Genomic DNA, 72,089 nt, shown 5'->3' with positions numbered 1-72,089 from the left:
TTAATACCAAGAATAATATTAGAAATACAAATTTTTTTACAAAATTTTTACAAATTATTGATGTGATGAATAATTATTAATAAATGAAAAAGTGATATAATAATGAACTAATAAAAAATTGGTTACAATAATATTTTATAAAAATATTATAAAATAATAATTTGTATCTATAACATTACTCTAATAAAAATCAATTATCAATAATAAAAAAACAATTCCCTACGAGAAACTATCTATTAATTATTGCTATAACTTCTGCAAGAGAAACTACATGATGTCATGAATATTGATTATGGTTACCTACGAGAAAATCGAGCACTGTCGTACGTACTTAGTAGCCACCAATTATAAATGATAAAGCTGGGGTCAACCACTTAGAATATAGGATTTACCACTGCCATCTGACAGTACACGTGACAATAAAAAATAAAAAAATAAAAACTATTCTTCCTATTTAAAATATAATATACCTACGTACTAATAATTTTAGTAACCTTCTCTCTTTCAATGCATTAATGCTTCAGCTCTTCTCCCTCTGACCACCATTGTCTTCCTAATTTCAACTCCTCCCTCTAACTACCACCATTGTCTTCCTAATTTCAACTCTGACTCTCATCTTCTCCAATCTTCCAAATCCTACATCACATCAAGAGAAGAGAAAGATTGTTACTTTCTCTCTCTCTCTTAACCCAGCCAAGGTTGCTGCGATTACCTTTACGCGAAGCCGCACCAACTAGTGGCGTGGCTTCTTTCCCCAACGATTCCTTTTGCTCTTCTCTCAACCCCAACTGCACTGTCGCCGACGCCACTGCCCAGTAAGTTTTCTGTTTTTCTCTCTCTGTCATTTTTTTAATTGATTTATTTTAATGAGCTCTGTTCGGTTGCTGGGAAAAAAGAAGGAAAATAAGCTCTGTTTTGTTTGATTCGTGGATTGTGTTGATTTGTGTTGATTAATAGTATCAATATTCATTTCTTATGTTTTATTTATTTATTATTGTAAACTTTCACATATAAGGGTATGTGGGTTTCTAGTGTTTGTGTCTGTTTGTTCTTTTAAAGTAGCATGTGTATGTGGGTTTGTGTTGTTTCATTGCTTTGCCAGATTAGACCACTTAGTGAATATTTAAAGTAAGTTTTTCTTAGTTACACTCACGAGCAAGACAGAGCTTTATGGGTTGGTTCTTATAAATTTGATTGTGCTGGTATTTGAAATGAAATTAGGAGCAGAGGTAGTAATATGAAATGGTGTCATTTAATGTGGTTTAACTTGGCCATTCCCAGGTTCATTTGTTGGTTGGATGGTTATTCTTAATAAGCTTTCAACCAAAGCTAGAATCTTGCGATGGGTTCTTCCAAGTTCTAGCGGATGGTTTGTGTGTTTTCTGCAGCTCTAGTGGTCAGAAGTTGTTCTCATTCTCTCTTTTTCATTTCTATATTTTCTTTCAGTCTAATCAAATAGTTTGATAAGTGTTCTACAATTTTTTTAGTCCAAAAAGTCTTTTAGTACTTGCTCCAATTCCAAGAGAATGACCACTTGTGTGGTTAAAAATCCATACACTTTGAAAACAAAATCTTATATTAGTTACTATTTTTTTTCTTAGCTTCATGTTTACTCCCATACCTACTCTTGTATGTTTTACTATTCTTCTTTATCATATATTTTTATTTAATTGGTATTGCATACGATTATAATGAATTATTATTAATTTGAAAAATTTTATGATTATTTATTTAATTATATTTATTTATGCATTTAATTGTTGTTGTCTTACGTACCGATCTTTAAACTATTAATAATTTTTATAAACTATTGTATAGTATAGTTGCATTGTATACTATTTAGAATATTATGTTAGATTATTGCATGTTATATGAAAACTTTATATAAAAAAAAAAAAAAAATTAATCATTTTATTTTTTACTCATCCACAACAAAATCCTAGCTTAAGACATTAATGATCCCCCTAGAAAAAAATCCTGGAATTGCCACTGAATGTAAGATGGACTTTTCCCCAGCTTTGCTTCCATAAAGGAGGTTTTTGCAAAATACTTGGCCTAGAAAACTTTGTGTAGCAAGGAGTCTTTTTTATGCATAATCCTTCAGCCTTGTTTTGCAAGTACAGCAAGGTTGAAAGCCTTCAAGCTTCTAAAACCCAATCCACCCTCTGCTTTTGGTAGGCATAATTTTTCCCATGACATCCAAGCCATCCTTTGCTCATTTGATTTCTACCCCCACCAAAATCTTCCCATCATAGTATTCAACTCTGAGCATAGAGATTCTGGGTGTTTGAAGCAACTCATCGTGTATGTGGGGATGGCTTGAGCTACTGCCTTAATGATGATTTCTTTGCCAGCGTTTGATAGGAGCTTACCTTTTCATCTGGCAATCTTTCTTCCCACTTGCTCCTTTATATGATTGAAAACATTTCGTTTTCCCCACCCCACAAGTGAGGGTAGACCAAGGTATCTTTCATGTTGTTGAATTATTTGTGCCCCAAAGACTTCCTTTACAACTTCTTGGACTTCCTCCGGTGTGTTTCTGCTAAAGAAAAGGGTTGTTTTCTCCTTGTTCAATTTTTGGCCCTACTCCATTTCGTAGACACTTAACACATTAGCTACTTGATTGCATTCTTCCCTTGTTGCCTTGCTAAATATAACGCTGTCGTCGGCCAAAAACAAATGGGAGATTGTGGGTGCTTCTCTCTTTACCACAACACCATGAAGAAGACCTTCCATTTCTCTTTTTCTCAATAGGGCGGATAATCCTTCCCCACACAAAAGGAAGAGGTATGGTGAGATGGGGTCTCCCTGCCTTAGCCCCCTAGTAGGAGTGATGGATCCTTTCGGCACTCCATTAATAAGAACTAAATAAGTCACCATGGACACACACATCATCACAAGAGCAATCCATCTTTCATTGAATCCCATTTTCCTCATCATCGCCTCAAGATAACCCCACTTCGCACGGTCGTATGCTTTACTCATATCTAGTTTTATTGCCATCAAGCCTTCTTTGCCTTTCCTTCTTTGATCAATCGAATGCATCATCTCAAAGGCTAGTAGCACATTATCCGTTATGAGCCTTCCAAGAACAAAGGCACTTTGTGCTTCACCAATCACTGCTGGTAGAACTCTCTTGAGTCTATTTGCGAGGACTTTAGCAAACTAATAGGGCAGTACTCCGTCACCTGTTGGGGATTTTTTGTTTTGGGGATTAAACAGATGTATGTTTCATTGATTCTTTCAGGCATGATCCTCGAGTTTAGGGCTTGCAATACACAGTGTGAAACACTAGGTCCCACAATATCCCAATATTTCTGGTAGAAAATAGGGGACAAACCATCCGGGCCTGAGGATTTGGTAGGGTGCATTTGGTTGAGTGTCGTCCACACTTCTTCACTTCTGAATTCCTTCAGTAATTCTTTGTTCATATCCACCGAGATCCTTTTTTCCACACCCCCTAAACTCTCGGCAAAGCTCTCAGGATGGTCTGAACTGAAAATTGATTCAAAGTAATTCAGTATAATACCTTCAATGGCCTCTTCCGAGTCATGCCAGTCCCCATTTGAGTCCATAATGCCTTCACTCTTGTTTTTCCTTCGTCTTTGACTTGCCATAGCATGGAAAAATTTGGTGTTCCTATCCCCCTATTTCAACCATAGCACTCTTGATCGTTGATTCCATATCACTTCCTCCTTGGTGTGAAGTTCGTTTATTTCCATTCTCAATTCTTGGATTTCTTCTTCGGTCTCATGGAGCAAATTAAGCATTTCTAGTCGCTGGAGCTTTTCCTTTTCCTATTTAAGAAGTTTATTCACATTGCCGAACGCCCTTTGATTCCACCCTTGGAGTTGTTGTTGGCATCTTCTAATTCTTTCTTGGATTGGAAGGGTTGAGTCATCACGGTATGGGTCCCAAGCTAATTCAATTTCTTCCTTACACCCTGCTTCTCTTGTCCACATCGCTTCAAAGAAGAAACGCTTGTTTGTTTTCCTATGGTGCTTACTACCCTTCAGTCCAAGCACCAAGGGACAATGGTTAGAGGCAGCCATAGAGACGTGATGCACTGTCATATTAGGAAATCCCTCCTTCCATGATTTGTTTGCAAATATCTTATCTAGCCTCACTAGGGCCCTCTGGTCTCCAAATATCCCATTGCACCATGTATATTTTTGCCCCACAAAACCCAAATCAAGGAGGCCACAACGGCTCACAATTTCCCCAAAAGCCTCCATCTGACTTGCCTCTCTATCCCTCCAGCCTAGTTTCTCATCAGGATGAACTATCGTTAAAATCCCCAAAAATCACCAAAGGTAAACTAGCTTGTGTGTGTAGCATTTTAATTAACTCGCATGAACTAAACCTCATCCAAGCATCTGGGTGACCATAGAATCCTTTTGCTCTCCGATTTTTTCCATTCTCTTCCTCACACACTACAACATCAATATGAGAGTGAGAGCAGCTTTTGAAAGTTACCTTTTTTCCTTCACCCTATCGGTGAGGGACTGAACTACTGAGGCGAAACCCATTCCTCGGCAATTCCATGCTAGGACGATCATTTGGCTCAGCGGCTCTCCGCCAACCTTGTTTGTACTACCATCACTCACACCATTCACGCCCTCTGTATTTCCATCGCAGGTTTTCTTCGCTTTCTCTCTGCCTTTACACTTCTTGGTTTGTATTGTGTTTGGATCAAGCTCCATCAGAGGGATTGGGCCTTAACTTTTAGCTCCAGCTGATCCTTTCATCTCAACTAGCGCAGTGGGCTTGTTTTATCTTGCCATTCTTTTCCAGTGCCCACTTTTTGGGCCCAAAACCTCAGCTTGCCAACCTTTGTTTGGTTCAAAAGTGATAGCTAGTGGGTTTGTGTTCTCCGTGGCCTAGTCCTAGCCCGCTACTCCCTCCCCCCAAACCATTTGTATTTTAAATTTTCCCATTGGGATTCTCCTTCGCGCCTTCTCCTGTCGTTTTCTCCCACTGCATGGCTTCAGCATCTTTCCCTTTTGCAAGAGTTGTCTCCATGATGTGGGTGCTAAGTATAGTTCAAGGTTTGTCAACCTTTCTGCCTTCCTCTTTGACCTTCCCTCTTTCATGAAACTCTACCTCGTTTTTGTCTTTAGCCTTTGTTTTCTCGATACAATGAGACTTGCTTTTGGCTGCCTGGGAATTCGTCTCTGCCATTGGACCTCCACCGAGCTCCGCCTTTTGTCCTGCATCTTCCCTCCCTTCTAGCGACCCTACCAGCGCTCCTCCTTTAGTGGTCTTTGCCGTTCTTTTCTTTGCCCACCCTTTTCCTTCCTTAAAACCACTGTCATACCCATATCGTCTTCTTGGTTCCCCTCGCATCCATGCACCATATTGCATAATCCCCTTTGTGTCATCACCCACTCCCCCATTCTCCTTTTCCATACATTCTTTCTCTCCATGGTCAAGCATGCCACAAACATAGCAAAAATTAGGGAGGCACTCGTATTTGAAGAACACCCATCGCCCTCCATCTTCTTCTATAGATACTCTTTTTCCCCTGATCAATTTCTCTGATGTATCCACTTGAACTTGCACCCAAAGATATTTGTCTCACACTCGATTTTCTCAGAGCAAAACCCCTTCCTTTGGACTTGATTTGTTAGAAATGAAATTTGTTTCAAACCTTGCTTAACTAATAATATAGTTTGGGTTTTATAGTTATTTTTTAATAAAATCCCAAGAGCTCTCACCCCTATGTCTTCACTCTTTCTTTTTGAAATTAATTTCAAAAAAAAAAAAATTTATTTGGATTGCTCTTATGAATAATTTTATTTTCTTGACTACAAAATGCTAAAACTTTGGGTTTGAAAATACATATTTTGTTTTCTGTTTTATTTTATTTTATTTTTTTCTAGTTGAATAACTAAATTTAGTTATAAGAATAAAAATTATAACTATATATGTTTGTATGTTTGGATCGTGATTATAAAGAGAGCATATAACAAAGTATAATTTGAAAATTATCTGGTGAGTAAAATATAATATTAAGTGCCTAATTGAATGCACTTCTTGTGGAATCTCAGGGGGGTTTGTACTGCTAGATCTATTGGAAGTGGAAGAGTCACTCCTTCTAAACATCCTATTTATCATTTTGAATTAAAAGCCTAAGAAATCAATTGCAACCTAAACCTAGACTGGTCAAAGCTAAGTCTAACCGAACCGTCGGCTAGTTGATGGACATAATCTAGATCTGGATTCCTAACAGGATTCTGGATCTGTAGAGGATAATTTTCATTCTCTAAAGACCATTGTGCTGGGAATGTTATTTCAGACCATTTCAGGGTTCTTGGTACCTGAACGGTGGATCTAACATCTGAAGTTTGGATTAAAAAGCTCTGGAAGAAAGGAGGTCTAAGTGTGAAATTTAGCCTGCTGAAGACTGAGGGGAAGAGTCCCTTTTATAGCTGGAGGGAGCTTCGGATCAGATCAGGAGACCCTGGAATCACGGGAGGTGAAAATGCTTTTACCTTCAGGTGAATATCTTTTCAGCCGAAAGCAACAGTAATTCCAATGATTCTGTCTGGGCACTGTTGAGTGAGCAGTAACTGGTCACTGTTTATGAACAGTGTTTTGTCCCCTTGCTTTTCTGGAATAGTAACTCTGCATAGTGTTCTGGACTGTGCAGTGAATAGTACTTTGTCTCTTTTGCTGGTGCGGGTACTGTTCATGGAATAGTAACCGGTTTTTCAGCAAAGAGAATCTTGGTGTTTTAAGCTGGGCTTCTGGAGGCTGTTCTGGAGCATTCAGGAGTCCGTTCTAGTATTGCTTTTAATCGCTGTCCAAGTTGTAGGCATCATAAGGATCTTGAGAATCCTGGAATGGGTCAAACTGGTAGCGATTACAAGAAGCTTCAGAAGAGGCAGGAGAGTTCTTTTCTACTGACTCAAGCTGAGCTGATTGGAGAAGTAGCTGTTGGGCAAGATCTTTAAGTTCCTTGCTAGACTTTCCGGAGAACTGGGCGGAATCTAGGCTAGACTGTGATCTTGTGCGATGGGCTAAAGTCTTCTGAACTGGAAGGGGAAAGTCATTATACATTTTGGTGATAGCATCAGTAGGTCTGAACCTATCCCACCATTTTGTAAAGAATTCCCGATCGAGTATATTCTGGTTGATTGCATAATTCCACATGCTTATCCAGTGGATCTTGTACATGACTGTCATGTGCAGGATGGCTGGGAACTGGGAAGAATGTTTATCAGTCTGGAAATTGGTACTGAAATACCTTAGTGCATCCTGTAGGGGTTCTGGGAAGTTCTGAGGAGTTGATCCAAACATTTCCCACCACTTGAGGAACCACGAAGGGATTTGTCCTTTGAAATTCTTATCAAATTGGATGAACCATGAATGATCATAGGTCATATTCTGAAAGAACAATACCTTTTCAAATGCATCCATATAGTCATAATAGTTGTACAGGGGTTCTGAGCCCTTGAGTACTGTAAGTTTTCTGAGAGTGGAGGGATGTCCCCAATCTTTGCAACTGACAAAACTCTGGATTATGAACTTATGGTAAAGAACAATTGAGGGATTAGTTCTTTCTCTGATGTCTTCTATTCTGGCAGACTTTTCTTGAAGAAGGATGCCTTTATAGAATCTGATACCTTTTTCTGGGCTTTTGGGAAGGAAATGCCATTCATGAGGCAATACTTCCATTGCTAATGTCAACGGATCTGTTATGTGGGCCAAGTGTGGCTCAATATAAGAGATGTGCTGAACAAAAGGCTTTTTGATGTAAGAGGCTCTACCTGTTTTGGGAGGGAGAGTATAGGACTGTTTAGGTACGATTGGACCAAAGGGTTCTTCTACTTTCGAAGGAGAAGCTACTGCTTTGGGAGGCAATGTGGCTAAGGCAGAACTGTAACTGTGTTGTCCTTGGGGCCTTTGGTAGTTTGGTTTGGGAATTGTGGAAACCAAATAACGATTGGCAACAACGGATGGCGACACAGGTGGGTTCTTTGGTGAACTGGAAAAGGGTACTAAAGGGCCAGGGTTCTGTGCCTGACTGGTACTCCTAGTGTTATGCTGTTTAGGCAATTTGGGAGGTTGGGGTTGTACGGGCTTTTTCCCGGACATTTTGTTCTGGATTCTGCAAAAATTCACGGGTTAGGAAATCAGGGATACTGTTTTGAGTTCCTGCAATGAATTCAATGTCAAAATCGAAAACTGAAAGAATGGCTTGCCATCGTGCAAAAATCTGTTTTGATGCAATGTTTTGAACATCTTTTTCTAAAACATGTTTTGCAGATTTACAATCAATTCTTATTAAAAACTTTTGATTCAAAAGATCGCTTTGAAATTTTGAAATGCATAGTACTATAGATAAAATCTCTTTTTTAATAGTACTATAGTTGAGTTGGGTGGGAGTCCAAATTCCTGAATGAAAACAGACAATCTGTTCAGGGGAAGTGGGACTAATACTTTGAAGGAGAATGCCACCATAACCAACGTTAGAGGCATCTGTCTGGACAATCTTGAAGGAATTTTCAGAGGGGATTCCAAGGCAAGGAAGTGTCTTGACATATTTTTTGAGCTGTCGAACAACCAATGTATGATTAGGTGTCCAAGGAGGGGGATTGGTTCGGAGTCTATCAAAAAGAGGCTTGCATTGTTGCCTAAGGTTTTGATAGAAATCAGAAATGTAATTGAGGGATCCTAAGAACCTTTGGAGTTGGGTTTTTTCTAGGATCTCATCAGGGAACTTTTCAGCAAATTGGATGGCTCTATCTATGGGTTTGATGACTCCATGTCTGATATCAAAACCTAAGAACCTGACACTTGTCTGAAAGAGTTTAATCTTCGGGGCCGAGACAACAAGACCATTTTTCTTGATGGTTTGGAAGAATGTTCTGAGATGCTTCCAATGTTTGTCTAGGGACTCTGAGAAGATGAGTACATCATCAATGTACACAATGGTATGACTGGAGAATGGATTAAAAATCTCATTCATGATATTCTGGAATTCAGAAGGTGCATTTTTGAGGCCAAAGGGCATTACATTCCATTCGTAATGACCAAAGGGTGTGGTGAAGGCTGTCTTGTACCTATCAGACTCACTGATTTGTATCTGCCAAAAACCACTCTTCATGTCAAACTTACTGAAGACCACTGCTTTACTAAGCCTATTAACTAAGTCTTTCTTGTTGGGGATAGGATACCTAATCCATTCTAAGACTTTGTTAAGGGGCTTGTAATTGATGACAAGTCTAGGGACACCTCTCTCAATCTCAGCGTTTTTCTGGACATAGAAGGCTGGACAAGACCATGGTGACCTGGAGTTCCTGATGATTCCCTTTTTAAGAAGATCCTCTATTTCTACCTTACAAGTATCCATAAGTTCTTGACTCATTTGGATAGGTCTGGCTTTGGTAGGGATGTTCTTTTCATGGAAATCTTTGACATAAGGGAGTGCAACTTCGTGCCTTTTCCTATGCCAAAAGGCTGTGGGAAGATCTGAGCAGACATCTTGCTTAAGTATATCTTCAAACTTCCTAATGTCTGATTGATAATCTTTGCAAGCTAATTGCTCGTCTGTCCTTTTGTAACTTAGTTCATTTCCAAGGTACTTAAGGTGTTGGGTTTTGGCATGAATCAGATTAAGGGTCTTGGAGATGGAAACCTCTTGGAGACTATTGATGTCTTTAGGTTTAGGACTCCTAAGAAACTTAAATTTGACTGGCTGGCCAAAAGGGTGGGTAGTGATTCCTTCACTATCCGTGGTGAAAGGATATAACAGACACATGAATGGGTTTCCTAAGATGACCCTATCTGTCATATTTTTGACAAGGACAAAGGTGGTTTTGAAACACGTATTGTCTTGGCATACATGTGCTTTTGGAATTTTGAATTCAATCTGCATTTTTCCTCCACTTGCGGAAGTTAACCGTTCTCTGGTTTTCCGGAAGTATTTAGAGGGGATGATTCCTTCTTGAATGCAGTTGAGATCAGCACCCGAATCTATTAGGGCAATAACCTCAATTTCAAAATCTTTGCTTATGACAATCCTGACTTTGGAATGCCATTTCTGGAAGTTAATTCTACTGATGGTGTGCAAGAACGATTCATTGGATGGTCCTGGTTCCATATCTGCAGTAGGGTTAACCATATCATTTGTTTCTTCATCAGAAGGGTTTTGTGATGAGGTTCCTTCCTCATTGCCTTGTGGTGAAGAGAACTCTAGGTTTTTGACTCTTAAATCCATGAGGCCATGATCAACCCTAAGGATGGTTAATTCCTGCTTAAGGTTTCTCAACTCAATTTTGTTATCCTTAATCTCTTTCTGGAGATCTGGGATGGTTATCTCTTTCTTGGATTTGGTAAATCTATTGTAGATTTTTTCCAAGTCAACTTTTGGTTCCTGAATCCTAGGCTTGGATGCACTGGGCTCTCTGACTAGGGTTTTGTGGAAATCACTAAGTCTTTGAGATTTCTCTTCTGGGTCCTTGATCTGTTCTATGAGATCGAGGAGCAATTCTTCTTGCTTGGAGAGGACATGGATAGTTTTGTTTCTACAAGCTAATTTTGGACATTCGTTCCTGGAATGGCCTTTCTTCATGCATTTGAAGCATTTTCTATTTGGCTTCATTATGAGGCTTTTCTTATAGGAATCCTTGCTTTTGAACTTCTGTTTCCTATACGTTTTAGAGTTTGTTTTCGTCCTATGAAAATCCTTAAAGGCAGGGTTTCCCCTAAACTTGGATATCCATTTTTTAGGAGGAAGTGAGGGTGTATGGTCTTCTAGGGAGAGTTTCTTGGTACTACTAGAAGATGTGTGGGTTTCCTGAGGATGGCAAGACCTAGTAATTTTTGGTTTGCTAGTTCTTGGTGTATCCTTTTTAGGAAGTGGTTTCTTGCTAGTTTTGGTAATGACACAGTTCTTTTTATGCCATTGGAAATGTTTCTCAAAGTATTCAAAGAAAGGATAATCTGCTTTTACCTCTTTCATGAATAACTTCCATTTCTCCAAAACTTTAACCTTTTGTTCCTTGGTATGGTTGGCTCTATAGGTTTCTCTTTTAACTCTGTTCTTCTCAGAATTAAATTCCTTTTCAAGCATATCCATATCTGGAACGAACTCTTTGGTGATCACTAGGAGCTGATGGTCGTATTCAGTTTCTTGCTGAATAGGATTCTTAAAGTCAGATCCTGATGGTGAGGGGGGTTTAAGACTGTCCTGACTGTTGTTGTCTTCTTCTTGATCAACAACTGAGTCTTGTTTGGCTGTGTAACAAGGGGTACTAACCTGAGAGTGGTCTTTGACACCTTGAAACTGGCCACCTAAGTCTCTTCTAGACGTAGGAAAAGGAGCATGTGTTCTAGACGAACTACTCTGGGATGCAGGTCTATCTTTTAAGAGGATAGTTGGCTGCCTAAAGGGTGGACGTAGATCGAAGGATCTAGACCCTGGTTCCTGGTATGTTTCCTGGTGCAGATCTAACGAGGATCTGGGCAAGGGTTCATCATACTCTAAGGGTGATCTAAACCTAGACTGGTCAAAGCTAAGTCTAACCGAACCGTCGGCTAGTTGATGGACATAATCTAGATCTGGATTCCTAACAGGATTCTGGATCTGTAGAGGATAATTTTCATTCTCTAAAGACCATTGTGCTGGGAATGTTATTTCAGACCATTTCAGGGTTCTTGGTACCTGAACGGTGGATCTAACATCTGAAGTTTGGATAAGAGTGGTTTCACCTGGTTTTCTCTTATCGAAAGCTTGAACGGACATGTTTGTCCTCATGCACTTATAATACACTCTGTATATAAGAGCAAGCTGCTTGACGCCATGTAATACAAAGATTCCATGGGTTTTGATGTTGAGGGTGAGGACCTTCAAGATATGAGGGTCGTCAAGTGCAACCGTGAGGTTTGGAAAACAGTCGAAATGAATTGGACCGTTACTTAAACTGGATTCTATGGTTCCTAGGAGACTATCTTTAAACCTGATGAGGCGGGTGTCTCTGAGGGCCATGAGGACCGAGTTGTCTAAACCTTCTCTGATCAATGGTTTAACTCCGACTTGGACAAGTCCTATATGGAGGTATTTGTGACCAGATTCCCTGTGGGCTTTAATAGCAGCAGGGGACAACAAATAACAAGTTTCATATTCCTTGTTAATGCTGTAAACTTGTTCTATAGTCCTAACATGGTAGTCGTTCTTGAAAGACTTCTTAAAAGACCATGACGAAGACTTATAGACCTGGGTTGTGGGTACTTTGGGTATGTTCCAATCTCCTAACTTCTGATCTAGATCTGTAAGCTGGTACGACTCTGAGTTGATTGTTCCATCTTCTTGTGGAATCTCAGGGGGGTTTGTACTGCAAGATCTATTGGAAGTGGAAGAGTCACTCCTTCTAAACATTCTATTTATCATTTTGAATTAAAAGCCTAAGAAATCAATTGCAACCTAGACTTTCTTTATCCTCCAATTTCTGGATCTATCCTTAGATCTGAGACAGGATATGTTCAAAGAGCTTGCTGCCTACTATGACAAATGTAACCTCCTACTGCCGTTGAATTCTATTCAAATGTATTACTCCACCGTACGCACACCCTAACGCTCTCCTGGCTTGGCGGGCTTTACTGCTTAGTGCAAGTACAGACACTGAACTAGGACTCTGGTCTCACCGGATTACAAACAGTCATAGAACTGGACTGACACTTCTCAACAGGACACATCTGTAACAAATTTTTAGGCTAGAAACAAAGAGAAGAGAAAAAGATGATCTGGGAAACAAAGGATTAGCTTAAACAGGTAATCACAAGATAATAAACAGTTTGAATGAACGGGAGGCTCAGCCTACCACCAAAAGAAAGAAACAGTAAAACTGGCTAAGATGAAGTAGTAGATGAAAAATGCAACATATGGGAGTGGAAGTGCTATCAGAAAATAGATGTAAAACAAAATAATGTTTGTTAGAGATAACATACTTTCAAAGTAATGAACAAAATAATGGATAACTATGGCGGTATAACCGGCCAACTTGATTTGAAAATAAATACAGTAACTTACAAACACTTACGATCGAGCTCAAATGGCTCTGATACCAAATGGGGGTAAGCTACAACAAAGAGGTGCCGTCTATGAGGGCACTGGGGCGGAAGCATAAATAGGTTACAAGTGCAGTGCTATTACAAGTGTAAACTAAGGGAAGAGGGGAGAAGAGAGCCATTCTGATTACAGTTGTAGTTCTGATTGGGGATTGTGGAAACCAAATAACGATTGGCAACAACGGATGGCGACACAGGTGGGTTCTTTGGTGAACTGGAAAAGGGTACTAAAGGGCCAGGGTTCTGTGCCTGACTGGTACTCCTAGTGTTATGCTGTTTAGGCAATTTGGGAGGTTGGGGTTGTACGGGCTTTTTCCCGGACATTTTGTTCTGGATTCTGCAAAAATTCACGGGTTAGGAAATCAGGGATACTGTTTTGAGTTCCTGCAATGAATTCAATGTCAAAATCGAAAACTGAAAGAATGGCTTGCCATCGTGCAAAAATCTGTTTTGATGCAATGTTTTGAACATCTTTTTCTAAAACATGTTTTGCAGATTTACAATCAACCTTATTAAAAACTTTTGATTCAAAAGATCGCTTTGAAATTTTGAAATGCATAGTACTATGATAAAATCTCTTTTTTAATAGTACTATAGTTGAGTTGGGTGGGAGTCCAAATTCCTGAATGAAAACAGACAATCTGTTCAGGGGAAGTGGGACTAACACTTTGAAGGAGAATGCCACCATAACCAACGTTAGAGGCATCTGTCTGGACAATCTTGAAGGAATTTTCAGAGGGGATTCCAAGGCAAGGAAGTGTCTTGACATATTTTTTGAGCTGTCGAACTGGGGCGGAAGCATAAATAGGTTACAAGTGCAGTGCTATTACAAGTGTAAACTAAGGGAAGAGGGGAGAAGAGAGCCATTCTGATTACAGTTGTAGTTCTGAGTACAAAGTAAAAAGCTCTGGAAGAAAGGAGGTCTAAGTGTGAAATTTAGCCTGCTGAAGACTGAGGGGAAGAGTCCCCTTTATAGCTGGAGGGAGCTTCGGATCAGATCAGGAGACCCTGGAATCACGGGAGGTGAAAATGCTTTTACCTTCAGGTGAATATCTTTTCAGCCGAAAGCAACAGTAATCCCAATGATTCTGTCTGGGCACTGTTGAGTGAACAGTAACTGGTCACTGTTTATGAACAGTGTTTTGTCCCCTTACTTTACTGGAATAGTAACTCTGCATAGTGTTCTGGACTGTGCAGTGAATAGTACTTTGTCTGTCTCTTTTGCTGGTGCGGGTACTTGTTCATGTAATAGTAACCGGTTCTTTCAGCAAGGAGAATCTTGGTGCTTCTGGAGCTATTCTGGGGATGAAATCAGTCTGTATCATAACCAGAGGGATACCCTTCATATGGGTCAAATGCAGGAGGTTCCTCATAATGTTCATGCTCATGGTATCTGTCAAACAGATTACAAAACCCACAATAAAGGAGAGGTTCATAGTCTGCTTTTCGAGACATGAGTTGATCAGGAAGAGTATAATCAAGCCTTTGGGTGGTGAAGGCTTCTGAGTATGGTCTGGTGGTAAAAACTGTAATTCTTCCTGTATTACCAACAAAATAGTAATTTTCCCATAGTTCTCCAGTGACATCTCGAAGTTCATTGTTGAAGTAGTTATTCCAACATTCTGAGAGGGCCAAGGGATCATTATAAGAGAGGTAGGAATCACCATCATACCAGGGACCATTGTGAGTATACCCGTTGACGAGTACAAGGTGGTGAGCAGGTTGAACAGTCATCCAATTGTTACCGTCCCATTGTGGGAGAGTGCTCCAGCATCTGATGGATACAAAAGGACTCTTGATCTTTGCTACGACCTGCTGGATAATCTGGGGGAATTGGCTGATCTGAACATGGTTCGTTAGTTTAATGAGTCTAAGGAAACCATTTTCAAACATTCTTGAAAGCCAGCTTGGGTTTCTGTCTTCATCGTCTGCCCCGTCTTCATAGTTGACTATTAGACCAGGAAAAGGATGTTGTTTCTCATAAACCCTGTGACTGCTTCCAAAGTAGTGGTTCCAGGTTTCTCGGATGAGAGCAATCTCAGTGGCATCTGCTTCTTCTCCTAAAACCGGGAAATGGGTGGTGATCATAATTTCAAAATGTGTGAACCACTGGTCACATGATTCAGACATAGCCTTGCTTCTAAGTATACGTTGTTGTATATCAAAAGGCAAGTTGGCAACAGCACTTCTAAGCCGGTTTTGAATCTTAAGACTCAACCTGGCGTAGTCTGTGCTCATGATAGTCGTTGTATCCATTGAATGGATATCCTCTTTGCCAAAGAGTTGACTAATGGACAATTTTCCAATCTCAATTTCTGCCTCAAGGTTAACTAGGTGCAATTCTAGTGCTCTGAGGGTTTTTTGGAAAAGGCGATTGTTATTTTGGGTAAAGGTTCTTTGAAGGTTATCGAGGATAATTTTGATGGAGGGTGGAAGACCTGTATACACTCCATTTGTAAATTGGAAATTCCTGGATAAAACTTCATGCAAGGTGATTCTTTTATTACCACCTGAAAATGTTATTTGAAGTGGAACATGTTCTAGAAGGGATGTTACTTCTCTGGGTTCTGGTCCAGGAGAAGAGCCTTCATGCATAGGGGCTTTTCCCTTGTTCCTGCTTGAGGATGCCATTGTCCACTTACTAGTGGAGTTATAAAAAGTTTTTTGCTTTTTGACCTGCCATGTGTTAACAATGTGATTAATTTTTGAAACATATTTGTTAAAATCATGGGATGCCATGGAGCAAATTCTTTTGTATGCAATGTGATGGGATGATAATTTATGAGATTGAAGAAGACTCAAAGAATCATCAAATATGATGGTTGGTACAATTTGATCAAGGTTCTTGGCTTGATTTGGACCAAAAGAAGAAGTTTTGGTGTTGGTGAGATTAAGATTTTTAGAAACAGAAACTCTTTGGAGACACTCAATCTCTCTAGGTTCAGGGTTTCTAAGAAACTTAAACTTGACCGGCTGACCAAAAGGGTGGGTAGTGATTCCTTCACTATCCGTGGTGAAAGGATATAACAGACACATGAATGGGTTTCCTAAGATGACCCTATCAGACATATTTTTGACAAGAACAAAGGTGGTTTTGAAACATGCATTGTCTTGGCAAACATGTGCTTTTGGAATTTTGAATTCAATCTGCATTTTTCCTCCACTTGCGGAAGTTAACCGTTCTCTGGTTTTCCGGAAGTATTTAGAGGGGATGATTCCTTCTTGAATGCAGTTGAGATCAGCACCCGAATCTATTAGGGCAATAACCTCAATTTCAAAATCTTTGCTTATGACAATCCTGACTTTGGAATGCCATTTCTGGAAGTTAATTCTACTGATGGTGTGCAAGAACGATTCATTGGATGGTCCTGGTTCCATATCTGCAGTAGGGTTAACCATATCATTTGTTTCTTCATCAGAAGGGTTTTGTGATGAGGTTCCTTCCTCATTGCCTTGTGGTGAAGAGAACTCTAGGTTTTTGACTCTTAAATCCATGAGGCCATGATCAACCCTAAGGATGGTTAATTCCTGCTTAAGGTTTCTCAACTCAATTTTGTTATCCTTAATCTCTTTCTGGAGATCTGGGATGGTTATCTCTTTCTTGGATTTGGTAAATCTATTGTAGATTTTTTCCAAGTCAACTTTTGGTTCCTGAATCCTAGGCTTGGATGCACTGGGCTCTCTGACTAGGGTTTTGTGGAAATCACTAAGTCTTTGAGATTTCTCTTCTGGGTCCTTGATCTGTTCTATGAGATCGAGGAGCAATTCTTCTTGTTTAGACAGAACATGGATAGTTTTGTTTCTACAACAGCTATCCATGCAGGCTAGGATTTCATCTGAGTCACTAGAGGAACTAGAAGATACTCTAGCGGTTTCAGAGGATGTTCTAAACAACTGGTGTTTCTCCTGATCACTGGACTCACTACTTGGGTGGTCGAGTTCTAGAAGTTTGAAGATTTCATTCTTGCTGGTTTGGTCACTAATGAGGGTATTGATAAGGGTTTTGGCCTTAGCTTTACACTTATTTTGGAAATGACCTTTCTTTCCGCATTTGTAGCAGGCTTCTGATGCTTTAGGTGTAAACTTCCTTATGGGGCTGGATCTACCTTTCTTATAGAAATCATCAGTTTTGAACTTATGTTTTCGATAATGTTTAAAGGCAGGTTTCTTCCTATGGGGTTTCTCAGAGGGTTCTTCGCCTCTGTGTTTGGATTTCCTTTTGGGAATGATGGAAGGTAAGCCATATTGGGTACAGAAATTTCCTATTTCGTACTTGGCTTTACTCTTATTGGCTTGGCTCTGTATTTTGAGATCTCTACACATCTTCATTCCTTCATTTCGGATTGTGCTTGAGATATCTCCATAAGTTAGGTTATCATAATCAATGATACCCAAAGAGCTAGCAAGAGTTTCTTTGACCTTCTGTCCAAACAAGGTGGGTAAGCCATTGATAAACTTCTCTTTCCAGAATGGAGAGTTACAATCGCTTCTATGCATAACACGGGTGGTGAACACATCTTCATACCACCGGTATTCTCCAAGGTTCTTACATCTAAGGTTACTCAATTGGTCGTAAATCCTAGATGTGACATTGCTGGGTTTACCAATGAAGTGTTTCATGATCGTGTAGATCAGGGTATTGACTCCATCGGGAACTCCTCTTCCTATTCTTTCATCAAAGATAGGGTTCTCGTTCTCATCTTTCTGAACGGCATGCTTAATGTCTTCCTTAGAGGTGGCTGTCATACAATGGTTCCACCAATTCAACAATTTTCCAGTAAATCCTAAAACAATGAGCTCTACAACCTCAGTATTTGGAATACCATCATTTAGATAGTTATTGGCTACCATGGTTATATGCTGTATTTTGTTTTGGATTTCCTGTTCGGCTAAACCATCTATGTTCCATTCATAGAGTTTACCACTGGACACTGTGAATTGTATGGTTCTTTCCTCAAATTGGAGGTCAGGAGGTGTAGGCCTAGGGTACCAATTCTTGGTAAGGCTAATTGGTGTTACCTTGGGTTGGTAAAGCTTATTTACCTGTAAACCTCGAAATTGGTCTTCTATCTGTTCTATCTCCTTTTCAGTATCTGAGGAGGTTCTGCTAGAACTGCTAGAAGCTGTATGAGCATGTAGGGCGTTTGCCTGGTGTTCAAGTCTAGGGTCCCTACTGGTCGAGGTGTGATCTGGTGAAGGGGTGACTGGTTCCTTTTTCACAAGATCATCAAGCTTTTGAGCCATTTCCTTCAGGGCTTTTTGCTCCTTTGGTTTGAGGCTAGTTTGTCTGGTTGTAGGGAGCTTGACTAAGGGTTCTTCTAGAGTTTGGATCGGTTTGTCAAGGTTTCCTGGTTGGAGGAGGACCGTGTTTTCAACCCTATTCTCTATCCTATCAAGTTGTCTTCCTATAACTCCTAAACACTGGTTGGTGTAGTTGTTTTGCTCTATTACTTTCCTAACAACCTTTTCATCTGGGGTTGTAGCACATTTGAAAGGAGAGGCAATAACATCGGTACCACGTTGGTTAAAGAGTATGGCTTCTTGAGGAGGATGGCTAGATCTAACAATTTCTGGATTGCTAGGGCTTGGTGCATCTTTTTTGGGGAGTAACTTCCAGTTGGTTTTGGTAATGACACAGTTCTTTTTATGCCATTGGAAATGTTTTTCAAAGTATTCAAAGAAAGGATAATCTGCTTTTACCTCTTTCATGAATAACTTCCATTTCTCCAAAACTTTAACCTTTTGTTCCTTGGTATGGTTGGCTCTATAGGTTTCTCTTTTAACTCTGTTCTTCTCAGAATTAAATTCCTTTTCAAGCATATCCATATCTGGAACGAACTCTTTGGTGATCACTAGGAGCTGATGGTCGTATTCAGTTTCTTGCTGAATAGGATTCTTAAAGTCAGATCCTGATGGTGAGGGGGGTTTAAGACTGTCCTGACTGTTGTTGTCTTCTTCTTGATCAACAACTGAGTCTTGTTTGGCTGTGTAACAAGGGGTACTAACCTGAGAGTGGTCTTTGACACCTTGAAACTGGCCACCTAAGTCTCTTCTAGACGTAGGAAAAGGAGCATGTGTTCTAGACGAACTACTCTGGGATGCAGGTCTATCTTTTAAGAGGATAGTTGGCTGCCTAAAGGGTGGACGTAGATCGAAGGATCTAGACCCTGGTTCCTGGTATGTTTCCTGGTGCAGATCTAACGAGGATCTGGGCAAGGGTTCATCATACTCTAAGGGTGATCTAAACCTAGACTGGTCAAAGCTAAGTCTAACCGAACCGTCGGCTAGTTGATGGACATAATCTAGATCTGGATTCCTAACAGGATTCTGGATCTGTAGAGGATAATTTTCATTCTCTAAAGACCATTGTGCTGGGAATGTTATTTCAGACCATTTCAGGGTTCTTGGTACCTGAACGGTGGATCTAACATCTGAAGTTTGGATAAGAGTGGTTTCACCTGGTTTTCTCTTATCGAAAGCTTGAACGGACATGTTTGTCCTCATGCACTTATAATACACTCTGTATATAAGAGCAAGCTGCTTGACGCCATGTAATACAAAGATTCCATGGGTTTTGATGTTGAGGGTGAGGACCTTCAAGATATGAGGGTCGTCAAGTGCAACCGTGAGGTTTGGAAAACAGTCGAAATGAATTGGACCGTTACTTAAACTGGATTCTATGGTTCCTAGGAGACTATCTTTAAACCTGATGAGGCGGGTGTCTCTGAGGGCCATGAGGACCGAGTTGTCTAAACCTTCTCTGATCAATGGTTTAACTCCGACTTGGACAAGTCCTATATGGAGGTATTTGTGACCAGATTCCCTGTGGGCTTTAATAGCAGCAGGGGACAACAAATAACAAGTTTCATATTCCTTGTTAATGCTGTAAACTTGTTCTATAGTCCTAACATGGTAGTCTGTTCTGAAAGACTTTTTCAAGGACCATGACGAAGACTTATAGACCTGGGTTGTGGGAACTTTGGGTATGTTCCAATCTCCTAACTTCTGATCTAGATCTGTAAGCTGGTACGACTCTGAGTTGATTGTTCCATCTTCTTGTGGAATCTCAGGGGGGTTTGTACTGCTAGATCTATTGGAAGTGGAAGAGTCACTCCTTCTAAACATCCTATTTATCATTTTGAATTAAAAGCCTAAGAAATCAATTGCAACCTAGACTTTCTTTATCCTCCAATTTCTGGATCTATCCTTAGATCTGAGACAGGATATGTTCAAAGAGCTTGCTGCCTACTATGACAAATGTAACCTCCTACTGCCGTTGAATTCTATTCAAATGTATTACTCCACCGTACGCACACCCTAACGCTCTCCTGGCTTGGCGGGCTTTACTGCTTAGTGCAAGTACAGACACTGAACTAGGACTCTGGTCTCACCGGATTACAAACAGTCATAGAACTGGACTGACGCTTCTCAACAGGACACATCTGTAACAAATTTTTAGGCTAGAAACAAAGACAAGAGAAAAAGATGATCTGGGAAACAAAGGATTAGCTTAAACAGGTAATCACAAGATAATAAACAGTTTGAATGAACGGGAGGCTCAGCCTACCACCAAAAGAAAGAAACAGTAAAACTGGCTAAGATGAAGTAGTAGATGAAAAATGCAACATAAGGGAGTGGAAGTGCTATCAGAAAATAGATGTAAAACAAAATAATGTTTGTTAGAGATAACATACTTTCAAAGTAATAAACACAACAAAATAATGGATAACTATGGCGGTATAACCGGCCAACTTGATTTGAAAATAAATACAGTAACTTACAAACACTTACGATCGAGAGAGGTGTCCCTAGACTTGTCATCAATTACAAGCCCCTTAACAAAGTCTTAGAATGGATTAGGTATCCTATCCCCAACAAGAAAGACTTAGTTAATAGGCTTAGTAAAGCAGTGGTCTTCAGTAAGTTTGACATGAAGAGTGGTTTTTGGCAGATACAAATCAGTGAGTCTGATAGGTACAAGACTATTAACTAAGTCTTTCTTGTTGGGGATAGGATACCTAATCCATTCTAAGACTTTGTTAAGGGGCTTGTAATTGATGACAAGTCTAGGGACACCTCTCTCAATCTCAGCGTTTTTCTGGACATAGAAGGCTGGACAAGACCATGGTGACCTGGAGTTCCTGATGATTCCCTTTTTAAGAAGATCCTCTATTTCTACCTTACAAGTATCCATAAGTTCTTGACTCATTTGGATAGGTCTGGCTTTGGTAGGGATGTTCTTTTCATGGAAATCTTTGACATAAGGGAGTGCAACTTCGTGCCTTTTCCTATGCCAAAAGGCTGTGGGAAGATCTGAGCAGACATCTTGCTTAAGTATATCTTCAAACTTCCTAATGTCTGATTGATAATCTTTGCAAGCTAATTGCTCGTCTGTCCTTTTGTAACTTAGTTCATTTCCAAGGTACTTAAGGTGTTGGGTTTTGGCATGAATCAGATTAAGGGTCTTGGAGATGGAAACCTCTTGGAGACTATTGATGTCTTTAGGTTTAGGACTCCTAAGAAACTTAAATTTGACTGGCTGGCCAAAAGGGTGGGTAGTGATTCCTTCACTATCCGTGGTGAAAGGATATAACAGACACATGAATGGGTTTCCTAAGATGACCCTATCTGTCATATTTTTGACAAGGGCAAAGGTGGTTTTGAAACACGTATTGTCTTGGCATACATGTGCTTTTGGAATTTTGAATTCAATCTGCATTTTTCCTCCACTTGCGGAAGTTAACCGTTCTCTGGTTTTCCGGAAGTATTTAGAGGGGATGATTCCTTCTTGAATGCAGTTGAGATCAGCACCTGAATCTATTAGGGCTATAACCTCAAATTCAAAGTTTTTGCTTATGACAATCCTGACTTTGGAATGCCATTTCTGGAAATTAATCCTACTGATGGTGTGCAGGAACGATCCATTGGATGGTTCTGGTTCCATATCTGCAGTAGGGTTAACTGTAACATCAACTTCTTCATCAGAAGGGTTCTGTAATGAGGTTCCTTCCTCATTGCCTTGCTGTGAAGTAAACTCTAGATTTTTGACTCTTAAGTCTATGAGGCCATGATCAACCCTAAGGATGGTTAATTCCTGCTTAAGGTTTCTCAACTCAATTTTGTTATCCTTAATCTCTTTCTGGAGATCTGGGATGGTTATCTCTTTCTTGGATTTGGTAAATCTATTGTAGATTTTTTCCAAGTCAACTTTTGGTTCCTGAATCCTAGGCTTGGATGCACTGGGCTCTCTGACTAGGGTTTTGTGGAAATCACTAAGTCTTTGAGATTTCTCTTCTGGGTCCTTGATCTGTTCTATGAGATCGAGGAGCAATTCTTCTTGCTTGGAGAGGACATGGATAGTTTTGTTTCTACAAGCTAATTTTGGACATTCGTTCCTGGAATGGCCTTTCTTCATGCATTTGAAGCATTTTCTATTTGGCTTCATTATGAGGCTTTTCTTATAGGAATCCTTGCTTTTGAACTTCTGTTTCCTATACGTTTTAGAGTTTGTTTTCGTCCTATGAAAATCCTTAAAGGCAGGGTTTCCCCTAAACTTGGATATCCATTTTTTAGGAGGAAGTGAGGGTGTATGGTCTTCTAGGGAGAGTTTCTTGGTACTACTAGAAGATGTGTGGGTTTCCTGAGGATGGCAAGACCTAGTAATTTTTGGTTTGCTAGTTCTTGGTGTATCCTTTTTAGGAAGTGGTTTCTTGCTAGTTTTGGTAATGACACAGTTCTTTTTATGCCATTGGAAATGTTTCTCAAAGTATTCAAAGAAAGGATAATCTGCTTTTACCTCTTTCATGAATAACTTCCATTTCTCCAAAACTTTAACCTTTTGTTCCTTGGTATGGTTGGCTCTATAGGTTTCTCTTTTAACTCTGTTCTTCTCAGAATTAAATTCCTTTTCAAGCATATCCATATCTGGAACGAACTCTAGTGATGGAAACCTCTTGGAGACTATTGATGTCTTTAGGTTTAGGACTCCTAAGAAACTTAAATTTGACTGGCTGGCCAAAAGGGTGGGTAGTGATTCCTTCACTATCCGTGGTGAAAGGATATAACAGACACATGAATGGGTTTCCTAAGATGACCCTATCTGTCATATTTTTGACAAGGACAAAGGTGGTTTTGAAACACGTATTGTCTTGGCATACATGTGCTTTTGGAATTTTGAATTCAATCTGCATTTTTCCTCCACTTGCGGAAGTTAACCGTTCTCTGGTTTTCCGGAAGTATTTAGAGGGGATGATTCCTTCTTGAATGCAGTTGAGATCAGCACCTGAACAGATTGTCTGTTTTCATTCAGGAATTTGGACTCCCACCCAACTCAACTATAGTACTATTAAAAAAGAGATTTTATCTATAGTACTATGCATTTCAAAATTTCAAAGCGATCTTTTGAATCAAAAGTTTTTAATAAGAATTGATTGTAAATCTGCAAAACATGTTTTAGAAAAAGATGTTCAAAACATTGCATCAAAACAGATTTTTGCACGATGGCAAGCCCACCTGTGTCGCCATCCGTTGTTGCCAATCGTTATTTGGTTTCCACAATCCCCAAACCAAACTACCAAAGGCCCCAAGGACAACACAGTTACAGTTCTGCCTTAGCCGCATTGCCTCCCAAAGCAGTAGCTTCTCTTTCACAAGTAGAAGAACCCTTTGGTCCAATCGTACCTAAGCAGTCCTATACTCTCCCTCCCAAAACAGGTAGAGCTTCTTACATCAAAAAGCCTTTTGTTCAGCACATCTCTTACATTGAGCCACACCTGGCCCACATAACAGATCCATTGGCATTAGCAACGGAAGTATTGCCTCATGATTGGCATTTCCTTCCCAAAAGCCCAGAAAAAGGTATCAGATTCTATAAAGGCATCCTTCTTCAAGAAAAGTCTGCCAGAATAGAAGACATCAGAGAAAGAACTAATCCCTCAATTGTTCTTTACCATAAGTTCATAATCCAGAGTTTTGTCAGTTGCAAAGATTGGGGACATCCCTCCACTCTCAGAAAACTTACAGTACTCAAGGGCTCAGAACCCCTGTACAACTATTATGACTATATGGATGCATTTGAAAAGGTATTGTTCTTTCAGAATATGACCTATGATCATTAAACTGCATTCAGGTGCTGATCGAATGTATAACCGGACTTGTCCAATAAATATGGATATGCATATATTTATTGGGTTTTCAAATTCTTTTTCCCTAACATTTTATGTTTTTTAGATTTGGAATTAAGTGCCATATAGGATATGACAACGTAATATTATTTGTATAACTTTCATTATTAAACAAAAAATAACCGTACTCTAGGCCCACAAAGATGATATATTGGTTCCATTCCTGCTGTGGGCATCCATGGCTTGAAACTCATTATATGCACATAACACTATTAAGAAAAAGAAAAAAAAAAATTAGAGAGGGAAATCAAGAACCGTATGTCATTTCTGGTTAGAAAAAATAAAGTGTGTTATTAAAGCTTGAATGAAAGACCTTTTTCAAAATTGTAAAATTAGATACACTACATTAGATTCTCCAATTAAATTCAAACATTTAGTTGTTTTGACCAATAATAAGACATAAATAGTGTTATATTTTTGAGAAGTATTAAATTATATATATTTATATATATATATATATATATATATAAACCAAGTGTTTAAATTCAATTAGAGAACCTAATATACTATACTAAAGATATTGTATATAAGTTTTACCCTACACAAAATTAATTGAAAAATATAAGAACATCCTGATATTATGCCAATTAATTTGTGCGTTGGGATCGTTTTGGAGATTATTTATTTGTTGTAGTACTCTAGAAAAAGAAAAAAGATATCGTCTAATTTCCATTTCACATAATGGTGGATCTCACCTTTATGTAAGAGGAGCATTACGTGTACCTATAATTCCATATGCTATTTTTAGAAGAGGGGATCAAAATTTTTTTTTTTTTTTTAATGTGGTTTACCAAAATAAACTAAAAATAAATAATAATAATAATAAAAAGATGACATTTTTTAACACTTGCTAAACTAACATAGATTTTTTCCAACTATAATTGTCCTTTCAATATGATCTTAGCAGCTCAGCTCGAAGCCAAAGAAGCAAACTCAACAACAAAGCATATAAATGTCACCAGCCAATCAACAATCACTCAGCCTAGAAATTATGGATGCTGGCTCCGAATGACCATGTACACACTCTTTCTCCTCTCTGGCCAGTCAATATCATTACTCTTGGGAAGATTATATTATGACAAAGGTGGAAAGAGCAAATGGTTGGGAATGGTTGTGCAACTCATAGGCTTCCCTGTCCTTCTTCCCTACCATTTCATCCCATCACTCAAAAATCTCAAAACAAACAGTACTGCCACCGCTATCCACTCTAAACCACCATCCACCTTGGTACTTGTATCAGTTTATGTATCACTTGGTCTACTTGCTGTTGCAGATTGCTTCTTGTATTCAACTGGGCTAATGTACCTTCCTGTGTCTACTTACTCTCTGATTTGTGCACCACAGTTGGCCTTCAATGCTTTTTTCTCCTTCTTCCTTAACTCACAAAAGTTCACTCCTTTGATAGTCAATTCTCTACTCTCTAGTCCTTCTCACTATATCCTCCATCCTCCTAGTTTTTGAAACAGACCCTTCTCCAGACTCCTCCAAAGTTTCTAAAGAAAAGTATGTAATTGGCTTAATATGCACTATCGGTGCATGCATCTGCTGGATATGGTTTGGTGCTTTCACTTACACAGGTTGCCTTCAAAAAGGTTTTTAAAAATGAGACATTTACAACGGTCTTGGACATGATAATCTATCAGTACGTCTCTGGTTGCAACCGTAGGTGCTTTGGTGGGATTTTTTGCTAGTTGAGAGTGGAAAGGTTTAAAAACAGAGATGGAGGAGTTTGAACTAGGAAAAGTATCCTATATTATGACTTTGGTTTGGACAGCTTTAATGTGCATGGGATGTTTTTGCTATAGGTTGTGTAGGTTTGATTTTTGAGGTGTCTTCCTTATTCTCCAATGCCATAAGTGTTTTGGGTTTGCCTATTGTTCCGGTTCTAGCTGTGATCTTTTTCCATGACAAAATTGGTGGAATAAAGGTGATATCCATGGTTTTGGCTATTTGGGGTTTTGTTTCGTATGTCTATCAGCAGTACGTTGATGATCTCAAGTCCAAGCAGCATGAAGATAGAAATGCAAATGAAGCTTCCAGTGCCTCCTCATTGCAAGAGGTTAATGGATCATGAATAAGGTTTGCCTAGGTACTACAATAATGAATGCATAAGATAGGCTTAAATCAATGTAAGGCTAATTTTCTACAAAAGTAGACTTTCGAATCTTTCTACTTGTATGGAATGGCTAATTAAGTAGTACTAGTCAAGCAGATAAACTAGTAAGACTTATCTCTACCATATCTCTCAATCTTCTTCCTTATTTATTATGTAATTATTCACTTTGTAGTTTAGTGGTATTATCTAATCCAATTTATTAATAAGGAGAATTAGGATACAAATTCCCCTACCCATTTCTTGTAACTATTATTAAATAAATAAATAAAGACTAACATGATTCAAATGATATGGTGACACCACTCATATGATATAACCATTTCAAATATTATTAGAAAGAAAATGTTTTAAATGTGCAATAAGGTGTTAGTTATGGAATAAGACTGCACATTATACTATTATGGGTACTAGAAACCCATCACCCACCATGCATGTTGCATGTAATCCATGTACCTGCTAAGTATTCAAGTGTATAAACTCTTTCTTTCTCTCTCAAATTTTGTTTCCCACATTTAAAAAGCTTAAGATCTTCAACAACACGTGCCTATCTAAATAGATCATGGTAGTTCTAGGGTAAATTAATTCTCGTGTAGTCCTGTAATTGAAGCATATATTCAATTGAAGCAAATCAAGCAAACTATGAATTTTTAAGTGAAATTGGCAATTGCATTGATGATTTACATACAAAAAAGTTACTGCAAAATGGTATAATTTTGCCAAAATCCCAACATAATTTAATGATATTCATCATACTACCTATAAAATGTAAAATAAAATGAAATCCATACAACTTAAAAACTCATACCAAGAAATATAAATCATCGAATTAAACCACATCTATCATGATATTGGATCACGACTGTGATTGAGCCCATATTATTTTGCAATTGTTGAGAAGCTATAAATGTTTAAAATGATGCAATAACGTGTTAATTATGGAATAAGACCTAACATCACTGGAGTTGGACAACCATTACAGCCATAAATTGCATGCAGTTCAAGTACATGCTTCAATTTTTTTCTGCACAAAGGCTCTCTCTCTCTCTCTCTCACACCTTCAACATGGGGCAAGCTCAAAATCTGCAACTCCAAGTCAAGGGTAAGTCAAATTTCTGTTTCCAAAGATTAGAGAAGAAAAGCCGCTAACCTGTATATTCTTCTTTTCTTTTTGTTCTTTTTTCTAAATATTCCAGTCCATCTGTATATTCTTTCTTTTTTCCCTTCTGTTTTTGTTCCTCTCCAAATTATAAGGAAGAAATATTAAAATCATTTTAATTAGTAGAAAAGCTTTTCGTAGATCTCTCTTAGTTTGAAATAGAAAGTATATCAGTTGATGGATATGAATGAAAACTGTATAGCAGTATAGCATTGTAACACATTAATCAACTCACAATGTAAGTAACGGTAAATTTTGTTGCACATAGCTTATCACACACTGCCATCGACACTCCATTGAGATCGTGAAATGTAAAATACAATTTTTAAATTTTTAAACACAATTTCAGCCCTTGTTGCATGGTATGCACGTACACACCATGTATGATAGTCATTACCTGTTAAGAAATAATTTATACAGGAATTGCAAACTCTCTAGTCTCAACAGTAGGAAAGGCATTAGTAAGTGTCCTCTATGTGATGAGCTGATGACACAATCCTGCTGTCATAGCTCATCTGGGGAGTTCTGAATTACTTTCTAGAAACACAATGCTTACTAGGACGGTCTCACAATCGTATTGGCATTCTAGATACAAATTATCAAAGTTTTAAGTAACATAAACTATACCAAAAAATTAATAATAAAAAAGTAAAAATAGTTATTGGGGAGTTGTAGATCAAGAGAAAAAAATCATCAGATAATTTTTTTCATAAAAGGTATTTACTAATGTGTTTCTTTACTAACGTAGAAATTTCAAAGTAATATTTAATCAATTTTAGTTTGAATATTCACTCTACATATAGATGTAGACGCTTATTATTAGTAGATTAGTAATTAGTACTCTATTGCTTCAAAATCAGCATTTCTTTCACAAGCCTTACTCATGCTTCATGCTTCTTAGTTAAAGCACATATAATTAGGGGGACTGTGCATGGGTGGGCTGGGTTTCGAGTATTTTTCAATCTAATTCTACTTTCTCAATTTGAGAAATATCTAACTCAACTCAACTTAGGGCAACTCTAAAAACCAAACCAATTTGACCATAGGGATTGAGTTAGGTTGGACTCATTTTGTTATACCTAATAAACAAACAAAAAAAATGTTTTCATTGAATTATTTAAGACCATTATTATATAAATGATTTCAATTTACACAATTAGGAATAATATTTCAATTTTATCAAAACTAAGTCTCAAACACCAAAATAAATTCAACTAACATATATAAAATAAGTCCCAAAATCCAAATGAATTAAAAAAATAAACTTAAAATACATATATGTTTTATAAATTATTAATTGCATGAGTTTGGCCAAGTTACTTGGGTCAAATATTTTGCCAAACCAAACCTGACCCAAACCAAGTTTTGAAAAAGTTTTAGAACACAACCCAATCTATCAACACACGAAAAAACCCACCTAAGGCATTGAGTCGAGTTGGTGCACATCCCTAACTAATAACTAGGGAGAGCAATATAATGGGAATAGAGCAACATGAAATGTTATAAAATAGTTTATATTTTGTACATTATACATCACTAGTTTTGAATCTTTTGATAAAGATCAGGGAGCCAGAAAAGTACAAAACATAAAGAGTTAACAAGGAAAGCACAATACACTTCAGTGGAAGACCCTCAATTTTTCAGAATAAAACGGACCCTATTAATAGCATAGATTGAGTGTTTATTGATGCTGCTAAACAATAATGCTTGTTGACAAACTAATTAGTTAGAGAGCAATACACATCAAAATTAAAAAGGAATTCATAAGAAAGCAAAGTTTCTCCTCTAGTAATCCCTTTACATGTTCTTACCAGTTCAAGAAGCTGAAGAAGCAAACTCACCTGGTCATATCAATGCCACCAACCAATCAACAATCTCTCAACCCAGAACCTTTATGCAATGGCTCCGAATGACCATCTTTACACTCTTTGTCCTCTCTGGCCAGTCAACAGCTATACTCTTGGGAAGATTCTACTATGACAAAGGTGGAAAGAGCAAATGGACAGCAACACTAGTGCAAGTTGCAGGATTCCCAATCATCATTCCTTACTACTACATATCTCCACCCAAAAAGCCTACTACAAACAGTATCCACAGGAATGAGCCCTCCACCTTAATAATAAGAGGTTTTCCATGACCAAAGTAACTAAGAAGGACTTGGGTTGTGGCGTAACTATCAATAATCCCGTAAAGATTGGGATTAGTTACATTGAATACACACGTGATTAATGTGCAATAACAAGAAGACAAAAAATATTTGTGGAGCGCGTAACATCTCTTGAACGTTAACACTGAAGACTGGAAGCTAATGGGGAGTTCAGAATAAGAAGACAAACAGCTTAAAACGATGTCGTCCATTGTCAACTTAAAAGGATCCTTCAGTAGAACAAAACGTCATCGTTTATACTAAAGTAAAAGCGATGCGGTTTTGCACTACTTACTTGAGTATGTTTTTAGAAATATGCTTTTAGATCTTGATTTTTATGCTTTTGTTATGTTTTTTGTGTTTTTAACGGTAAAAATATAGAGGTGGATTACAGAAGCCTAACGAAGTAAATTTCAGGTGGGTAAAGTGCTAATTTTTAAATCATAGGTAAGCAACTTAAATTTTGGTCAAACCATAAATGGGTAAGTTGTAATTTACCCGAAAATAATTGAACAAAGAGAGACAACGCTTAGGGTACTGAATGCTCCCTCTCTTCTCAGTCACCTAAATTATTTGACATAGTGGACATAACACCCATAAACTCAAATTTTAATAATATTTAGTTTAAAGACTCATAAGATTCAAAGAAAAATAACCAAAACTTAGAGTCTCTTATATGAAAACCAAAATTAGATCACATGTCTCCTACACATAATGGGGTTGCTAGGCCTACACTGCCACCATTGTGATCAAAAGCAAATACAAATTGATAATTTTGAACTCATGATTGTTCAAATAATGATAATTTAATTTATATACCTTTTTGTTTTGAAAATTACAAATATAAAATGCAAAGACTTTGAACCTGTAAAGTCTTAAAAGAGAGTTTTGGAGATTTTGTTTTTTTTTCTCCTGAATCTTTGGAGTCTCCTTTACGCTATGCAGAACTTTTCAATTTAGAAAATTGTTTCTTATAGTACCTAATTTTCCACACCATTTTTTTTTAAGAACACTAAGATCGCCTATTGGAATGCATCAATTTTTCTTTTTAAATAGCAGTAAACAGAGGTGGTGTCATGGCAAGGTATGGTAAACTAGTTTCATTAATGTAGAGGATCTTTTCAATAATTAGGCAAAGTGGAGGTGGTGTCATGGCAAAGTCCTAGGGTTGTGCTACTTGTCCCAATATGTCTACCACACCAAACACCAAAAAACTGGGCCAAATTGTAACTATTACTAGTGAACAGTCTCACTTTTCAATCGCAAGTGGTACTTATTAACAGGTCAGAATCATATTGTGAAGTTTTTAAGTTTTTCCTACTGACCAATGAAGCCAGAAAGACCCCTAATGAATTATCATTAAAAAAAAAAAAAAAAAGGGAAATGAAACGTGAATATGAGTAGAAAGATATCCTAATGTTGTTCATTGCAAATAGAACATCTACCAATCACAAAAATTGGCCTATTGTGATTGTATTTGCATTAGCTGGTTAAGTACTTCAACAAAATTTGCTCACCATAACCCATCAAAAAAAAAAAAAAAAATTTGCTCACCATAAACATAAAGCAATGTCTTGTTGCTGTAGGTGGAGCTTGCAAAACGCCTTGTGGCTTGTTCTTTCGCTGATCGTGTCTTTTTCTCAGACTCTGGGACAGAAGCTAACGAAGCTGCTATCAAATTTGCAAGAACGTCTCAAAGATTTTCACATCCTGATGAGAAACAGCTAGCAACATAGTTCATTTCTTTTACAAACAGCTTCCATGGGAGAACTATGGGGGCCATTGCTTTGACAAGCAAAGAGCATTACCGGTCACCCTTTGAGCCTGTCATGCCTGATGTCACATTCTTGGAGTATGGTAATATACAAGCTGCAACGGAACTGATTCAGTGTGGAAATACTGCTGCTGTATTTGTAGAACCTATCCAAGGTGAAGGTGGCATATATATATATAGTGCAACAAAGGAATTTTTATATTCCTTGCGTAGAGCTTGTGATGATTTTGGTTCTCTCCTGGTTTTTGACGAAGTAAGCAGTTGTTCATTTTGGAAAGATACTCTATTATAGATGCTAGTTTATGTGGTCCAAATCTATAGGCCAGATTTTATTATGAGGATGATATTATGCACGTAGGAACTGCACTTCCAGGACTTATACGTCCTCCTGTCCAACCCACACTACCACCGGCTTAAACCTTAATATATTTTTCCAATTCACGAAACGTGATTTATAAAACAAGTTGTTGTCATTACATGGCATTTTGAGTCAAGGAGAAAGGTAACACATTGGACTTCAATTAAGATTGTCTACAAAAGTAAGTGCTGCACTAACCCAGCACTAGCACAGGGGTGTTCTGCTTCTTCTTCTTTTTTTCTTTTTTTTCTTTTTTTGATACCAATAAAACAAAGTCAATACAAGGCTTTACAGCTAACACCCTACTGTTTTAAGGATCTAAGATCTGCTACCATCACCATATCCTGCTAGCTATTAGAGCATAAACAATTACTAGTCTGAACTACCCTACTGTTGCTACACAAAGACAAAATTCTGCAGAAACCCAATTTCTTAGCTTTTAAGGCTGCCTCCACAAGTGCTTCCTGCAATGCTGCATAAGTATTAACAGCTACACAACTAGTACCACTCGAGAAAATGGCAATTCCTTGGAGATTGATGGCTTCATAAGCATAAGCAACTCTTCTGGATTTCCTTTTCCTAATCCCAGCAATTCCGATCAACAAATCCCAATGTCCTTCAAGGTTCTGGTATGCACAAGGATGCTGCACAGGTCTTCTTCTCTGCATGCTTGAGCTGTTAAGAGCCACCTGAAACCTACATATGAAATTTGAACAGTTAGAATAACTTCCATTGGATTAGGATCCTTACCCTCATGTAAAACAAGGTTCCTGTGATTCCAAATAGTCCAAAGGTAGGTGAAAATAGCTTGGACATAGTTCATCATGTCTTGATCCAAATTCTTGTAACAACTCAGAACATTACAAATCCAGGCCTACACTGATAAATCTCTTAAATCAGAAGTGTGCATAGCTAGTGAAGAACCATGCCAGTAGGCTCTAGCAAAGGGGCAGTGAAGGAACAAGTGTGAAGTAGATTCTTCCTCTTCCTTGCACATGGGACATGTACCATCTGTAGGAATACCTCTGTTTTTCAAGGTAAGAAAGGTAGGGATACTATCATGTAAGAGCTTCCATACAAATAGATTAATCTTGTGGGGGACTTGCACCTTCCAAATTAACTTCCACACCTCTGGTGGGATCAAACCAGGTCTGAGTTGAGAGTGTGCATCTTGCAAATGGTCTTTAAGCAGTAAATTATATGCTTGTCTGACAGTATACTCTCCAGAATTTGAGTGTCACCACAACAGTTTATCCGAGATCACCCCTGCTTTGGATATGGGAATTTGCAAAATTTCATCACATTGGGGTTGTGGGTAAAGCTTTCTAACCAAGTCACATTTCCAAACACCTCTAGATTGGTCTATGAGATCAGCAACAGTTCCAGACTTTAAGTTTACATTCTGCAAGTTTTGATCAGCACATCTAAACCAATTTGGGTGATGAAGGGGAATATCAGCTCTCCTACCAATCAACCATCTAGCTTCCCTAAGTTTGATGTTATCCTGTTTGATTATGTTCCTCCAATACCATGAATGATGGGGTTTTGGGGAGCACTCTTGAATACTGCATCTAGGAAAGTACTTAGGTTTGAGGGCTTTTGGTAGCAAGGATTGAGGATACTGATTTATCCTCAAAAATTGTTTTGCAAGCATGGATTGGTTCATGAGACCAAACTTTTTAAAACCTAAACCACCCTCATTTCTGTTCCTACAAATTTTATCCCAATGCAACAAATGCATTTTTTTAACTCCATGCTCATGACCCCACCAAAAATCTCTGACAATAGAGTCTAGTTTATTGCAATGGCCTTAGGGACCTTGAAACAGGAGAAAGCATAAAAAGGCAGTGATTGTAAAACAGATGAAATGAGTGTAGATTTGCCAGCTTGGGATAGCAACTTTGCTTTCCATCCTTGGAGTTTAGAAGTAATCTTATCCACCAAAAAATGGAAGTCAGCCACCCTTTTCCCCCCTTATTTACTAGGAGTTTTGACTAGATTAACATGTAAGGACAATTCAAGGGAGGTTTGGTCCTCACTGGTTATATTGGGAGAACAATATAGGTCAGATTTTGCAAGGTTAATACATTGCCCTGATAAAGAACAGTACCAGTGAAGGATATGTTGCATATTTTCAATGGATTTATTGTCCTTCTTAAAGAAAAGGAGGGAGTCATCAGCAAAAAAAAGGTGGGTAAAAGAACTCCCATTCATTCCTATTTTAATACCTTGAATATCCTTGTTCTGCTCAGCTTTTAGAAATGACAAGGAGAGGATATTAGCACACATGAGGAAGAGGTATGGGGATATAGGATCCTCTTGCCTTAACCCTTTGGAAGGAGTGAAGGATTGAGTAATACCCCCATTGACTAGCAAGGTGTATTGAACAGTTGACACACACTCCATAATCTATCTAACCCACCTAGGACTGAAATTCATAGTTATCAAGACAGCCTTTAAAAACTTCCAATCAAGCCTATCATAGGCTTTACTCATCAATTTTCAAAGCTCCATAATGTCAAAAATTTCATGAGCAATTAAAATATTGTTTGTAATACTCCTACCCTTAATAAAAGCATTTTGATAAGGAGTTATTAGGTCATTCATTAAGGGTTTGAGCCTATTCACTAAAATCTTGGAAATAACTTTGTAAATGACATTATAGAGACTAATTGGCCTAAACTGATTGACATTATTAGGAAAAGAAGTTTTAGGAATAAGAGTAATAAAGGTTTGGTTGATTGTTTTGAGTAAAGAACCTGAATGGAAGAAGGCTAGGACTGTATTGTAGATATCATGCTTCACAATGTCCCAATACTCCTGATAGAAAAAAGCTGGAATCCCATCTGGTCCAGGGGCTTTGTATGGTCCAAGTTGGAAGATGGTGGTTTCAATCTCTTTTGTTGTGACAGGTTTGTTCAGAAACATGTTTTGTTGAGCATTAATCTGAAGGATAGGTAAGGTTCGGATTTCTTCCAAGATCTGATCAACAGTGACCTCAGTGGTTCCTTCAAAGTTTTGTTTAAAGTGGAGAAACATTACTTCTTCAATTCCTTTTTGCATAGTAATCAGATCACCAACCTCAGACTTGAGCTGAAAAATACAATTCCTTACTCTTCTCTATTTCACAACTGTTTGGAAGTACCTCGTGTTTCTGTCCCCATAAATCACCTGGTTGTGTTTAGCCTTTTATGCCCACATTACTTCTTCCCCATGCATCAGAGTTTCAAGATCCTCTCTAACCATTTTCTCTTTTCTAACATCCTCAACTGTGAAGATAGAATTTTGAATCTCTTGCAATTGTGTCTGTTCAAGCTGAATCTCCTGTTCCAGCTTTCCAAAGACCTCCTTATTCCACTTAATAAAGTCTCTCCTCACATTGGAAGGCTTGTTTTTCAACTGAAAAGCTCTAGACCCAACAGTATGGATGCTCCAAGCCTGCTAGACTACATCTAAACATGAAGGGTGAGTCATCCACATGTGCTCAAACCTGAAAGGCCTTCTTCCAAAGGATTGCTTTAGATCAAAATCAAGGATAATGGGGCCAAGGTCTGATCTAACAATAGGGAGGTTCCTGAGAGAATAGTTTGGATATGCATTAACCCAATCTACACTTGCATAAGCCCTATCCAGTCTCTCCATGACAAATTCCTCATCCTCTCTCTTGTTCATCCATGTATATTTCTGCCCTGAAGCAGTTAACTCACAAAAGCCTAAATCAAAAATTAGCTGAAGAAGGAAACTAGATCTTGGAATAGGGTCATGCCTAAAGGAAAATTTCTCGTCATCATTGAGGACTTGGTTAAAGTCCCCAATGCACAACCAATTTAAGTGGGCCGAATTCCTAATATTTCTTAGATCATTCCATACCTCCTCTCTCTTAGCAACTTCAAGTTGGCCATAAATAAAAGTGATTGAGAGAAGATTACCTTTATTATCCAAAAGATCATTATGTACAAGGTGCCTGGATGCCTGGATGATCTGTAACTTCTGCTTTGGATTCCAACCAAGCACCAACCCTCCACTAAAACCTTCTCTTGGACATTCCCAACCTTCCAAAAAACCACATTTGTTCCAAATTACTTTACCTTTATCCTTTATCAGTCAAGTTTCCATCAAAAATAAAACATCTGGCTTGAACTTGAGGGCAATTTTCTGGCATTGTAGAACTGCAGAGGATTTGCCCAAACCTCTACAATTCCAACTGAGAACTCTCATTGTTGCTGGGGAAGTTGACGGGGGTCAGCTTCCCAGAACCCATTCTAATTCTCAGTGTGTATAGCATCCAAACTCTCCTGTACAACATTCTCTGCTTTATTTCTCTCAATCTCCAACTTAGCATGTTCCAAATCTTCCTCACAGTCCCCAGTTGTTGAAACTCTTGAATAAAAACCACATAGCAATTTCCTACGAATATTTCGCCCCAATCTACCAATTTCTTTGTGAATTCTTTTCTTCACAATCCTAAGCTGAGGATTCGTATTCGAAACAGAGTGATAAATCCCCACTACAAAACCAAGTTTGGGTCAAGGTTACTTAGAATTCGAATACCAGCTTCTCTTATTGGGCACGGGCCTAGTTGATCATTAGTTCCAATATCATTGTGGGCCATAGAGGGTAAATGGGTTGTGGCACTTTAGGCCACTGCATGAAGTTGGGCTTCTAAAGTATTCAAACGCAGTCCGTTGCTCGAATCTCCAAGGTCAAACCTAAATCTTCCTCTGTCAACCCATTGCACCAACGTTTCAACGAAGGAGTTAGGGGATTCTAGAATTTGCCCTCTATCACAGGTTTAGTTTGGCATCACCTCAGGTCTAACTTCATTCAACACATCAAGATTAAACATAACCGCAGTGATAAAGTCACTCTCTGAGTCTGAATGTGGAAGGGGTGGTTCTCTCAATACACCATTCGTGATGAACGGGCCCGCACCTTCCACCCATGTCCATTTTAAGTTAGAAGATCTTGGAGGGAACCACGTAGGCCTTTGGGTGAAAATAGAGGCAGACCTCTCATCTGGGTTTGGGCTTGGGTTATTGTTGGGATGCACGTTAGGATGTCCTCTGTTATGCAACTACGGTATGGAATGAGGTGGGGATGAGGCAGGAGGGTTGGGAGTAGTATGGGAGCCCAAGTTTAAGGAATTTATGGCAAAATTCAGCGTGGCCTGGATAGAGTCTTGGTTGTTTTTAGTATGAGAGGAAAATGGGTGATGATTTCTTTGTAAATGGATGGATGGCACAGGGTTAATTAAGGGGGGAGTAACTGGGTCCGAGTATCTACGAACAGTGGTTGCATGTGTATGGGATGAACTTGATTGTGAGTTGGGACTTGGCTAGATGGATTGTGATGGTTGTATGAATTGTTGGGAGGGTAGTGAGTGTTGTCTGGTGAGTGGGGATGTTGTTGCATGTTACTGAAATAAGTTCGAGAAGTCCATTTCCTTCTCTGGTTATAAAAAGCTCTTAAATTGTTGCTGAAATGAGGTTCAAGTGCATCGAAATTATATTGTACCTGGTGTAAATTCTGAATCCTATACCTCTGACGGAATAACATCATCTCCACGTCTTCCATGCTTTGAGTACATTGACTACGGGTATGCCCTATCAGACCACACCTATTACAGAGCTTATGAACCCTCTCATACTTGCATTGAATACAGGTTTTGGAACCATCATCTAGCTTTAGCGTAAATCCTGTAATCACAGGCATCCAAGGATTAACTTGCACCCTAACACGCATAAACCTGATATTGCGTGGTATACGGTCTTCCCAATCCACACGTTCCACTATACCCATCAACATCCCCATCTTTTCTGCAAGTTCTGGGTACTGATACTCTATAGGAAGCCCATGCAATTGAACCCACACAGCTATAAAGTTTAGCTGAAGCCTTTCCAAAACCAAATTGGGTCTCCACTTTTCCAGAACAAACATAGCACCATCTACGGCCCAAGGACTATTATTGCAGATATGATCTAAGTCCTCCATGTAGTTAAAATGTAAAATGTAAAAATAGGAATCTCTACCCACTATTTGCACTGGTCCCCTTAGCCTCAATGCAACATTGATGATATGTTGAAGGTGACTGATTGAGAATTCCTATAATCCAAAATAAACCCGATAGCACAAAAACCCCAAAAGTCTCGCTGAATAGAGATTTGTCCAGAGTCAGCTTCTATAATAGGACCATGGTGAGCAAAAGGGACCTCACTCTCCTCACTAGATTGACCAACTAACTCCACTTATTCTGCAAAAAGTTCTCCACTAATATTTGAATCGCTACTTTCAGTCCACTCAAAATCTCTCTGACTTTGACAAGATCATCCATAAGGACCACAAGGTTAAGGTTGTGGAAAAGTTACATGCACGGATAGAAGAACAAAAGCAAAGAGGTTGACTAACTTGTAGACAAAAGGTACAAAGTGAACAAGATCTGGTTGGAAAAGGATGAAATCAGCCAGAAGCAAAATGAGAAAAACGTGGGGAAAGGAAAAAACAGTGGGCGCAAAATAGGGGCTCAACTCAGACATGCAAGGGGGTTTGGGAGTACAAAAGGAATAAAGAAGGTAGTTGACATTAAGATGAAAAGACGGCTTTAGAGGAAGAAACTAAAAGGAGACAAAGTGATTGGTGTAAGGATAGGCAAAGCTTTTGAAAACGCCAGCAAAAGGCCCTACGGAGGGAAGGAGCTCTCCTAGAGAGAGAAGAAAGTCTATTTAGGGGTGTTCTGCTTTGGTGGATAAGAATTTAGGCTTTTCATGTTGGTTCCTAAATAGCCCAAAATGACTATTTCAATAGTAAATAGTAGCTTCAGTGGTTCACTTCTGTTTGGTTCTCTCCTCAAACCGTCCTTAAATGTGCTGTTGAATTGCTTCATCTACCTGTTGTTTCTTTTTTATTTTTTCTCCAAAATTTGAGAAGTATCCATGTTAACACATTTGATATTACTATGCCATGAGATGTTCTAAAATGTCTCGCATGCCTATTTTTGGACTGTAGATCATAGGTGTTGAGAGGGAGAGAAGATATTATTACCTTAAAACTATTACTTAAGTAATTTGTTTCTTTGTCACATGACTCACATCTAGTTTATAATTGAGGGGTACATATATGCTTAGCCTAGGTTCTTGAATAAAGAATTATCATAAAAGTAGTTTTGGCCTCTTGTCCTAAGATTTGGAGGTTTGATGAATCCAACACCTAAACATACACTTGCACACAAGACTCATACAAAGAGCCATGTCCTTGTAATCATAAGAGAATGATTTTTACATGCTTTAAAAGACACTGGGTTTATCAAGTTTGCATTAGTGTGCAAGTCTGTTTTAATTGAAATTGTTTTCCTTTTTGAGAAATGGCCAAATCTTTGTAAGAAAAATGTGTTTTTTATTTTGGTAACTTTTTAAAGCTTACTTACCACAACAGTACTTCATAAATCTTGTTCCTGCCCGTTCTATTAAAGCTGAATTGTGTAAAAAGAGAAAGAAAGCTGCAATGAGGCTACATTGTTAAGATTACTTTTTATATCAAAGTGAGAGTTGATCAGATAGTGGATACTTTTGATGTTGACTTATTATTTAAAGTTTTAAACCAATGACCCCATAGATATGTTTTACGTATTTGTTCTTTTTCTTCTTTCTTTTTTTTTTCTTTTTTTTTTTTGGGTTTTGTTTTGTTATAAAGTATTTCCATATGAGCATTAGAAAAGCTAGAGAGAAATTCATATGCTAGTTAAGGTGATCTCATTTTCTATTTTACATGGAGTATAGGAACCTAGGGATGGCACAAATCTTGGTTATAAACTAAGTCAAAGTCTTGGTCCCATATTTTTAATTCACTTCCAAAGTTTGATCTTGATTATAGCTTGTGCCTTTGGATATCATTACTTTGTTTAAATCTTGGCTGCTATAATAGGAAGGCTTCCCCCAAAATCAAAGAGACGATGGGAAACAATTTTCTAGTAGGATTAATGCTTCTCTATCATTCCCATATTTCTAGTAGGATTTAATGCTTCTCTATCATTTCGTAGAAAGAGAATTGCCAGAACTAACAAATAGATAGAACCAATACAAAATATGTGGTGGCATATATGGCCAAAGGTAAAGCATAACACTAAAATATGACTTTTAGGATAAAAATTTGTTGAATTCTTCATCTAAAATAATAACTACTACAACATATAGCTATCACCGTGTTACATGCATTTTAAGTAAAGTGAGTCTTCTTCCAAGGTTGGGACTTTAAAGACAAAAGCACCAAAAAAAAAAAAAAATTGACACTGTTTTCCCCATTATTTAACAATCTCAAGACTTGTTATTAATATGTGAAGCCTGTTGGTAGCCAAAAAATTATACCCCAGTCAAAGAATTCTGAGGGGGAAATGTTTGAATTGTTTATTGAAATTATAAATACTCAAATTTTGGCAGAGAAGCAATTTGACTATAAAATGCTGATTATAACTACCAACTAAAAAAAATACCCACATATTTGTCATGTTGATACAGAACTATGGTACGAAAAAAATAGCATTTGTAGATATCACAAGTCCACATATTTGATCTATGATGCTGAACCACATTATAGTTAAATTGCTTACCCATGGTTTTAAAGTAGCAGTTTTTTCCCTATTGAGGTATCTTCCATTGTCAAGACATTAAAAAACGATATTGCTGATCAGTTCTCTCTCTAATACGTGCTCAAATCAAAACCAACGCAACAAATTGTACAAGCAAATGAAATGACCCATATGATCTTAAAGAATTTAGTGCCTTGTAAATACTCCTAAAAGTTCTCACAAGATGTCAAGATGTACATACATGCAAATAGCAAATGTAACAGTAGCTTTAAGTGGTGAGGGCACTTACTGGAGCTAATAATAAGAGGTTTTCCATGACCAGAGTACCTTTCTCCATTGTTAGAACTGAGAAGGACTTTGGTTGTAGCGTAACTAACAATAATCCCGTAAAGATTGGGATTTAGTTACATTGAATACACACGTGATTAATGGGCATTAACAAGAGAGAGAAATATCTAATAACAAAAAATATCTGTGAAGCGCGTAAGATCTCTTGTACATTAACACTGAAGACTGGAAGCTAACGAGGAGTTCTGAATAAGAAGACAAATAGCTTAAAACGATGTCGCTCAATGTCCACTTAAAAGGATCCTTCAGTAGAACAAAACGTCACCGTCTATAATTAAGTAAAGTGATGCAATTTTGCACTACTAACTTGAGTATGTTTCTAGAAATATGCTTTTAGATCTTGATTTTTATGCTTTTATTATGTTTTCTGTGTTTTTAATGGTGAAAGTATAGAGGTGGGTTACGGAAGCCTAATGAAGTAAACCTCAGGTAGATAGAGTGCCAACTTTTAAACCATAGGTAAGCAATCTAAATTTTAACCAAACCATAAATAGGTAAGTTGTAATCTACCCAAATGTATTTGAACAAAGAGAGACAGTGCTTAGGGTACTGAATGCTCCCTCTCTTCTCAATCACCTAAATTATTTGACATAGTGGACATAACACCCATAAACTCAAATTTTAATAATATTTAGTTTAAAGACTCATAAGATTCTAAGAAAAATAACCAAAACTTAGTCTCTTATTTGAAAACCAAAATTACATCAAATGTCTCCTACACATAATGGGGTTGCTAAGCCTACGCTGCCACCATTGTGATCAAAAGCAAATTACAAATTGATAATTTTGAATTCAGGATTGTTCAAATAATGATAATTCAATTTATATACCTTTTTGTTTTGAAAATTACAAATATAAAATTCAAAGACTTTGAACCTGTAAAGTCTTAACAGAGAGGTTTGGAGATTTCATTTTTTTTTTCTCTAGAATCTTTGGAATCTCCTTTACGCTGTGTAGAACTTTTCAATTTAGAAAATTGTTTCTTATAGTACCTAATTTTCCACACCTTTTTTTTTTTTTTAAGAACACTAAGATCGCCTATTGGAATGTATCAATTTTTCTTTTTAAATAGCAGTAACGGAGGTGGTGTCATGGCAATGTATGGTAAACTAGTTTCATCAATGTAGAAGATCTTTTTAATAATTAGGCAAAGCAGAGGTGGTGTCATGGCAAAGTCCTAGGATTGTGCTACTTGTCCCAATATGTCTACCATACCACACCAAAAAACTGGGCCAAATTGTAACTATTACCAGTGAAAAGTCTCACTTTTCAATCGCAAGTGGTACTTATTAACAGGTCAGAATCATATTGTGAAGTTTTTAAGATTTGCCTACTGACCAACGAAGCCAGAAAGACCCCAAATGAATTATTATAAAAAAAAAAATGGGAAATGAAAAGTGAATATGAGTAGAAAGATATCCTAATGTTGTTCATTGCAAATGGAACATCTGCCAATCACAAAAATTGGCCTATTGTGATTGTATTTGCATTAGCTGATGAAGTACTTTAACAAAATTTGCTCACCATAAAGCAATGTCTTGTTGCTGTAGGTGGAGCTTGCAAAACGCCTTGTGGCTTGTTCTTTTGCTGATCGTGTCTTTTTCTCAAACTCTGAGACAGAAGCTAACGAAGCTGCTATCAAATTTGCAAGAAAATTTCAAAGATTTTCACATCCTGATGAGAAACAACTAGCAACACAGTTCATTTCTTTTACAAACAGCTTCCATGGGAGAACTATGGGGGCCGTTGCTTTGACAAGCAAAGAGCATTACCGGTCACCCTTTGAGCCCGTCATGCCTGGAGTCACATTCTTGGAGTATGGTAATATACAAGCTGCAACGAAACTGATTCAGTGTGGAAATACTGCTGCTGTATTTGTAGAACCTATCCAGGGTGAAGGTGGCATATATATATATATATAGTGCAACAAAGGAATTTTTATATTCCTTGCGTAGAGCTTGTGATGATTTTGGTTCTCTCCTGGTTTTTGACAAGGTAAGCAGCTATTCATTTTGGAAAGATACTCTATTATAGATGCTAGTTTATGTGGTCTAAATCTCTTATTTTAAAACCCAAATTAGATCAAATGTCTCCTAAACATAACAGGGTTGCTATGCTTACACTGCCAACATTGTGATCAAAATAAAAATAAAAATGGATAATTCTAAACTTATGATTGTTCAAATAATCATAATTCAATTTATATACCTTTTTTGTTTTGAAAATTACAAATATAAAATCCAAAGACTTTGTACCTTTAAAGTCTTAAAAGAGAGTTTTGGATATTTCGTTTTTTTTCTCCAAAGTCTTTGGAATCTCTTTTACGCTGTGCAAAACTTTTCAATTTAGAAAATTGTTTCTTATAATACCTAATTTTCCACACCATTTTTTTTTTTAAGAACACTAAGATCGCTTATTGGAATGTATCAATTTTCCTTTTTAAATAGCAGTAACGGAGGTGGTGTCATGGCAAGGTATGGTAAACTAGTTTCATCAATGTGAAGGATCTTTTCAATAATTTGGCAAAGCAGAGGTGGTGTCATGGCAAAGTCCTAGGATTGTGCTACTTGTCCCAATATGTCTACCACACCATGAATTGTTGATAATGAACTTCAATTTCCCAAATTGAACATTTGATAGCGTTGAGCTACAAAAATTTTGATAGTGTCAATCAGTTTATTATACATGGAGTAGTCACTACAAAAAAATCATCCTGTCTCAGTGTTTTTTTCCTGGCGTTTTTACCAACCGCCGTAATAGATAAGCCTATACCAGCGCTTTTTGCCGGTGCTTTACAAAGCGCTGTAATAGGAGGCCTATAGCGGCGTTTTTCAAAAACGCTGGTATAGGAAGCCCAAAAGCGCTGGGATAGGGTTACTAATTTCCCTTATGGGGAAAGACCTATCCCGGCGTTTTTAAAAGCACTGGCATAGGGTCCACCTATTCCAGCGCTTACAAAAACGCTGGGACAGGTCTTTCTCTATAAGGGAATAGATGGACCAATCGCGGCGCTTTTAAAAGCGCTGGGATAGGGTCCACCTATTTCAGCGCTTCAAAAAGCGTTGGGATAGGTCACCTATAGTGTATTTTTGGTTATTTAATTATATGGGTTTTAATAGATAAACCCACTAAAACCCATCTAAAATTTAAATTTCTAGAAAATGACTAAAATACCTCTAAAACCATAAAATGACCAAAATACCCCTGAAATCCAAAAAATGACCAAAATACTCCCGTAACCTTAAAATTACAAAAATATCCCTAAAACCCAAAAAATGACCAAAATACCCCCAAAAACTTGAAAATTACCAAAATATCCCTAAAACCCAAAAAAATGACCAAAATACTCTCGAAACCTAAAAATGACTAAAATATGCCCAAAACCCAAAAAAAAGACCAAAATACCCCTGAAACCTTAAAATTGCAAAAATATCCCCAAAACCCAAAAAATGACCAAAATACCCCCCAAAAACTTAAAAATTACCAAAATATCCTTAAAACCCAAAAAATGACCAAAATACTCTCAAAACTTAAAAACGACTAAAATACCCCCAAAATCCAAAAAAAATTACCAAAATACCCCCAAAACCTGTAAAAATCACCTATAGGGATTTGTTAATTATCAAATGACCAAAATATCGTCTAAATGCAAAAAAAAGACCAAAATAACCCTAAAACCTAAAAATTACCAAAATTCCCCCGAAACATAAAAAATGACTGAAACACCCCCTGAAACCAAAAAATGACCAAAATACCCCTAAAACCTAAAAATTACCAACATACCCCCAAAACCCAAAAAAATGACCAAAATACCCCCGAAGTCCAAAAAATGACCAAAATGCCCTCGAAACTTAAAAATTACCAAAATACCCCCAAAACACAAAAAATGACCGAAATACCCCTAAAACCAATAAAATAACCAGAATACCCCTAACATCAAAAAAATGACTAAAATACCCCTGAAACCTAAAAGATGACCAAAATACCCCTGAAACCTAAAAAATGACCAAAATACCCTCGAAACCTAAAAAATGGCCAAAATAACCCCGAAGCCTAAAAATTGATCAAAATAACCTTGAAACCTAAAAATGACCAAAATACCCCCTGGAACCTAAAAATTGACTAAAATAACCCCGAAGCCTAAAAATTGTGGAAAATAATCCCGAAACCTTAAAATGACCAAAATACCCACGTATTCATATTTTTTTTTATTGGAAAAAGTAGAAATCCCAAATTATAATAAATGCAAATTATTAATCTTTACTCAATCAAAAGAAGAGCCTCTGAGCACGCACGTGTTGTTATTTAATAATTAAACTAGTCGCAAACCCGTGCAATGCACGGAATAGTTAGATAAAAATTAAAAGTACCTATTTTGCTTAAAGGTTTATGACTTAACTTTAAAAAATCTATAACTTGAAAAAGAATGAAAATAAGTAATTTTTGGTTTAATATAATGGTTTAGAAAAAATCTTTTTCTTTCATATTATTAGTTCAACATAACACTTTTCAACGTGGGCTATTCTATGGTAATAATTTCACATAATACTCAACTGCAATTAAATCTACTATCCACCATCAATCTAATCTATGTTATCTTGATAGTAGATCCACAAATTGCATTCGCGTATCCTTAGAACTTGCCACATCATTATTATTATTATCTATATATAATATAAAATTGAAGTTTTTGACTTCTTGAGAGACTTATGTTAGAATTAGGATTAAAAAAAAGTTATAATTTTTTTTATTAGACCTCACGTTAGAATTTTTTTTTTTTAAAGGATTCACTTTAAATTAAAATAATGAAATGGATTTTAAAATAATGATGTGGATTAAATTTTTTTTTAAATTAAAATGATGATGTGGAAAATTGTGGGAATTTCAGAGATTTCGGTTTTATATATATACTAGTTACAGGCTCGTACGTTGCACGGTTTTATGAAAAAACTTATAAAATATATGTATAAATAATTTTATATTTTAATAATTATTATAACAAAATAAGTACTAATTTTTTAGTGACTTGAAGTATTGTTAAAAATAATATCAATGATTAAAAAATGTTAGAAGTATTTTTTTCCTTTGGAATATCTTTGAATACTTGTTTGTACACTGTTTTTAGAGTATCTTTGTTCTTTTTCGTCATTGTTCTTTATTAAAATCTTTAGACATAGTATTATAAAAATTGGCCACTTTTAAGAGATAGAACTATTTGAAGAATAATAACCTTTAATTTGTTCTAATTATAGGACCTATCATAATTTTTGTTTTTTGTACGTTGCATGATTCTATACATAAATTCATATAATATAAAATTTATTTAAGAAAAAAAAATGGATAGTTTGAATTGTAAAGAGACACTACATGTAAATGAAAAAAAAAAATTGTAGAGATCTACATATAGATTACACACCTTTCTTAGGATGCTTGGAATCTTTTATGTCAAACCTGGAAAACAAAACCAAGAAAAAAATTAAAATGAGTAAAAAAAAAAATTGAACCATATAGATTGTAAAATTGCATATGAGTCTATGACCATTTAATACCAGACTTTAAAATAATTTTTTTTTTCTATAAAGAGCTATCATTTTCACTTTGATTTTACTGCTTTAGTCAAATAAGTTCCATAATCGCAAGGAAAAAAAAACCTATTTTATAATGATGGTCCAAAATTTTGTAATTTAAAACCAAAAATATAAAAAGATTAAAGAAGAATTTGTTGGGAATAGAAAATTATACTAATAATTAGCAAAAAAAAAAAAATTAATGTTGCAAACGGATATATAATTCTATTCACAATTTACATAAATAAATGCTGATATTCAAAATAAAAATAAAAAGTAAAAAGGGAACAACATGAATAAATCATACTTGACAAAATTTATTTCATTTTGTTTGATAAATTATATAAAATAAATCCTATTAACTTAGTTTTAGTGTATTTAAATGATCTAGAAAAATAATGAAGCATATACTTTTGAGCCTAATCACATCTAGCAAAATAATAAAGCATTCAAAATATTGAAAGGCAATTTAAGTTCATATATGCTTGCATGAGATATATACATGTCCATAGTAGCAATGGAAGCCTCATCTTTGGGATGAAGAATCAATGTAATGCTAATAAAAAATAAAAAGAGAGAAAGAGAATGTTGTTGATATATATATTTTTATATAAATAATGCAAAAATTCATATCTAGTTAAACATCTAGATGATGAAAGACAACCTGCAAAAATGACAAATTTAATAAAAAGAAAAACACGGCTAGGTTCTTAGTTGCGCTAACAAAAAAACAAAATGTATCACAGATAATCAACAGATATTAAGCACTGAATCCAACACTACTTTCATTCATCATCCTCTTCATCATCGGCTATGGAGTTAAAGGCATTCAATCTCTTAATCAATTTGGCCTTCCTTTCCTCGTATGAAAGCTTCTTCAAGTCGAACCTCTTGTGTTCCTTTGGAGGTTGTTTCTCAGACTTCTTATTCTGATAGTTTTTTTAGTTTTTTTTTTTTTTTTTTTAAATGCCATCAAAGTAGAAATTATCAAATTAATGGAGATATATACTGTTTTTTGGCATAGATAAAGATTATCAAATTAATGGAGATATATACTATTTCTTGGGATGGATTTATATTAATCACCTCTTGAAGAATTTGGATTTTGCTTATCCCTTAATAATCAAGTTTTGATACTTGATATTCTGATAAAATAATATTAATTTGATAATAATAATTAATAAAATTTAAGTTGCAACTTGAGAAAAATAGAAACAACAAAAACGTAGGATGAGATTTAAATTTAGAAAATTTTTAAAATAGACTTTTAATTAGAGTAGAATTAAAATTTTGAAAATTTAGATGATAAATATTTTCTAAATTAATTTTTTATATGTTAAATATTATCCCTTAATTTAAGAAATATATCCTAACAAATAAAAAAATAATGTTAATTTTATTTTATTTAATGATAAAAATGAATTAGAGTCTTGGTAGTATACTATTCATTTTTAGTTATTTAAAAATCTAAAAATTTAATAAAATTTCTGCAATTTGGTAAAGTCACATGGCGTAATCACAACGTCTATGCCAAACTTTTATTATATATATAATATAATATAATAATATGATATAGATAACTTTTAATTAATTAATTAACTCTTCTATTTTTTCTCAAAAAAAGAAACCTATCTAATATTAAACTAGCCTCTGAGCACGCGCTCACGCGCGTGCTCAAAGGCTCTTCTACTTTTTTGGGTAAGGGTTAATTTAGAGTATTTATTATAATTTGGGATTACTACATTTTCTAATTACAAAAAAAACCTAGGGGTGTGATGAGTATTATGTGTTTGCAAGTGAAATAATTTTTTCATCACACCCCTTAGGTTTTTTTGTGATTGGAAAATGTAATAATCTCGAATTATAATAAATATTCTAAATTAACCCTTACCCAAAAAATAGAAGAGCCTCACGCGCGTGCTCAGAGGCTAGTAATATATAACAAAGATATATGTTAGCACCATTCATATACATATATCACACAAAATTATAATATGTATTCACTAAGGTTAGGGATATTTATTTTGATGTAAAGACTATTAAATCACAAAATAAAACATACAAAAACTTATATGAATCCTTGATATTCAACTACATAAGTTCATTACATAGATGAATGAGTTGTTATGTGCATTATTGTCGAAGCACCTATATCGATTTTCAACCACCCCATCAACCAAAATATAGAAGAAAGAAGAGGAAGGCGTGTCTTTAATTGTCTTTGAGAATTTGGTAGAGCAAGTCCCAAATCACCCTTCTTAATTTACCAAATCAACATGTAAATAAATTAATAAGTGAGTTACTAATAATACGGTTTTGGTTGCTAGAAAAAAGAATCCTCAACAATTAACGGATAATAAATATTTCAAATTTCCATTCATTTTCCAAGGTTCTTAGTCACCTAAAAACAGCATAAATCCAAATTTCCAAAAAATAAAAAGAGAGTATTTTAATGCAATAAAAAAAATTAAAGAAGATATTAAAAATTGGAAACAAATTTACTGAAGTTTTGAATGAAAAAAAAAAAAGGAAAAGAAAATAGTTGAAAAATATGTGAAGGGAGTTTTTAATTTCAATCCTATAAATTATCTGTAAATGTACCATTCTGTTGAATACTAGTGCTGACTTTTTGTTTGAATTTTTTTCTACAACAACAGAAACTTTTATTAAATTAAAGAAATTGGTTAAATTGACATAGGATTTTCACTTTTAAAAAATCCATTCTTATTTATGTTTAACAAACAAATATTTTTTGAAAGTACATTTTTGTGGATAAAAAATAAACTAAGTATTAAAACCCTTCAAGAACAAATTTGAACCATTTTCACCCTATAAGAATCATAGATAGGAAAATTACCAATCCATTAAATCTACAAAATTTGAAAACACAAATTCAAACTATACCTTGTCTGCTCATCTTACTGTTTGTTCTCAAACTTGGGTTGCTTCAAAAGGTTCCTTTACACCTACAAACTCACAAAAGAAAAGAAAACGAAAATGAAAACCAAATAATTTATGGAGATCGAACAGCAAAACTACGAATTTAAGTTGAATTCAATTGATGATAAATGAAATGAATAATCAAATCCAACAGAGTTAAATAGACAAACCTGAGAACCTCACAACTTTGTACTTTTTAAGAAACAAAGGAGCGGAGAAAATAGAAAAACTAATACTTGAATCTCACATGTGTTACCCAATTTTAGTTTTGATTGTTGAAAAATATTGGGAGTTATTTATTGCTTGAATTTTGAAATTTCAAAGAATTTTTTTGAAAGAGAGGTAACTACCATGTACGTGTTTATTGGTGAGAAGTCAAGAGACAAATGAGGATTAGAAAGTGACCATTTTGTGTGTGTGTGTGTGTGTGTGTATAGGAAGTCCTAATCTGTAGTAAAAGGGAATTTTTTTTTTTGGTAATTGAGAAAGTGGAAAACGTGGTTAGCCATTGTTGTGATAATTATATAAGTTTTCTGCTAATAAAAAAATAATTGTATAAGTTTATCTCTTAAAAAGTTTGAATTTAGTTTACAATTGGTTGAAAGGGGGAAAAAAAAATAATTTAGTAATTGGATAAGTGGAAAACGTGGTTGGCAAATTAAAATAATTTTTTTAGGAGTATAACAATAAAACGTGATTAATTGGCTGTAAAAAGAAGGGAGCGAGAGGGGGGGGGGGGGGGGAGAGTGCAAAACGTTGTTGACACTTGACATAATAAAATCAGTTTTTAAGAGTAAAACATGCGATAATTCATATCCATTTTTCTATTTTAAAAATAAATAAATAAATGAACAGTATAGTTGATTTGAAGAAGTGGGTTATTGGAAGGGTGTTTTTATTTTGTTGGTAATATTTTAGTACAAGTTAGACATGTATTTTTACTAAACTATTCATTAATTTTGTCTCTACTTAAACCTAGGGTTGTAAGGGTATTTTGGAACCAAAAAAAAAATCCGGTTCCAACGGATTTAGTATATATACCCTATCACACGATTACATACCAACGGATTTACTCAATTTTATTTCAACCTACTAATTTTAAAGACCACGTATTTTCACACCCAATTGATTACTCAACTTCAACCATTCTTTTTATCAAAAAAAAAAAAACAGTAGAGGGAGGGAGAAAGAACGCAGCAAAGAGAGAGGCGGAGAAGGCCGGTGGAGATCAAGTGTCGCCGGCAAGACAAAGCCGGCGGAGATCGGCGTTCACCAAGCAGCAGCGCCTCGCCCGCCTCCCCACTACCGCTATTCCTCCTCCCCACCGCCAAACTGGGTCAGATCGGCTTTCTTGCAGCCTTTCTCGCTCAGATCTCTCTCCAATAAGGTAACTCTCTCTCTCCCTCCCTCCCTCCCTCCCTCTTCTTTGCAAAGTTTAGATTTTTTTTAGTTATAGATTTTTGATGATTTTTTTTTGGATTGTTGTGAACTTTCAGGATCAGTGGGTTTTTTTTCTTGATCTCTCCGATCTCCATCATCTGTTCATAAAAAGAGAATCTATCAAATCTCACTAATAATAATGACTCATATCCTTCCCTAGATCAGCCTTTTCCCCTACGGTTTGTTGTTTCTATCCTCCTGTTTGGCTTCCGAGAAAATCATTATCAAAACAATTAATTAAAAAAATTAATTTTTTTATAAAAAAATATTTTCTTGATTGTTAGACGTTTTCTCGGAAATCAAACGGGTTATAATAACGATTTTGCTTTGTTTTGTTTTTTTTTTCGTTTTTTAATGCTTTTATTTTTTTTAGTTGTCTGGATTTGAATCTGAGGCTAATTTGATTTATTTACTGCTTCAATTGATTTTAGAGTAGTTAAACTGATAAAGTTCAAATTTTTATGCTTGAATGTTATGGATAGTTGCAATTTTGAATTGGGTTCGTTGTAATTTTCGTGATCTTGGAGATACGTTTTTGTACAACGGTTGGATAAATGCAATTTTGGTTGAAAGTTTAGGTATGGTAAATTGTTTTTACAATTTTTTGTTTGGTTGATTCGAAATTTGGCTTTTTGGTGTGTTGGTTTTGACTGTAGGAGTTGAGCTATGGCGATGAGGTAGCAAGATCTGAGCTGTGTGTGTGTTGAATTTGATTCAGTTTGATTTTGGTTTTAGGGTTTTCATCAAAATGTTTTGATTTTTGTTGTCTCAGTAGTGAGATCTGGTAGAATTGTGTTTATTTGTGATTGCCTTTTTAATGAAAGTTGATTGAATATTGGTATATCTGCAAAATTTTGTATCTGGGTTTTTATCGGTGATTGATAAATGATAATCTAATTTGAGTTTATATTCTGTTTGGGGAAAAGAAAAAGACTATGGACCTTAGAATTTCACTTTTGTTCAATGAAAAAGATTACCTTTTTATTGAGTGGAGTCTAGTTGACTGAGAACTTTTCATATTATCCCATAAAGAGAATTTTTTTTTAGATTGAAAGTCTTGATTTATTTTTATATCCCACATTTCCAATCAGCCAAATGGGCTTCTTTTTTTTTTTTTTTTTTTTTTTTTGATAAGTTAAAAATGGGGTATTAGCATTTCCTATGTTGTTTTGATGTGAGTCTATATCATATAGAACTTATACTTTTAAGGTTTATTGATGCAGTTTGTGGTTGGTAGGTATGCTTATTCTTTGGATAGTTTTAGTTTTGGAGCTTTTTTTTTTTTGGTTCAATCTATACAGGGCTGGTGATTATTTCTTATTAGTTTAATGCCTTTTTTATTCAGAAAGGGACACGCCATATGAGTCTATGAAAGAAAAAGATAGATGGTTGGTGAAGGTTGTTGTGTGTGTGTATATATATATATATATTTGTTTATAAAAATTGCAACTTTCTTTTCACTAAATGTGACGTTTAAATCTTGCAACTACCTGTGTCTCTTCTCATCAATTCCTGGGGTCTACTTTTTTTTTGTTTTTTTTCTGCTTCTTTATTTCTCTTTTTAGTTATTGTTTCTATCTAACTATTTTATTCTCACGTAATTATTATAGATTAGATAAATATGATATGACCAAGTAGCTATGCAAGGTGGGATCGATGGGACTTTGTTCTAGAACTCTAGGCAAGATTCACGTTACCCACACCTTATTCGGTTGCCCCTTTCACTTTGTTTTTATACTACTATTTGTTTTATATATATATGAGAATGTGACACACCCTTTTGAGTGTCAATCCTAGCTGATAATGCACCTTATTGCGTGGAGCCTAAGTGTGACATATATAGAAGTGTCACTGTTTTCAGGTCCAAACTTAATGAGATGGGTGATTGGATATTTTGATAGAACTTTCATAGTTGCTTTCACATTTTCCTCTTGATTAGGCTTTTTAGCACACAAAAAAAATAAATAAATAAAGTTACCCCATCTAGTTGTAGAGGCGTGACAAATATATATGATGTCTGACAGTTACTAGAAAAAAATTATATTTAAAAACAAAAAATAATAAAAATAAATAAATAATTAAAAAGATTGTGGTTTCTTGAACTAACATGGGTCATATATAAGATTTATTAGGAAACCCATTAATTTTGCTTTCCTTGTTTTTTTGTTTTGACTTTTGAATTTGTAACGGGCATCAGCATCATCACTTGTTTCTTTCAAGCAGCCATGGTTATAGGAGGATATAATTTTGCTTAGCTACTACAGTTGGTGCATGAACATGGATATCACTAACATATATGTGACTTTCCAATTCTTCAATTTGCTTTGATGAATGTTTGCCACATATTTAATGCCTTTTTTATTCCCCTGCAGCCTATTCTAGTCTATATGTCCAAGGTGGATGGGAGCTTCAAGTTTAGCCCAATTAGTGTTAATTTTTCAACAGAGATTACAAAGGTTTTCTTTGCTATTACTATGCTCTTGCTTTAGGTACATTTGAAACTTCTTTATCTATTTTTATTTGTTATTCCTATAAGAACATATATATATTGAGCTTCACAAGTAAAGCAAACTACTTCATTGACAGGAAGATCTTGAGTTGATTGAGTTATTGTTATTCCTTAATGTTGTTGGGTTCTAGCATATGATGGAGATGGTAGTGCAGTTTGTTTTTGTTTTTGTGTGTGTGTGTGAGAGAGAGAGAGAGAGTGAGAGGATTTGGTGGGTTGGGGAAGGGAGAGAAAGGTTTGATTTGATAGTTGGAATAACTTTTTCATAGCCTATTTTATCTTGGGGGCAGATTTTAGAAAATCCATTATGTTACATATCTTAAGGGCAAGAGGTTTTATTTTTCTTGGTGAGGTTTTTGTTGATTTTTCAGGCAAGGAATCAAAAAGTTGGGGAGAAGCCTCTTCTCTCAATTTCCACATTCGTGTAGGTAATAGTCTGTCATTGTTATCACCCAATTTATGTTTTTAAAATTTTGAAGTAAGACCGCCTTTGAAAAAAGGCTATTCATATGTTGCCAAAGTCTTAGCTTTTAGATGTGAAATATTTTAATAACAATGAATTTAACCATGCTTTTGCAAGTTTCAGATTTATTGATGGAGAAGATAACTGTTTAGAATTAGAGTTCTGCATTTGGGGTGTTATATAGTATTACATTGCGCATTGCAAATTGTGGTTGACCTTGGATTCACAAATTATTAACAAGGGAACTAAAATAATATTTAATAATGGATATGTGAATGAATATTTGCTGGATGTAAATATGAATTTCTCAATATGGCTGCAATGGAAGGCAACATGAGGTTTCCCTTTTTTATACAGTCTCCAATTGTATTGGACTCCTTAGGTGCCAAGTTTCAGAAGTAATCAGGCATCATTTTGATGGTGATGAAATCAGTTTTGTAGTTACGAGTTAAAAGAAGTTATTGCTGTGCCTTTTAATTTTTCCTGCACAGAAAATTGTAGATATTTGTTCCCACTTACTATCCGCTATATATGAAGCTCAACAACATAGATCTTTGACATGGATATAAGATGATGGGTTTGGTAAACTCTGCATGATTGGCCAGTGTTGTTTGTTGGGCCTTTTTATAGGCTTCTAAGCAATGAAACTGTGGTAGATTAGTCCTGTAAAACTTCTGGTAGTGTAAGGCCAGTTGATTCCTTGAACGAGTCGTTAATCCATCAATAGAGAAAAGCATCACTTGTTGGTGACAGTCTGCAATCTTGCAAATTCTTTAGTCAGGCTTAATTCTTTCTGCAAGGGTTTTCCCCTACCTCTTTGCATGTCATGATATTGTAGTACTTAGATTTTGAGTGATCTTTTTCAGTTTGGTCTGCTTAGTCTCTAATTTGAAATTCGGATTTTTATATTTAAAAAAATATTCTCATCCTGTGTATTTGTCACCCATTTTCGACTTAGCATGTTGCTTACTTTGACATCTCACACCTGGAGACCTCTAATTTCAGAAGGATGTTTTCTTATTCTTGCAGGCAGCTCGAAACAATGTGCTTCTTGCTGTTCCAGCACTTCTTTATGCTATTAATAACTATCTAAAGTTCACAATGCAGGTAAGATTCCTATATAGGTCCTCTTACCATATGTTTACGCTTTTAGATAGCATGTCTATCTCTCTTTTTATCTATCTGTACAATATAATTTAATAATTTTTTTTGAATATAGACTTGATTATTTTGCAAGCTTTGTATGTCAATACCATGCATAGATCAGTGCCTGGAAGTGTTGGCCGCCTAGGTTGTCTTTTTTGGGCGAAGAGTCTGGGTGTGTTAGCACTGCAATGGCAGTATTCTAGATGCTCAATGGCTTAGGTTTGTTGGTTTGGAGATAGAATAATCTGAGTAAAGAGACTGGACTGCTGCAAATAGCAAATGAAAAAGAAAATAGAGAGAGGAGAAAGATCAACTTGGTATCACCTTAGGGTTCTTGTGCATCACACCTAAGTGATGGGTGCATCATGTATCAAACAAGCAGCTGGGTTTTCCATCCTTTTTCTTAACTGCTGAAATATCAATAAACTATATATAGGCATCCACCTATGCAGCTTTGGGACCAAGTTTCTCAAAGTTAATTGAGCATGCAATTAAAGTGCATCCAAAATGGCCCACAATTGAAGTTAATTTATTTTAAATCTCTAACTTGTGTGACTTTCGCCATATGTCTTTAAGTAAGAATCATAAGTTGGATTATGTATACTACATGTGTCCAAATTTTTTGCAGTTGTTTTGTCTGTTGCATTCATTTAGATACCTAACATACCATCCTTTTCATGTCCCAGTTCTTGGTCATTTGTTGTTTGTTAGAAGCATAAATTGATAGATATGTGCCAGTATTTAACAGCATGATGTTCATCTCTTAGCATTGTGTTACCTGTCTTCTGGTAAATCTGATTTCTAATTGAAGGTCTCTACGGCCTTGATTTTAGAGTGTTTATTTTTTACCTTCATCCACTTTGTGAGATCTAGACTTTTTGAATTCCACAATAGGTGTTCAAATATTGTTGCAACCCTAAATTAAAAAAAAAAAAAAAGGACCTAACCAGCGCTTTTGAAAGCGCTAGCATAGGTCCTTTTAAATTATACTAATTCAAGCCCTATGCCAGCGCTTTTGAAAGCGCTGGCATAGGCCTTTTTAAATTATATTGTATTAATATTGAGGCACTGAAGAAAAGCTTTGGAAACCTAATAAAGGAATGCAGATATCGGAGATCGAAGATAATTTGTTCTTGGTGGAATTTGGAGACAGCCGAGACAAGAAGAAAATTATGGAGATGAGACCGTGGAGTTATGAGATGCAGTTGATATTACTGCATGATTTTGAAGGGGAGTTGGTTCCTAAGGACATCACGATGAAATGGTCACCCTTTTGGGTACAAATTTACAATTTGCCACTCAAGAGTATGACCAGAGAGGATGGATAGGTGATAGGATCAAAAATTGGAGAAGTTATGGAAGTTGATGTGCCAAAGAAAGGGGTACAGTAGGGCAAATATCCTCGGGTGCAAGTTCAAGTGGATCCATCAGAGAAATTGATCAGGGGAAAAAGAGTATCTATAGAAGAAGATGGAGGGTAATGGGCATTCTTCAAATACGAGCGCCTCCCTAATTTTTGCTATGTTTGTGGCATGCTTGACCATGGAGAGAAAGAATGTATGGAAAAGGAGAATGGGGGAGTGGGTGATGACGGAAAGGGGATTATGCAATATGGTGCATGGCTGTGAGGGGAACCAGGAAGACGATATGGGTATGATAGTGGTTTTAGGGAAGGAAAAGGGTGGGTAGAGAAAAGAACGGAAGAGACCACTAAAGGAGGAGCGCCTGTAGGGTTGCCAGAAGGGAGGGAAGATGTAGGACAAAAGGTGGAGGTCGGTGGAGGTCCAATGGCAGAGATGAATTCCTAGGCAGCCAAAAGCAAGTCTTATTGTATCGAGAAAACAAAGGCTAAAGACAAAAACCAAGCAGAGTTTCATGAAAGAGGGAAGGTCAAAGAGGAAGGCAGAAAGGTTGACAAACCTTTAACTATACTTAGCACCCACATCGTGGAGACAACTCTTGCAAAAGGGAAATATGCTGAAGCCATGCAGTGGGAGAAAACGACGAGCAAAGGCGCGAAGGAGAATCCCGATGGGAAATTTTAAAATACAAATGGTTTGAGGGAGGGAGTAGCGGGCCAAGACTGGGCCACGAAGAACACAAGCCCACTAGCTATGACTTTTAAACCAAACAAAGGTTGGCAAGCTGAGGTTTTGGGCCCAAAAAGTGGGCACTGGAAAAGAATGGCAAGATAAAACAAGCCCACTATGCCAGTTGAGATGAAAGGATCGGCTGGAGCTAAAAGTTAAGGCCCAATCCCTCTGATGGAGCTTGATCCAAACACAATACAAACCAAGAAGTGTAAAGGCAGAGAGAAAGCGAAGAAAACCTGCGATACAAATATAGAAAGCGTGAATGGTGTGAGTGATGGTAGTACAGACAAGGTTGGCGGAGAGGCAATGGCTGCGGAGCAGCACCATCGAGCCAAATGATCATCTTAGCATGGAATTGCTGAGGATTGGGTTTTGCCTTGACAGTTCGGTCCCTCACCGATGGGGTGAAGACGAGGAACCCAATGGTGGTCTTTCTCACAGAGACCAAGGCAGGCCTAAGTTAGATTAAAGGTTTGCAACAAAAGCTGGAATACACTCAAGGAATTGTGGTGCCGAGTGATGGAAGAGGCGAAGGTCTTGCAATGCTGTGGCGTGAAGGAAAAAAGGTAACTTTCAAAAGCTCCCCTCACTCTCATATTAATGTTGTAGTGTGTGAGGAAGAGAATGGAAAAAATTGGAGAGCCAACAGGATTCTATGGTCACCCAGATGCTAGGAAAAAATTGGAGAGCCAGCAATCATAAAATGTCATCTTAGCTGTAAGAACACAATTTTCAGTTATTAGGGGGGAATCAAGCAAATGAAAGGAAATGTTAATCAAAGAAGCAATTTTCAATCATTTTCCTTTTCACATTCTTGAGAACCAAACACACTAAGAACACAATTTACTAACATAAATGAAAATGTGATTTTGCTCTTTACCATCGGTTGGATCAATGAGTCCAGCACAAAATGTGGTAGTGAAATCAATACCAACTCAATACAGACCACGATACATAAATCCCTGTTCATGCAACCCATTGCCTCAGCATAACATACTTCAAAAATCCCAGCTTTCTTTTTCTCTCAAGGACCCACCAACAAATCCCTTATTAATCATCAACAACCAAAGAAAATAATAAATAAACTTTTCAAAAAAAAAAAAAGTTGAAACTGTTAGACTTCTGGGTAGTTTAGAAAAAAAAAAAAAAAAAAAACCCATTAGAGCTTAGAGCCCAGAGAACTGGAAAAAAAAAAAATACTATACTTTTAAAATAAAAAGAAGCTCTAAGGTCTGAGAAAAACAGGGTCTTCTCGACAGATAATCTAGGTGCACAACATGTAAATTTAAAAACAACAAAAACCCATAATTTTTCTCATAAAGAAAAGACTATTAAATTAGGATTGTATTGTAGAAAATTAAGTATTACAAAATGTAGCTAGTGACCATAATTCCTACACAAGTCAATCACAAAAGAAACTTAAAAGTTTGATACCACTAAAACAGAAACTGAATTTACAAAATTCATCATCCAACCTCATAAACAAAAACAAGAATAACACATTGATTACAAGAATTAACTTTTTCAATTCAGAAATATGATTATATCACTAATAAATCTCTGAGAATTAAACCTACCTAAATCTAACTGCAAAATATTAATTCAACGCCAAAAAAAAAAAAAAAAAAAAAATTAAAGAGAGATAGAGAAGGGACATACCTGAAATAGAGTGCAATGTGATCACTCTGTTTTTCCATGGCTAACACCGTTAGATACAACAAACTCTCCACCACCAGACTTAATTCTCCCACCTCCCATACTAGATTTACCACCAGATGGCTTTACGCTATCTCCACCTTTTGTCCCAACTTTTTCTACACCACTATTACCACCACAAGACCCATTGTTTTCATTTTCACCACCAATCATTTCAACCCCACTTACACCAGACACTGATGTAAATCAGCCATTACCACTTGAGCTAATTCTTCCACCTCTCCTACCAGATTTGCCACTAGATGAATTTACACAAGCTTTACCACAGTTTCCAATATTACCACCACAAGTTTCATTTTTTTTTCATTTTCATCACCAATCATATCAACCCCAACAGTACTAGAGACCTTTCGTCGCCTCCCTTGGTGGATCCTGAAGTTCTTGATGCTCCACAAGAACCAATTTTGGCCCACACCACCAGCACATGATATGGATTTTGATGAACCAATACAGCCATTAATGTCAATCGATTTCACATTAATCGAATATAGAATTGCAAAAAGGCTTCTTTATTAATAAAAAAAAATTGCAAAAATTGTATAATAATTTAGCATATTTCGAAATTGTATAAAAACAAAATGAGAAAACCAATAACTTTGCTTTGCCAAATATGCTTTTCAGTCTATTGTCTTACATTTACATACACCTTAATTAGGCTTATATCTAAATTATCATCTAAAAACACAATATATTCACCAAAATTTAACCCTAAATCACACACTAAAAAATTGCTAGCTCTCCTCGTGTGCCATATACCTCTGCCAAAACCAATGATTACTCCAAACTTTTTCATTTATCTCTTCTTTTGGAATATCTGAACTCTCTAGAACTAGGAGATAAATGAAGACCAACATGTAGACAACAATTACTGTAAAAAGGGCAAATAATCCTCCTTTCATGCTGCAAATCACCGGCAGTAGTGCATAGATCATCACAAACATAATCGAAAAACTTATACTCGTCATCATAGGGCCAACAACTGAACTAGCTCTCCTTGCGAATTCAACTTCAATCCATTTTGATGAAGTTACTCCATATCCATGTGAGCAAGCAAGGAGGAATCCAAAAATTTTGTATGCCTCACTACGTGTAGGATACAACACAAAATAATGCCCCTTCAGTAGCAAAACTGAAAGGAGTCCAATGAGCATCACAAATGAAAAGACCACTATAAATGCTCGTCGTTGTCTAAACCTAGGAACCAAAAATAAACCTACCAAGCTCATGACGAAGTTCACAGTTTCAAGAACTGTCGGTGCAAAATAAGATGTAGATGTGGAGATATTAAATTTCATTAGAAGAGTTGGCAAGAAGAAACCAATGGCAAACATTCTCGAAAACTGCAGACATATCTCCCGTACACCATTGATAACCAGATAAGGGCGACATTGACGACTAAAGACATACTCCAACGAACTCCAAGCTCCCTGACTCTCCTCCTTTAGTTGCTCAAACTCAGAATCAAAACCATCACCCCCTAGTTCTTGTAAATTCTCTTCTTGCTTTTCTAAAGTTTTTCATCTCTATATAGTACATTGTGGTGTCATGAGCAAAAATGGAAATGAGAAGGGGTGGAATAGCTAAAACTCCTGGAATAGCAAAACAAATCCTCCAACCCCACTTAACATTTGCCATGAAAAGATTTGCTGTTAATCCTAAAGGAGTTCCAATCCCATAGAAAAACTTATATGTCAAATCCAATGTTTTTGCAAAATCAGTTGAAGCAAACTTTGAAATATATATTGGAACAAAAACCATCTATGGTAGGAATAGAAAAAGGTCCCCATGTGTCAATGAACAAGATCAAAAGCATTCTTGGACATGTGGTTTGTATTTGGAAAAGGAAGCATTTTCTGTTTTGCCATTGGACAGATTGTGCAAGTAGAATGTTCATTATTGTTTATGGCATTTTGAGGAATACAATGAGAAAGAAGTAATTACCTAGAAATGGACCAATGTGGCATGCCATAGATGTACATCTTGACATTTATTCTTAACAGAACTAAAAGAACTAAAATTTGCAGGCATAGCTGCTGCTGAAATTTTGTTTACACAAGAAACGTTAGAAGCAAATGCTGGAATTGAAAAGGATGGAAAACTATTGATGGAAGTGTCCAGCAGATATAGGTTGTCCTTATATTTCAGAGTTTGCTTCAACTGATTTTGTAGAAACATTGGATTTGATATATAAGTTTTTCTATGGGATTAGAACTCCTTTAAGATTAATAGCAAATCTTTTCATGGCAAATGTTAAGTGGGGTTGGAGGATTTGTTTTGCTATTCCAGGAGTTTTAGCTATTCCACCCCTTCTCATTTCCATTTTTGCTCATGACACCACAATGTACTATATAGAGATGAAAAACTTTAGAAAAGCAAGAAGAGAATTTACAAGAACTAGGGGTGATGGTTTTGATTTAGAGTTTGAGCAACTAAAGGAGGAGAGTCAGGGAGCTTGGAGTTCATTGGAGTATGTCTTTAGTAGTCAATGTCGCCCTTATCTGGTTATCAATGGTGTACGGGAGATATCTCTGCATTTTTTGAGAATGTTTGCCATCGGTTTCTTCTTGCCAACTCTTCTAATGAAATTTAATATCTCCACATCTACATCTTATTTTGCACCGACGGTTCTTGAAACTGTGAACTTCGTCATGAGCTTGATAGGTTTATTTTTGGTTCCTAGGTTTAGACGACAACGAGCATTTATAGTGGTCTTTTCATTTGTGATGCTCATTGGACTCCTTTTAGTTTTGTTACTTAAGGGGCATTATTCTGTGTTGTATCCTACACGTAGTGAGGCATACAGATTTTTTGGATTCCTCCTTGCTTGCTCACTTGGATATGGAGTAACTTCATCAAAATGGATTGAAGTTGAATTTGCAAGGAGAGCTAGTTCAGCTACTGGCCCTATGATGACGAGTATAAGTTTTTTGATTATGTTTGTGATGATCTATGCACTATTGCCGGTGATTTGCAGCATGAAAGGAGGATTGTTTGCCCTTTTTTACAGTAATTGTTGTCTGCATGCTGGTCTTCATTTATCTCCTAATTCTAGAGAGTTCAGATATTCTAGAAGAAGAGATGAATGAAAAAGTTTGGAGTAATCGTTGGTTTTGGTAGGGGTATATGGCACACGAGGAGAGTTAGCAATTTTTTAGTGTGTGATTAAGGGTTAAATTTTGGTGAATATATCGTGTTTTTAGATGATAATTTAGATATAAGCCTAATTAAGGTGTATGTAAATGTAAGACAATTGACTGAAAAGCATATTTGGCAAAGCAAAGTTATTGATTTTCTCATTTTGTTTTTATACAATTTCGAAATATGCTAAATTATTATACAATTTTTGCAATTTTTTTTTATTAATAAAGAAGCCTTTTTGCAATTCTATATTCAATTAATGTGAAATTGATTGACATTAATGGCTGTACTGGTTCATCAAAATCCATATCATGTGCTAGTGTTGTGGACCAAAATTGGTTCTTGTGGAGCATCAAGAACTTTAGGATCCACCAAGGGAGGCAACGAAAGGTCTCTGGTACTGTTGGGGTTGATATGATTGGTGGTGAAAATGAAAAAAAAAATGGAACTTGTGGTAATATTGGAAACTGTGGTAAAACTTGTGTAAATTCATCTAGTGGCAAATCTGGTAGGAGAGGTGGAAGAATTAGCTCAAGTGGTAATGGCTGATTTACATCAGTGTCTGGTGCAGGTGGGTTGAAATGATTGGTGGTGAAAATGAAAACAATGGGTCTTGTGGTGGTAATAGTGGTGTAGAAAAAGTTGGGGATGGCCCTTCTCGCCCCCCCATCCCTCCCTACCACACAACCATCACCTTTACCTCCTATGTTCCCTTCTCTACCACTACCACTGAACCAGCCACCCCCTCTATTTCCTGGATCCTTTCCACAACCGTTCCCATCATATTTTGGTTTTTTTCCTTCTCACTCTGTTTGTCCACCAAATACTTCTCTTCTGAACATCCCACCTATATCTGACATACCTTTACAACCACCGATATGGCCTAGTCCAACCTCTACAGTATCATCCACACCTCTTCCTTCCAAATTGCCTATCTCTAGCACAACTATTAACCCTTCTCCTCTGGTCAGTGGGGGCGGTAAGGGTAATTTTTGTATAGATTCTAAAACCTTTTCTTTCTTGTTTGACGGTGGGCGGGTTGATTTTTATGCTATTCATGAAAGTCGCCGGAATTTTAAAAGTTCTATTTGGATGGGTCGGAAGGGATTGGAATGGGTTCTATCGTGTTTTGCAGATATTCGAGATTGGGTTCCAGGTAAAGATTATGTGTGCAAACACTTTAGAGCTCATAATAAGTTTTTCGAATTCCGGGGAAGGTCGAATAAGGCTGGTATTTTTGTGGAGATAGCTGTGTATTTTGGTGGAGCTCGTCGTGGTGCGATTATGGTTCCTGCGAGCTCTAACCGGCCTGGGTGGTGCATGTTTACAAAAGTATTAGATAGTTTCCTATCAAGCTCCAACTTTGTTTGTGTGGAAGGGAAGTCTGTTGATGTTGCTGTTGGTGGTGGTTCATCGGTAGGTGGCGGGCAAGATGGGAAGAAATCTCTAAATATCGGTAACCAGCGGAAATTAAGGAATTTTGAAATTTTTAGAGCTATTTCGGGACATAACGTGCTGAAGGGAGCTTCTGCAGTTACTGTCACTTCTAAAAATGGCAGACCCACACGTCAATTTAAGTTTGAGATGACTTCTGCATCTTTGGCGCTGAGGGTGACTAAATCTGATGGGGGTAAACGAGTGGTAACTCGGTTGAACCCATATAATTTATCCAATACTAGTGGGTCTGTTTTGTTTAAAACAGTAACTGGGCATGGTAAAGCCCATTTAGCTGAACCTAGTGGAAAGGCCCAAGTGGAGGATTTTTACCTTCTTAACTTGGGCGTGGGTAAGTCTTGTAATCAGAATACAAGTGTGGTGGGAGAGAGTTCCAAGTCTCCGACAACAGTACTATCGTCGGTATACTATCCCGATCAATTTTCGGAGCCCTTCCCGTCATATCCGACGAGAGTATCTCGTGTCTCTAAGTCCGGTAAAGGATCGGCGTCAAGGAATGGATCTGTAGTGGATGTTTCTGACGTCGTTAAGGTTGGTCCTCCCATGGGTTCTGTCTCTCATGCCGAGGTAAGTTTGGGACTTGGGGTTAGCTCGGCGACGGCATCGTTTGCGACCCCGATGCTGAAAGTTGTGTCGTCGATCCTTGATAGTTACCCTTGGGTGGATCATAATCGGTTTTCTCCTTTCTCTGACTTGGGAAATGGTGTTGAGGATGAGTTTGAGGAAGGGGAAGTTCAAGAAGAAGTACAGAGGGGTAATTCTGTGGTTTTTGGTGAGGGAGCTCAGTCAGAATCTGGGCTGCATACCATTCAGTGGGAGACTAGTGAAGTGGTTGACCATAGTTGTGATAATGGAGAGAGAGATTTTTGTGTGTTGGAGTGTGACCCTTTGTCTCGGTGAGAACCCAATGAACTCAGAGAGTTGGTGCTGGTTCAGGACTCTGTAGAAGGAACTCAGGTGAAGGAGTCAGGGACACATTCTAACTAGGTGTCCTACATGATGAAAAATTTCTGTACCATGGTGGGTTTTCCTATCGTGAAACATGAAGCGCAATGTTTGGCTTTGTTTCGCCTTTTGGAACAGGAGTGTCTCAAGGTGATTGATGGTGGGGCGCCCAAGCGACCTGTTAATTTAGGGTCACGAGGTCTCAGGGAACTTAAAGGGCTTATCACTAATGTTAATTACGATGGTGTCTCTTCTAGGAGTAGGAGCAGAGTTTCTTCGAATGCAGTGGGGGATATTGGCAGTTATAAATGACTCTACGACTTCTTTCTTGGAATGTAAGGGGGCTTAACAATCCCCGGAAGAGAGAGGTTTGTAAGAATCTTCTAAAAGAATGAAGTGTGATATTGTATGTCTTTAAGAAACGAAAGTATCGTCTGCTGATGTTGTTTTTGTTCGTAGTTTATGGGGTAGCCCTTTCATTGATTGGGCTAGTTTGGATGCAGTGCAGACTTCGGGAGGGGTCTTGCTGATTTGGGATAGGAGGATTTTTGAAAAATTGGATGTTATTGTAGGATAGTTTTCTGTCAATGTCTTATTGAGAGGTGTGGTGGATGACTTTGTTTGGGCTTGTACAGGTGTGTTTGGCCCCAATGTTGATGGTCAGCGGGCTTCTTTATGGGAGGAGTTGACTCAAGTGCGTGCTAGATGGCCCACGGCATGGTGCTTAGTTGGTGATTTCAACATCATTAGGTACCCAAGTGAAAGGCTTGGCTGTGAGTCGTTTAGCCCTTCCATGTATGCTTTCTCGGACTTTATAGAGAGTAATTCTTTAGTTGATTTACCTTTAGAGGGGGCTTCCTTCACTTGGTTTAGAGATTCCGGTCTTCCCTCTATGTCAAGAATTGACAGGGCCTTGGTTTCTCTAGATTGGGAGGAACATTTTGAGAATGTATACCAAAGGGTGCTTTCTCGTGTTATTTCAGATCACTGCCCTCTCTTGTTGGAAGCTGGTGCTGTTCGTCGTGGCTGAAGTGCCTTTAAATTTGAAAATATGTGGTTGAAAGTTGAGGATTTTGTTGATAAAGTTCAGCATTGGTGGAATGGGTACAGGTTTGAGGGTTTACTTGGTTTTATTTTGGCTCAAAAATTGAAGACTTTGAAAGTAGATTTAAAAAAATGGAACAAGGAGGAGTTTGGTGACTTGTCTTTTAGAAAGAAAAAGTTGCTGTCTGAACTAATGGGTTTAGATGTGAAAGAGGAGTTGCTGGGTCTATCGCTTGAGGATCAGATTCGTCGTACTCAACTCAAAGGAGACATAGAACAGTTGGCTTCTTTTGAGGAAATTTTTTGGAGACAAAAATCTCGGGCTTTATTTGTGAAGGAGGGAGATAATAATACTCGGTTTTTTCATAGATTAGCAAACTCTCATAGAAATGCTAATCTTATTAAGAGGATCGAGGTGGATGGCGTTCTTTATGAGGATGAGTCGGATGTGCGCTCTCAGTTAGTTCTTTTCTATCAAAGGTTGTTTGACAAAACTGATTTGGGGCGCCTTACTATGGATGGATTAGATTTTGCTTGTATTGAAGAGGAGGAGAGGCTGTTTTTAGAGAAGGAATTCACGAAGGAGGAAGTCCTCCAAGTCTTAAGGGAGATGGAGGGTGATAAAGCCCCTGGTCCGGATGGTTTCACCATAGCTTTCTTTCATAAATGTTGGAGTGTTGTGGAAAAGGATGTCATGGATTTTTTTGAGTATTTTCATCGGTGCTCTGTGTTTGAACGGTCTATGAATGCTTCATTTCTCACTTTAATTCCTAAGAAGGGTAATGCTGTCAACATTAAGGACTTCCGCCCTATCAGTTTGGTGGGCAGTGTGTACAAGTTATTGTCCAAGGTGTTGGCTAACAGGTTGAGGGTGGTGTTGGATAACCTTATCTCTGAGAATCAAAATTCGTTTGTTGGTGGAAGGCAAATTTTGGATTCAGTGCTCATTGCAAATGAGTGTCTGGATAGTAGGCTAAAGAGCCGGATTCCGGGGGTGGTTTGCAAGCTTGATATTGAAAAAGCCTATGACCATGTAAATTGGGAGGCTCTGTTTTATCTGTTGGACCGAATGGGTTTTGGGTTGAAATGGAGGGGGTGGATTAAGGGTTGTGTTACTTCTGTCCGATTTTCAGTCCTAGTAAATGGATCTCTTGAAGGTTTTTTTTTGGAAGCTCCCGTGGGTTGAGACAAGGAGACCCGTTATCCTAGTTTTTGTTTCTCTTGATAATGGAGGTTTTAAGCAGAATTCTGAAGAAGACAGAGGAGAATAACCTTATTCGGGGTTTTCATGTGGGAGCTGTAAATTCTATTGGTATGCGGATTTCCCATTTGTTATTTGCGGACGACACTATCTTATTTTGTGATGCCTCTATGGACCAGCTGCTAGCTATAAGGTTGGCGCTGTCTTGTTTTCAGGCTTTTACAGGATTGAAGGTCAATGTTGGGAAAAGTAAGATTGTCCCTGTTGGGGAGGTGAATAATCTAGTTGCACTGGCTAGTATTTTGCATTGTAGAGTGGGGAGTTTGCCTATGAAATACTTGGGGATGCCTTTGGGAACTTCTTTTAAAACTGCTTCGATTTGGAATCCTATCTTGGAGAAGATGGAGAAGAAACTTTCAGGATGGAAGCGACTCTATTTATCTAAGGGTGGTAGACTCACTTTACTTAAGAGTACTCTCTCTAGCCTTTCTACGTATTTTTTTATCTCTCTTCACTATTCCTAAAGCAGTGGCTGCTAGAATGGAAAGTATTCAGAGGAATTTTCTTTGGGGGTCTTCTGAGGGGAACTTCAAATACCTTTTGGTGGCTTGGGAAAAGGTGTGTTTACCGGTTGAATTGGGGGGGTTGGGGATAAGAAGTGTGGCGTTGTTTAATCAAGCTTTATTAGGGAAATGGTTGTGGCATTTTGGTCATGAAGTTACCCATCTTTGGCGGAGAGTTATCTCCACAAAATATGGTGAGCGTCAAGGGGGGTGGTGTACAAAAGTGTGCAGGAGGACTCATGGATGTGGCCTTTGGAGAAGCATTTAGGAAGGATGGGAGAGTTTTTCTAAGCATCTGTCTTTTGTAGCGGGTGATGGCACCCGTATCCGCTTCTGGCATGATAGGTGGATTGGGGATAATTCCCTAAAAGATCTATACCCTGAACTCTTTGTCTGTTCAACTGCCAAGGACGCTTGCATCTCTGAGGTTTTGTGGCTTTCGGAAGGAGGCACTATTAGAGTGTGGGATTTAAGGTTTCACAGAGCTTTCGAAGATTGGGAACTGGCTGCATCTTTTTCCCTTCTTCAGTTTATCCAATCGCGTATTCCTCGGGGGGTTAGGAGAGATTCTCTTTGTTGGCGGCTCAAAGGTAATGGTAAGTTTGACACCCGATCATATTACCATGCAATTCAGGGTAATTCGAACTCTCAGTTCCCTTGGAAGGGTGTTTGGAAACCTAAGATTCCTAGGCGAGTGGCCTTCTTCCTGTGGACAGCTGCTCACGATCGGATTCTCACGTTGGATAATCTCAAGCTTAGGGGTCGCATTTTGACAAATTGGTGTTGTATGTGTTGTTGTGATGGGGAGTCGGTTGACCATCTCCTCCTTCACTGTCCTGTTACTTATATCTTATGGACCTTCATGCTTCAGGCTTGTGGTATTCATTGGGTTATGCCAGGATCGGTGGCGGGATTGTTGTCTTGTTGGCATCAGTGGCTCGGGAAGCACAACTCGAATATTTGGAATTTGATTCCAGGGTGCAGAATGTGGACTATTTGGTTGGAACGGAATCGTCGCTCCTTTGAGAACAAGGAGAAGACGTTGGATGAGTTGAAGGTTTTAAGCCATCGTAGTCTTTTTGAGTGGTCTCGTTGTTGGGGTTTTACTGAGTCTTTGTCTTTTCCAGAGTTTTTGTCTTCCTTTAGTTTTTCTATTTGATTTCCCTCTTCTTTGTTTGGCTGTTTGTTTCTTCTGTTTCTTATTGTTCATCATCATGAACATCTTGTATTTTTCATCTTTTATTTATTAATAATAGTTCTTATATTACCTATCAAAAAAAAAAAAAAAAAAGTTGGGACAAAAAGTGGAGATAGCGTAAAGCCATCTGGTAGTAAATCTAGTATGGGAGGTGGGAGAATTAAGTCTGGTGGTGGAGAGTTTGTTGTATCTGAAGGTGTTAGCCATGGAAAAACAGAGTGATCACATTGCACTCTGTTTCAGGTATGTCCCTTCTCTATCTCTCTCTTTAATAGGTTTTTTTTTTTTTTTTTTTTTTTTTTTTTTTTTTTTTTTTTTTTTTGAATTAATATTTTGCAGTTAGATTTAGGTAGGTTTAATTCTCAGAGGTTTATTAGTGATATAATCATATTTCTAAATTGAAAAAGTTAATTCTTGTAATCAATGTGTTATTCTTGTTTTTGTTTATGAGGTTGGATGAATTTTGTAAATTCAGTTTCTGTTTTAGTGGTATCAAACTTTTTAAGTTTCTTTTGTGATTGACTTGTGTAGGAATTATGGTCACTAGTTCTGTAATACTTAATTTTCTGCAATACAATCCTAATTTAATAGTATTTTCTTTATGAGAAAAATTGTGGGTTTTTGTTGTTTTTAAATTAACATGTTGTGCACCTAGATTATCTGTCGAGAAGACCCTGTTTTTCTCTGACCTTAGAGCTTCTTTTTATTTTAAAAGTATAGTATTTTTTTTTTTTTTTCAGATCTCTGGGCTCTAAGCTCTAATGTTTTTTTTTTTTTTTTTTGGGTTCTAAACTACTTAGAAGTCTAACAAGTTTCAACTCTTTTTTTTTTTTTTGAAAAGTTTATTTATTATTTTCTTTGGTTGTTGATGATTAATTAAGGGATTTGTTGGTGGGTCCTTGAGAGAAAAAGAAAGCTGAGATTTTTGAAGTATGTTATGCTGAGCAATGGGTTGCATGAACGGGGGTTTATGTATGGTGGTATGTATCGGGTTGGTGTTGATTTCACTACCACATTTTGTGTTGGACTCATTGATCCAACCAATGGTACATAAAATAGTTGTTGCGTTTATTGTGGTAATTCTACAAATTCAAATTTTCATTTTCAAATTATCTCCATTGGCACAATGGATTTAGGAGATAATATTTTATAAGGAGGGTGCATGAAACAGGAGTAAAGAAAGGTGTGGAGCTACAACTAATCTTTCTTCATTGATTGAGACTCAAATTTAATATCGAAAGTTTAGATTTTTAATTAAGGCAAGTTGAATTGTTTTGTGTTATGTGAATGAAAGTTTAAATAATAATTGCAAATGCATTGTACGGGATTTGTTTTAATTTGCTGTTTAAAGTTTAAATAATAAATTTGTGGACTTAATCATTCATACTAAAATCCCAATTTATTTATGTATAAAGTATAGTTACAAAATTAGTTGTAACTTAAGCCTACAACTTTACTCAATAAGATAAACGTTACTATTATTTTGAAAATCTAATCGTTGAATTGCATTTTCATTACGTTCTTAAAACACATGTCAAATTTTATGTTAATCGGATATTATTTACTATATGATCTATAAGTTTATATTTTATGCATAATTTTAAATTATAAAAACTTGCAATTTAAATAATTTATTGATGACATAGTTATATATTTTTAATTTTCTAGAAATTTTGCAAGAAAATATATAAGAAGAAGACATAATCCAATGGTGGATTTTTCAAAATTCACTTTCAATAAAAAGATATTGAGTAAGGTTGTAGCCTTGGGCTATAATAAATTTTGTAGTTTAAATTTATTATTTATTTATTTTTTAGTCAATTATAATATGTGAAGGTAGTAATAAAGGTGGGCGAGAAAGGAACTACAAATTTTTTCCTTAATGGTGTAATATTACTATATATAAAATTTTATGTTATTCTTATATAGTGACATTAACTTGGTGGAAAATAATAAGTTCGTTCTCTTATGCAAGGTTTGTGAAGAGGATAATATAACAACTTGAAGGAGAAATTCTATGTATGGTGATAAAGGGTAAAATTTTGAATACATCAACTAAAGATGTAACTCATGTAAGAATCTTAATCAAATTCAACAAAAATGAAATTATTAAACAAGAACATGGTGATATAAATAATTTTGGTGAAACTATTATTATTATTATTATTATTATTATTATTATTATTAGGACAAAGTTTAGCTACAAAATTAGTTATAACCTTAGACTACAATCTTATTTAATATCTTTTTATTGGAGATAAATTTTGACAAATCCACCATTAGATTACATCTTCCTCTAATAAATTGTTTAAATTGCAAGTTTTTATAGTTTAAAATTTTGCATAAAATATAACTTGTAAGGACACAATTCTCTGGCGGCCCAATAAGGATGTTGGGCTCGCGTACGAAAGATCCCTCACAATATGATTTGTAGAGAGTGGGCTTAAAAAGCTAGCCGCTGGTCACGGGGCGATGTCCGATCCTGGTTTTAGAGGAATTCAGGCAGAAAAAGGAGCTGGGCTTGAACATTTAAGCTCTAAGACGTCGCACCCTATGGGGTGGGACTCCTCGGAGTTGATCCGAGGACCATTGAGGCCTTTCCCCGGTTATCCAACGACGGACTTTCTTCAGTGAAGTCCGGTGTTTGTTGAGATGTTCTCTCCCATGTGATCCTTCTCTTTTTGGGGGTGGGCCGGGATCCCCCTTAGATTTACTTACTTTCTTCTTTTATACTCGTCCGTGTTGATTGTCCTTCGTCCACGTGTAGGGTCAATCTATACAAGACTGATATTTGTCCCATCAGTCTAATCCCAGAATTGTTGGGTATGGTTGATAAGGCTGCAGAGTACGGCTCTGTCATGTGTTGGGTCTTATCTGGAGGGGTAGTAAGGATAACTTCCCCAAGATATTTTGGATTTCCTCACGAATTCGTCCCTATACCTGTTTTACCCCTTTATTTCGGTGGGATTCAGGATCTGCCGAGGACTGAACCGTCCTCGGCTGCCTCCCAAAAATTGTTTTGTGCTGTGTATTGTAGAACTTGGGCCACAGCTCTCATCGGATTGGGCTTTCGGACTTCCCAGGAGCAATTGGGCTTGGCCCTTAAATTATTGGGCTCCACAATAGCCCCTCAAAACCCTTCTATTCGACTTCCGGGTTGGAAAGGAGGGTTTTGGCAAACCCGGGCCTTTAATATGGCTTGCTTGGTTCAAACCCGCATTTATGTGAGCGGTTTTCCACCTATCCAGGAAGTTAGCCGGTTTTCAAGAGATTCCGTCTAATCTGCTCGTGATTTACTCCTGCCGCTTGGCTGTCCCAGATGCGCCCTTAATGAATCCTCTTTACGAGGCTCATTTATGTCCGGCGGCTCATTTGATAAGGTGGGGAGATGGAACAGACGCCTCTTTTTTCTTCAGATTCCTTTGGGAAACTTGAATGCATTTAATACCCTCTGTTTTGCCCTTCCTATAAAAAGGCAAGCAGGAGGCCATCACTTTCGTGCAGACTCCTCTCCTTCCCTCTGTGATCTGAAACCCGTAGCCTTCTTTAGCGCCTGCTTAGCCCGTTTGTTATACACCATATCAGTATACGCCTACCATAACGAACGATGAAGGTACCATGCCCCTCCTCAAAACACCATGTTCCGATAAAGCTCGAAATGGCTCGATCGGGGCAAGGATGGCGCAGACTTAAGATATGTCCCGCCTCTTTTTCAGCCAAAATCCGAAGCAGGGGCTTGTCATGTCGGATTCTCGGCGTGACTGAGTCGAGAAGACCCAGTATCAGCACCACTCGGCTCTTCACGAGCATACCTAACATGGCACCAGTGTGTTAGGAGTCAGGGCTGAGGCAGGGGCGAAGTGCTTCTGCTTCTCCCTCTCTTTGCTCACTGGTGCTCTCCTCCGTCTTCCTCTTATAGTCTTCCCAGCACCAGTTCC

General features: G+C 37.0%; 1 protein-coding gene, 1 non-coding gene and 2 pseudogenes across 2 annotated transcripts; 3 read left to right on the top strand and 1 right to left on the bottom strand.

The window, feature by feature from the left end:
- Window positions 1-25,151: 25,151 nt before the first annotated feature.
- Window positions 25,152-26,331, top strand: LOC115990816 (annotated as a pseudogene).
- A 9,738-nt stretch (window positions 26,332-36,069) lies between these two features.
- LOC115990815 (uncharacterized protein At4g02000-like) lies at window positions 36,070-37,798 on the bottom strand. Its single transcript, XM_031114597.1, has 2 exons — window positions 37,322-37,798; window positions 36,070-36,276 (listed from the first exon to the last, which is right to left on the bottom strand). Exons 1-2 carry the CDS (start codon window positions 37,796-37,798, stop codon window positions 36,070-36,072), a joined length of 684 nt encoding a protein of 227 aa, XP_030970457.1.
- A 4,358-nt stretch (window positions 37,799-42,156) lies between these two features.
- On the top strand, window positions 42,157-42,767 carry LOC115990814 (annotated as a pseudogene).
- Window positions 42,768-55,497: 12,730 nt separating this feature from the next.
- Window positions 55,498-55,594, top strand: LOC115993450. Its single transcript, XR_004092985.1, has one exon. It is a non-coding gene; the product is annotated as a small nucleolar RNA snoR137 (small nucleolar RNA).
- Window positions 55,595-72,089: the final 16,495 nt, after the last annotated feature.

Source organism: Quercus lobata, chromosome 5 (genome assembly GCF_001633185.2).
Source record: "Quercus lobata isolate SW786 chromosome 5, ValleyOak3.0 Primary Assembly, whole genome shotgun sequence".
In the NCBI taxonomy this organism is placed as follows: Eukaryota; Viridiplantae; Streptophyta; class Magnoliopsida; order Fagales; family Fagaceae; genus Quercus; species Quercus lobata.
This window is presented reverse-complemented; position numbering and strand designations above follow the sequence as displayed.

What these genes read in the sequence shown, in the direction of transcription:
- LOC115990815 (XM_031114597.1), bottom strand. Translation starts at nt 37,798, where the DNA reads ATGGAGGACTTAGATCATATCTGCAATAATAGTCCTTGGGCCGTAGAT. An exon ending in GGATTCAGAATTTACACCAG is followed by an intron (nt 36,277 to 37,321) that starts GTACAATATAAT and finishes ACGAATCCTCAG; the next exon opens with CTTAGGATTGTGAAGAAAAG.